Genomic DNA, 72,089 nt, shown 5'->3' with positions numbered 1-72,089 from the left:
GTCAGTGGGGGGAGGAATAGTGCCCCATCGTTGGTGTCAGTGGGGGGAGGAATAGTGCCCCATCATTGGTGTCAGTGGGAGGAATAGTGCCCCATCATTGGTATTAGTGACACCAATGATGGGGCACTATTCCTCCTACTGACACCAATGATACTTACCTTGCTGACTCCTGCTCCAGCCTGGGCTTGCTCCCTCCCTCTCCCATCTACAGCCAGCATACCTGGCTGCAGCAGCACCATCTGCACGCTACAGACACTTACCTGTCAGCTGTCTTCCTTCTCCGGCCGCTCCCTTGCTCAATCTTCTTTGATCTTTGCGCTGCTGCTCGGCTCCTCCTCCTCGCCAGTGATTTGCCGCCTGTGTGCCTCTCCTGAGCTACAGTTCTGGCGGCCAATCACTGGCGAGGAGGCGGAGCTGTTGAGTGATCCCGGGGATGTGGCCAGATGACAGGGGCGGCATGTCATCCCACGCACACATCGCGGTCCAGAGAAATGTGGACGTATCTGCATGTGGGCGGACCCGCCTGGAGACTGATAGCGGAGCGGTGTCTCGGTTCCTAAGACCATTGGAAATATGTGTTTTCCGATGGTCTTAGGAGACCCCTGTGAAAGGGTTGTTCGACCCCCAAAGGGGTCGCGACCCACAGGTTGAGAACCGCTGCTTTAGTGTGTAGAAGCCCCCAGCTCACTGTCCAGACACTGCCTATACAAACTAATAAATATTACCAAGAAAACTTATGGTGTTCAGCACCATCTCTCTACTTCCTCAAGTAACAAAAACTTGTCTAGGGTTATAACCTTTTGTTACTTTATCTAAAATGCAAAAACAGGTGTTTTGTCTTTTTTTGCTTTAATGCAATTTTATAATATGTACACATTTTTGTGTGTTGATGCCATTTCATTGGCCTTTTAACCCTTTAGAGTCAGCCACTAGAGGGCTCCCCTAGCTTCACAAAGAATGTGATAACTAAAACCGAGCTCCTACAGTTAACCCTAACTTTTTTGTGTGTATCATAGGAAAAAGACAGCATGTTGTGATAGTGTGGGCATAGCTACATGTGGAAATTCCAACATCAGCAGAGAGCTGTCACATAAGGGTTGTTTTCTCTAAGAAAAACCTGAAAGCTGAGGTCTGTGGAGTCATGTTTTTAAAATAGTATGGATGGGAGATATTACAAACATACTGTATATACCTAAGTGTATTGTATGGTCACTAATTACAATGAAGGAAAGCTACATTTTTACCGACTTATCTTGACTCTACATGTTATTGATTGTATTTTGCTATAATGCCACTACAATCTGTGAATCTCCTGTTTAGCATACACTCACCAGCCACTTGATTAGGTACACCTTGCTAGTACCGGGTTGGACCCTCTTTTGCCTTCAGAACTGCCTTTATTCTTCGTGGCATAGATTCAACAAGGTGTTGAAAACATTCCTCAGAGATTTTGGTCCATATTCACATGAGTTACTGTTGCCTTTCAATCATCTCGGACCAGTCTGCCTATTCTCTTCTGACCTCTGACATCAACAAGGCATTTTCGCTCACACAACAGCCGCTCACTGGATATTTTCTCTTTTTTAAACCATTCTCTGTAAACCCTAGAGATGGTTGTGTGTAAAAATCCCAGAAGATCAGTAGTTTTTGAAGTACTCAGACCAGTCTGCCTTGCACCAAAAACCATGCCATGTTCAAAGTCACTTAAATCCCCTTTCTTCCCCATTCTGATGCTCGGTTTGAACTTCAGCAAGTCATCTTCACCACATCTAGATGCCTAAATGCATTCAGCTGCTGCCATGTGATTGGCTGATTAGCAAGTAGTGTTACCAAGCAATTGAACAGGTGTACTTAATAAATACACCAATGATGGGTACACAAGGGTGACATAATATTGCCTCTGCAGCTTATGTGTATTTGCAAATGTTAGCAAACTAAACCCCTGGTTTTAACATGAACTGTTAGACAGGACAATTTGGTTTTTTTGAAGGCTGGATTGCTGGTATGTGAACCTGGACATTTTCTTTTTTGTTAAATATTAAAACCTGTTGTCTCCATTATGGTCAACTAAAAGCTCTGAAATTCACCTGGGTGAGTGGATTGGCTCCTTGAAATGATCTACGCTTGATGCTGAAACCGTACGGTAGTTTGTTGCTGACCCAAAATAAGCATGCAGGGCGGGAGTCCAAAGTGCAAACTAAGTCAAGGTCAACAATTCACCAAATAGAATAGTAGGGATGAGAATGACAAGCCTGGAGCTTGGACTTTAAAAAAAAAACACAGTGGGGGCATTTCTCATATTTTATCTTAATGCCCAACTCCATAAAACCTAAAATTAATAAAGAAAAAGCCCCAGTGCAAGAGTTAAATGCATATTTATGTCTACGAGACAGAAAAGCAGTTTTACTTACCCGATTCTCTGCTCCAGATGGCACTTCCCTATGCTCTGGCAGTGGACTGTTCCTCAGTGTTCTCACACCCAGTCCAAGGCTCTGGTCCCTTCATTTGTCTTGATCACATCAGAGGACTTTAGACCACCATAGCATAGGGAGAAGAGGCTGTGGGGACCAGTCTGGCAGCACAGAGGTACCTACAAGAAAGGAGAATCGGGTAGGTAAAATGCAGCAGTGTGGATGCAGCAAGGGAGGAATTTCAGGTTTCTTGGAGTTCATTTTTAAAAAAACTAAATCACCAATCACTAAAATCTCATACGAGCTTTCATTAACCTGGTGATCCTGCCATGAAGGCCCTTATTCAGGTACTCTTTTGTTAAAGGGTGACAAGGTTTTGTCCCTCTTGCCCAACTGTCATCCAAGCTACCAAAAGAGACAACAAGTGGATGTGTGTTGAAACACACACATCGAGCAAGGCCAAATTTCGTCCTCATCAGGAAACTTACCATGAGAACTGCTATGCAGTTGTTGCATGTTGATAGGTAGTAATTGCAAAGAAGCTGCAAGAGATCAACAGATGTAGATGTGACAAGGGGTAAAAAAAGTGAAATCCATTTTTTTTTAGCAGACTGTCTGTCATTCCTGTAAACTCAATGTCATCCACTTTAAAAGGTTATTTTACCTACGGGTAAGCTTATAATAAAGTTTACCTGTAGATACAAGGAATATCTGCTAAATTTCCACCATTAAGGAGATATTCACTGTTTCTGGTGACCTCACCAGCACATGTGCTCTGAAGGGATGGCATACTCATGCTGTCCCTTCAGAACTCTGTGCCACAGCAGTGACTCCCATGTGCATGCAGAGTGACGTCATTGTGGTTCTGCAAACAGCTAGAGCCTGCAAACCCAGAAATAAGACCGAGTGAAGATGGAAGCCCTGTCAGCGGTGACAACACACTACTGGAGGACTTCAGTTTGAGCTGTCTTTCATAATGTACTAGTATGCGGTGCATTATGCCCTTAACATGCAGGGAGAAGTTTTCTTTTATGCAAGAGTTTACTACTGTTTTAACTTATCACAATATTAACTTGTTGAAAACCATGAAAATCGTTCATCCTGCACAAGTCTAATGTGAATTAATGTTATTTTGCAATAATTATGCAATGTTTTTGTCATTTTTAGGTGATCTTATGGAGCCAATTTTAATTTTGTGTTCGACACCAGAAGATTACAGTAAATGGACATATTATCTACAAAAGGTAGATTATTCGTGTGAACGGTACATGTTTTGTTTCCTGTTTTGCAAAGACACTAAAGCTCAATGAAAGCATTTTTTTAGTTTTGATATAGTGTTGAAGCATCAGAACTGCTGGCAGATTTCTAATGCTGTCTGTGCCTCCGATGCGATGTGTGATGTCAGTGACACAAAGGCACATAAAGCAATAAAAACACATTTTAGTAGGATGGAAAAGTTAGAACTTCAGTCTGATTTTTAATGCTTTCTGTGTTTTTGCTGAGGAGATTTCCGCTTGTTTTTTTTCCATGTGACACCCTATGTATCGAAGTGTGATAGAGAGGATATCAGAGGAACAAGAAGTGAGGGAAGTCCCCCCTAAACAGACAGAAAAACAAAAAAACAAAGTGATTAGGGCCTCTGTTTACTGATGTCTGTTCTCTGTTGGAAAGATTTACCCCTCTTGATTTGTTTTGGAAAGTCACAGAAATAAAAGTAAGAGTAAATTTAACATTTTGAGTTTTCTGTATAAAGAATCAAGGTGAGATCTTCCAACTGATGTGTTTGTGACAACTGTCTGAAGGGATTTCCCTCACTTTAGATAGATGTTAATTCTTGAGACAAAAAAACTGTCTCCAATGGGACACCGATAGCTACAAAATCATTTCAAGGGGTTTAAAGATTCGCTATGCTATCCAAATCTTAAAGAAAAAAAAAAGTTTTAGATATACTGTAACTCTTTTTCATACCTTCGACAAAACTAAGAAATTAACTGAAGCTAGACTTTGAATAGGACCTCTCTCCTCCTCAACATCATCTCTCGGCTTCATTGTCTCTGCTGGTGCAGACATAGTGATATCACTGGTCCTGCTGCCATTTTTCAGTTTTTTTCCTGTACCCCAAAAGTCCCAGTGTGTACCCCAGGTGTGGAATTGATGCTCTAGTGGAAGCAGTGGATGCTCTTGTGGCTGCATGGGATCAGTACATCCTGATCTTTGCCTTTTTTCCTCAAAACATCTTCCTCGTCTGCTTCTCAATATCAAGATGGACATTCCAGTGATCCTTATTGATCCAGACTAGCCCAGGAGGACGTGGTACATCGAATTGGCAAGATTCCTGGCAGACACTCTGTAGGCTGTTAGAATCTTCTGTCTTAAGGATTGATTCACCATCCTGCTTAATGGTTGCTGACTTTAGGCATGGCTATTGAAGCCTAGGTTTTGAGAAACAGAAATTTCTGAATCTGTGATTACAATGATGTTAGAAGCTAGGAATTCCTACCACAGGTTTATCAGACACGGAAGACATTGGGCATAGAAGGCATACTTCACTTGTTGTGAGTCTCAGGGCTTCAACCCCAGGAGTTTCTCTGGGGAATAAATCCTTACCTTCCTGCAGCTGGATTTGAAACAGCTTTGTTTCTCAACACTATCTAAGGCTGGACTTCTGCCCTTTTGATCTTGTTTCAGAGACCATTTTCCTCTTGCTCCATGATTACATTCTTTGTACAAGGAGTGTAAAAATGTTTATTCCCTGTGACTCCATGATATCTAAATCTGGCTTGCTCTATGCTTCAGATACTGCCTTTTGAGATATTGCTCTCTCAACACACACCAACAGGGTGCTATTTCTTGTAGCCATTACTTTTGAGAGGCAAGTGTTTGAACTAGTAGACTTATCCTGCAAGAAACCTTTACTGGTTTTGCATAGAGACAAGGTGATGTTGAGGCCCAGGACTTTCTGAAGAGGCTCTGCAGGTTACACATGTATTTGCAAATGTGTGCTAACTAAACCTGTTTTTAATGAATACCGTTAGACAGGCTAATTCAGTTTGTTTGCAAGCTGGTTGGTAAGTTGTTATGTTAACTTGTTGGTGAGAGGGCGCACTGGCTCCTTGGCTGCCATTGTGCTATATGCTGGGTGTCCAGTGTGCTCCTGTACCTTTAAGGAGGGGTGGGCTCTCTCAGGTTCACCTGCCCTTGGTCTATCCATTAAATTCATGTGCCTCTACTGTGGGGGCTCTCAAAATTTGTAGAGTTAGGAACTGCAGAATATCGGGGTGCCGTGAAGAGGCTCTGCAGCTTATGAATGTATTTGCGAATGTGTGCTAACTAAACCCCTGTTTTTAACGCATACTGTTAGGCTAATTTGGTTTATTTGCAAGCTGGTTGGTAAATTAAGTTGGGAAGTTTTCTCTTTTATTGTTTGACATGCGTCTCCCTTCCATGTTCTCCTTGCTGTGAAGGCCAGTTATAGACTGGGGCAGTGGCCATTTTTTCTACTGAGGACTTTCTTTATGCCTAAGGTAGTTTCTGTCTTCCACTTCTTCCAAATCTCTGTATGACTCTAATTTACCAAAGGAAATTTCCATTGCATGGATGCAGTTTGGGCTGTGAGAGTCTATCTGTCAGACACTGCTTTTTCAGAAAGACCATTTGCCTTTATTGTCATCCTGGATGGTTCCCATAAGTGTGCACTGTCTTCTTGTTCCACTATGTTTTCGTGGCTCAGACAGACCATCATCAAAAATTAGGGTCTCAAGGATCTGCTTCCCCCTTTTCCCGCCAATTCACATTTCACTAGATTTGTGATTGCTTTTTGGCATAAAGTAACTTTCAGATTTGAAAGGCTTGCAGGCATTGTCTTCTGTTAATACATCCTGTAAGTTTTAACAGGTGGATGGTTCAGCCTCATCTCATTCCAACTTCAGATATAGGGTCCCTCAGGTGGCCCTTTGAGCTGCAGGCAGGTCCCAGTTCTGTTATTCTTTCTTGGGCCTGTTAGCACTGTTTGCTGTTTGCTCCACTCCTCAGTTGGACTGCTATTGGACTTATTGAAGTTTAAAGATTTCCTGTGTCCCTCAATGGAAGACAAATAAAAGGGTTTTGTGCTCACCTTAAAATCCTTTTCTTGGTGTTGCTTGAGGGACACATTTCCCACTACCTCTCTGTGTTATAAATAATCATGCTGTGTGTACTGATTCGCTACAAAACATGCTGGTAGTAGGAGTGGTCATCCTGCACTGGTTTAGAGATTGTTCCTGTGTCCATCAATGAACTCCAAGAAAAGGATTTAATGTTTAGTACAAAAATCCTATATATAATTTGTAAAATAATATTTTAGTTTTTTTTAACAGATGCGTTTATTGAAATCGTACAAAAATCTAACAAGGCAAGGTACATAAGAACAGGCAAACGTTAGACAGTCAATATACATACAATTCACATGGAATTCCAACGCTAAATATCATACAAGGGGAAAAGGTAAGAATAGAGAAACCCCTGAGAGGGGGGAAAGGAGAGGAAGAGAAAAAAAAGGGGGAGGGGGGAGAGGGGGAGGAGTAGAAAAAGAGAGGCAAAGAAGAAAAGCAAATCATAAACATAAACAATAACCAAGAAAGTACACAGAACAAACTGGACATACCTGCAAGAGGATAAGCCAATCACTATACCATAAGGCCCTGAGCCTCCATCCACCCAGTTCATATTTTATCAAATTTAGCTGGACAATTATGGCTAAAAAAATATTACATTTACATAGTTAAAACAAAAAAAGAGATAAAATATCAGTTTAGAAATGTGCATGCTTATAAAAAAAAATTATATATCCTAACACATTATAGCTTTAGTTAAAACATTTTTTACTTTTTTCAGGTTTGCATAACATAGGTTTTTTTTTGCTGTCTGTGGTCCAACTGGGTAGATTCGCCCTCTCCTATTGTCCTAGTGACCATTTCCTATGCTATCGAAAACTAAAAAAAAGGGCAGCAAAGTGGCTAAATGGTTAGCACTTCTGCCTAGCAGTACTAGGGTCGTTGGTTCGAATCCCAGCCATGGCACCACCTGCCTGGAGTTTGCATGTTCTCCCTGTGCCTGTGTGGGTTTCCTCTGGTTACTCCAGTTTCCTCCCAAACTCCAAAGACATGCTGGTAGGTTAATTGGATCCTGTCTAAATTGTCCCTAGTATGTGTATGTATGAATGTAAGTTAGGGACCTTAGATTGTACACCCCTTGAGAGTTAGGGACAGATGTGAATGTACAATATATATGTGTAAAGCGCTGCGTAAATTGACAGCGCTATATAAGTACCTGAAATAAATAAATGTGTGCTTTATTGTTAGGGATTGTTTCGAAAAACATGATGGACACAGTTATTTTTATATTGTTGTCCAAAAAATAGTCAGATGCAGGCAAAGAAAACCACTATGTAGTCTTTCCCCAGTGTTTTACACAATATTCTCATGCTTGATTGGAGCATACCATGAAAAACACAGCAACGAGATGTAGACCCCTACATAGCTACTGTGACATGTAGAGTAACCTGGGAAGTTAGTCCACTCAAAATTGACATTTCAGCTTTGAGATGATATCTGATCCTTGTCATGTAAGGCAACATTTTAGGTTTAGTGGCCTTTTTGTATTCCTTTTAGTATGGGCATAATTGTTAATTTTCAATCAAGATCTTTACCAGAATATCTTTGTATTTTAGCCACAGCAAATCCACTGTGGTGTCGGTCTGCATCCTTTGCCTTCTGTGCCGCCCAAATATCGAAGGTAAGAAGAAAGAGTCTTGAAAATTATTGCTGTGTCAGTCTTCCTGGGCAAATGTCAAAGTATGTTAGACGTCAGCAGAAGAGGAAGCCAGCCGGAGGAGTTACTGGACGCTCTGCTCTGTGTCACAGCTCACATATTTGGTTGTAATAATGGTAGACTGTGAAAAGGAATAAACAACGTGGAAGTGGAAGTATGAAACGTTCAACGATGGATAAGAGTATAAATAAAGCAATACTGAGAAGAAACAAATTACCAAGAAGATAGAACCAGAGATAAAAAGTGACACTCGTAAAGTATGTGGCTTCCTGACTTCTACCCTCTGCTAGAAAAAGATGTCAGCTGAGATAAAATCAATTAAAAGAAAAACTTAAAATACATCAATTACTTTAGTCATAGGTGCAGATAGGAGATTGGTAATACAATGATTTCCAGTAAAGGTGTTTTATTTTAGCTGACACCTCATACTGTATGAGAGAATTTTCTGCAGCCAGGATGGAGAAGACTGAGACACATAGGCTGTAGCAGGAATTCCGAAGGCCCTGCCAAGACGTACATTGAAATTTGTGTTTCCCCCCATTCCTTGAGGATGTGGCTCCACTCTGATCATCTTTTTTGCATCAGATGAATGTTCTTAAAAACCCAGAAATGTAAATGGGTTTCAGAGTGTTGTGTAATCTGTGAAAGGGAAAGATCTGATGTAAGAAGGATGAAGAGGATCACTGGAATAGCTGTAAGTGGTAGAGGGCTTGGGTTGAGTTATACAGCTATGCATAGGCTAGGATGTATCAGGGTTCACTTCCCAGAAAGAGCAGGAGCAAAGGTGGAATGTGTGAGGTCCAGATTATCATTTGTAGGGTCTACAGTGTTACCATTACTAAAAAGTGTGTCAATGCATTGGCTACTCTAGATAACATTGGTCATACCTTGTTATAAGCTGTATTTGCATGATAAAAGGCGGGGTCTCCACATTTTTCAGTCTGAGGGTCGTATTGTATATATTACAAAAAAAATCAGTTTTTTCAGCTTACATACAGGAGTGCTCAGCAGTGTCCCCTCCTACGTCCAGGAGTGCCCTGTACAGTCTTACTTGCAGCCATGTATGCCCAACAAAGTACCCCCTTACATTCATCTGTGCCCAGCAAAGCACCCCCTTACATTCAGGAGTGCCTAACAGAGTCTCCCTTAGAGATGTGCATGGCAGAAAAATGTGTTTAGTTTCATTTGGGATCTTAATTGTTAGGTTAATCATTTCATTTTATCATATTTATTATTTTAGAATGATTTGTTTTCAAAATTTGTTTCATATATTCATATTCATTTCGTATATTTGTTATTTTCAAACTGATTCAAAATTCAAATCTCGAATTTCAGAAGACAGCTATATTTGTTCTATTGTATCCTATTCTAATCTATTCTATTTTTTCTTTTCTATTATTTTGTTTTCTAGCCTATTGTTTTTTGTTGTTTTATTCTATTCTGTTTTATTTTATTCCTTTTTTCTATTCTAGTCTATTCTTTTTTTTATTCTATTCTATTCTGTTGTACCGTATTATACTCTTTTCTATTCTATAAAGCAACCTTAGTAGGATTCATCATCTTATTTCGCTTTTATATTTTATTACATTTATTGAATTCAAATTAATTTTTTAACTCAAATTCAGTTTCAATTTTAATTTATTTTTTTTATTCAAATTCAGATAATTGGTTTTGTTCAAATTTATTTTGGATTTGTTGAAATTCATTACTATTGTGATTCAGAATTTCGGATACAGCCAAATCTCTGAATAACAAAAATTTTGTCCCATTTTCAATTTGTAAAGAAACGAATTGCACATGTTTAGTCTTCCTTACATCCATGTGTGCTCAGCAGAGTGCCCCTACATCCATGTGGTCCACAAGATTCCCCCCTTACCTTTCAGGTGGCAGAGCAGCTGGGCAGAAGTTGGGATTTAGAACAGAGTATGTCTGATCCTCCTGTAAATGCTAGGATGGGGCAATCACATCATTGGTTGTTAGGATGCCCATGGTGGAGGGAGAGGGATTGGGGGGCATCTGCACTGGAGACTGGGACAGGATTACGGCTGAATAGAAGTAGATGCACTGGTCTCCATATTCCAATACCCAGATTGGGCATCAACTGCCAGCCTGTTAGTATATTTTCACTTACAATTGTCGGCCAGGTAAAATCTTGTAGTGGGCTGGATGTGGCCCAGAGGACACAGTTTGGAGACCCCCGATATAAGGGTTTATACAAAATACATTTTGCACATAAAATGTATTTCAAAGACTACTATTAACAATTTAAAGCAAACTTTGCATGAAAAATGGAAGGTCCACTTTCCAGCCTACCCTCCGACTACACAAGGAAAACAAGGCTGAAAAAAAACATTAGAAATAAATATGTTACCAAAAATTAGTTAAAATTGTCTCAGGTCTGGCTTCTAAGGCACCTCACTGCTGCCTCCTGGGGTAACTGGGCCCTCAAAATTCTGCAGTAAGCATTGCCATGGGCTGGGTGCATTCCCATGGGAGGAGGCGTTGAAGTCATCCTGTACTAAGCTGCATGGTCCCTTTAGAAACTTCCTTCTGGGGTAATCTATTACCCTTGATTGTTGTAGGATTTATTGGTGAGTTTTGGTGACTGCAACAATTTATTTTAGGGTGGAGTCAGCAGTAGCTTGGCTTTTGGTATGATTGCAGCTTTACATGCATCTATCAATTTTTGACACTGGTTAAAGAGGCACTTGGAGCATTTTTTATAAATCCCCTTTTTGATTCAATTTTGACTTGATGATTAAAGCCATTCTTTGCTTAGCTGCCCCTTTAAAAACATCTTTCTGGGGTAATCTATTACCCTTGATTGGTGAAGTCATCCTTACCTCTCAGAAGCATCGAAAGCCAGGACTAAGATGAGTATTTTTCTTTGTCTTTTTTTTTTTGTTAAATCTTAAAATAGACCTGGTGCATATCAATCTTATCATATCAATCACAATAAAATACAGCTTTTTGCTATGTGGGCATCCGTCAGTGAGTGGTGCAATGCACATTTTAGCACATCTCACTGTTTATTTTTTGTAACTTTAACTGCATCCCAACCGCCCTATAGCAGAACTACTGCTACAGGGCAGCAGGGCTGCGCAAAATCATGTGTGTATATATATATATATATATATATATATATATATATATATATATATATATATATATATATGTGATCTTGCATTTCCAGGTAGAGGGCGCGCACACCGCCTTACCCGCGTCGCCATTGGCAGCTACAGATGTTGATCACCGGGTCCCAGCCAGAGATTCCCCACTGGCACTCGACAATCGCCGAGTATCACTGACAGGGGAGAGACCTGTGTGTAAACAATACAGGTCTCTCTCCTGCCAGCAGTAACATGCTGCTGTGTATTTCTCTGCACAGCAGTTTGTTCCCTAGTAAAACAGCACACAGTAAAACAGCACACAATTAACCCTTTGATCCTCCCCAGATGTTAACCCCTTCCTGCCCAGTATCATTAGTACAGTGTCAGTGCTTTTTATTAGCACTGATCACTATCAGTGTCATTGGGATATCGGTGGCAGTTAGTCAGTTCCCACCCAGTGCCAGAATGCCTGCCACAGTCCCGCAGTCCCGCTAAGTCGCTGATTGTCACCTTACTAGTATAAAAAAAATAAATAAAAATTCCAGTATATATATATATATATATATATATATATATATATATATATACCGCCATTTGTAAATTCTATAACTTTCGTATTGGGATTTTTTTTTAGCAAAGACATGTAGCTGAATACATTTTGGCCTACATGTATGACAAATTTCGATTTTTTAATATTTTATTATATATGTTTTATAGCAAAAATTAAAAAATATTGTTTTTTCAAAATTGTTGGCTTTTTTGTGTATAATGCAAAAAATAAAAAAAGCACAGGTGATCAAATATGATTGAAAGAGAGCTCTATTGGTGGGAAAATAAGGACATAAATTTCATTTGGGTGCAGCGTTGCATGACCGCGCAATTGTCAGTTAAAGTAACGCAGCGCTGTATCACAAAAAATGGCCTGGTCAGGAAGGGGGGTAAATCGTCTGGAGGATTAAAGTGCCTTGTAGTGACACCTCATTCTTGTCTTCACACAGCAGCATGGTGCGTCGTGCTGCAGTGTGGTCACATCCAATGCCATCCATTCAGCTGTGGAAAGTGCAGACATTTTTTGCACTGCAATGCACCACACATCACACCATCATTGTAGTGGGAACCGGGCACATAGACAACAATTGTGTGACAAAATAGTGTACATTATGTTTTTTGGGCAGCAGAAAAGGAAAGGAGGAAAGCAGACCTTTCATTTGCATGGAAGGTCTGCTTTAATGTTCAGGGAGGAAGACTGCACAGAAACTGAAAAACTATTATAAACGCTAATGTAGGCCATACATGGGTCGAATTCTGAACTAATTTTATTTAGAAAATCGGAATTTTCGTTAATTTTGTAATCCGATGGTGCCACCATTGATTTCGTAATTCAACCAACCAAGCCTTCAATTTCACCCCAAGTTTCTACAGAAAATACTTTTTGTGGCCAAGAATTTTCTTTTCTTTCCAGGTCACAGCTCATGCTTATTTATTTTTCATTTATATTTCTCGCATGATGCTCCTATCATTGATTCGAAATTCGTTCATTTTTCAAATAATTTCCGATCACTCAGATTTGATAGTTACACAAAAATTGGCCATTTCTGGTGCCCACTAATGGTGTGAAATTTGAACGAAAATTCTTAAAAAGATTTTTGACAGAAAATTATTTCGGAATTTGACCCGTGTATGGCCGGCTTTAATCAAGATATAACATTTTTCCAATGATCTTTTTTGTCAATTAGACAAGATAAGGCAACTTAACCCATTGCAAGGGAACCAGAATTCATCTTTATTTTATTGTTTTTTTAATACCTATGTGATTTTTCTAGAACTTTTTCTAGAGTAGAAGTAGAGTTCATTTTTGTAATTAATTATTTTATATTAGGGATTTTTTTTATTTCACACAATGCATATTTTACTAATAAGACTTTAGCAAACTGAAATCTGATTGGTTGTGATGAGTTCCTGCACTTTGCATCTCCTTACTTTACTATATGCTTACATCTCAGGAATGCATTTGCAAGACTAAGCCTAAAGTGGTTGTAAACCTCAAACATGAAATATTAACAACGCATATCCTTGTATTTGTCTCAATCCAGAGTACTAAGTGTCATTTCTGTCTGCCTCATTCCTTTGCTATAAACATGAGTTAATTTTGACAAGTTTTCCTGACACCAAAAAAAAAAATGGTGACAGGGGAGGGAATTCCAGCAGATTGACAGCCTCAGCTCTCTTCCTGTGAGCTTTGTGGAGGGATGTGTGCCCCTTCCCTCCAATCAGCTCTTCTCACTGTTGTAACTTCAACTCTCCAGCCCCTGCTTTTCAGAACTGCGAGATCCTGTGTAAATTCTGCACTTTGAATGGATGTAAGGAAAAGACAGCTATAGATAAACAGGTACAACTTATGTAGGATGAGTTGTTTAATCCCTGTGTATCACCTGAAGCCAGTCTCTTCAGTGGATATATGTAAGGGTTTACAACCACTTATGGTTAACACCGGGCTCTAGTGGAACCACCAAATACACAGATAAAATAAATATATGAGAGCTGTTTTACCTGCCAAAAGGATTTATGTTTCTGGTTATTCAATCCTACGATTTACACAGCTCTGCCACACAGCATAGGCCTCTCTGGCATGGGAGGGGTAACATTTACAGGTCTTGTCCTACTGTGACTGGACAGTGAAAGGAGAAGCAGCAGACTGATTAGCTCATCCGTTAGGGACTCTGATCTCTTCTCCTGTCAACATGTTCTCTGTAAATATTTCATCCAACTGACTGGCTCCTTGTGCTGCTTCTCCCTCTCACAATCTGAGCTCTGCTGTACTCCTGCAAGAGGCTGATGCCAAGACAAATCCAGGTACTTACACTGTTTGTATTTTAAAATACATTTAATGTTTGTAAGAATGATTACAAAGTTGTGTTCATTTGTGTATTTTATATCTACCCTGAGTTTTTTTCAGATTCAACTTAGATCCCACACCCTCTCGGCTCGGCTGCCAGCCCAACTCATCACTCTGTACAATGTAAATTGGAAAGGGGTCCAGATGGCTTCACTCCGAAATGAATCCACCTTTATTATAAATGTTAAAATCACATGATACAGTGACTAGACATTGCAAGGGACAGAGAGGAGTCAACGCGTTTCGCTTTGTTCTAGCGCTTAATCATGGAAATGCGTTGATGTCTCTCTTTTCCCCCCCATTGTCTGGTTGCTGTATCATGTCTTGTTGCATTTATAATAAATATAATTTATAATAAAGGTGGATTCATTTTGGAGTGCAGCTGTCTGGACCTCTTTCCATTCACATTGAAACATTTTACTGTATGTTAAGTAAGCTCATTAGAATCACATTGATTTTAGTGTATTGCAAGAAAAAGGATGACTTCCAACAATTGGTTAGTATCTCTTGGCGGCAAAGAGATAAACTGACTGTGTAGCCATAGCCTTCATGTTTTGCTGTTCATTATCAAATCAGGCCGTATGTATTTCTCACAATACACTTTTGCACTCTGAGGTTTTTTACATCATGCAAGACGTTTGTGTGACTGGCAGGCACTAGTTATGATCAGCAGATGTCTTGTTCCATATTTTGCACATTCATGATTCATTTATTGTAGCTATATCTGTTGTTAATTATTGCTATGAAGTCTGTGAAAATATTTTAGGTATTTTTTCGTGTTCAAGTTACATGTTTCTTTGTTGTTATTGCTATCTTTTTACTGTTTTGTTATTAATAAAAAAAATAGATTTAAATGTGATATATATGACTGCAAACTTTGTAAAAAAAAAACCTTTATATTAAAAAAATCTTTCCTTCATATGTGGTCCTGTAGCATTTTTCATTAAAAATCAATTCCAGCTACATTAAAAAAATAGCCTTGCTGTGGGGGCCATCCATCCTAAAAAGGGGTTTATTGCTCATTTAGACTAGGTGGTGATGAATACGGTGAAATACTATAGTCCTTGCTCCCATGACAGGCTGCGCTCTCCAACGCTCTTGGGAAGTGGATGGACTGTTGACTTTTTCATGTACAAAGCATAACTGCTTATCCAGCATAATACAGGGTGCAGCAACATAACTTCCTTTTTTCAAAACGCAATAAAACCCATTTTATGAATCAGAATTGTTTTTGTCTTTAACCCTTTCAATACCGTGCAATTTTACACCTTCCTGCCCAGGCCATTTTTCAGGTTTCAGCGCTCTCACACTTTGAATGACAATTGCGCGGTCATACAACATTGTACCCAAACTAAAATTTTATCATTTTCTTCACACAACTAGAGCTTTCTTTTGGTGGTATTTTATCACCGCTGGGGTTTTTATATTTTGCTAAATTAACAAAAAAAGACCAAAAATTTTGAAAAAATAACACATTTTTCTTTGTTTCTGTTATAAAAGTTTACAAATAAATAATTGTTCTTCATAAATTTAGGTCGAGATGTATTCTGCTACATGTCTTTGGTGAAAATAACCCAAATTAGGATGTATTTTTTAGTTTGTAGGAAAGTTATAGAGTTCACAAACTATGGTATAGATCTGAATATTGATCAATCCTGAAGTACTGACAGCCAATCTAATTTCTTGAGGTCCAAGAATGTCAGAATAGTACAGATATCCCCAAATGACCCCTTTTTGCAGAGTAGACAGTCCGACGTACTTCATAAGAGGCATGGCGAGTTTTTTGAAGTTGTATTTTTTTGTCATAATTTTTCAGAAAATGAAAAAATTTTTTTTTTTACATACTGTCACCAGTGCAGTACAGCATCATCATATAACTGGCATGGCGGTGGACAGGGACACTGACTGGTGACAGTATGAAAAAAAAAATATATATATATTTTTTTTTTATTTTTTTTTTATTATATTTAATTTTTTATTACATTTTTTTTTATTTTTTTTAAGATTTTTTTTCATATTTTACTATGACTAAAGTAGTACAATGTTACCATAGTAACATTGTACTACTTTGGGGAAGTGATCAGTATTTTTTTTTTTTTTTTTTTACACAATTTGCTTATAGCAAAGAATTACTTTGCTATAAGCAAGCATTTACCTGAATGAAATCGATTCATTCAGCTTTTTTTTTTTTTTTTTGTGCTTAGCTGTGATTTGGTCACAGCTAATCACATGACATGTGCATGTGATTAGCTGTGACCATTCACAGCTAGGCACTAGTATACAATGGATGGCATCATGAATGAAGCCATCCATTGTATACAACTGTCATGTGACCTGCTGTGATTGGTCACAGCAGGTCACATGGTACCAGCAACAGGAGCCGGTACTCGGATCTGTCATCGGCCGTGTCCGAAGTGCACGGCCGGTGACAGATCGCACTGCTGCGCCGCTCTGCATTAGCGCAAACGGCGCATGTGCGGGAGCACGCCAAATGGTGTGCACCCGGAATGAAGAGACACTTCTGAAGCCGCCAAACGGCCATTGGCCGGGCAGCTAATGGTTAATAATGTAGGTACATATCTAAAGTTCTGTTTTACACAGTTTTGAAAATCATATCAGGTAGGTGACGCCCCCCATTGTCCATACACTGAATAAGTGAATTCAGACCGGTATGTGAACATGTTGGAGGAATTTGTTTTTCCACGACTTGATGAATTGGACTTAGGGGACATTTGGTTCCAACAGGACGGAGCAACGGCTCACACTTCAAGAGCATCAATGGCTGTTTTAAGGGAACACTTCCCGGAGCGCCTCATCTCAATAAGGGGCGATTTGGAGTGGCCAGCCCGATTTGGCCCCTTGCGATTTTTTTTTTGTGGGGTTTTTTGAAATCCCGTGTTTATGTAAACCGTCCAAGGACCCTACAAGACCTGAAGGCCAACATCCACGCAGAAATTGCCAACACACCCGCTGCTATGCTGGTAAGGGTCATGAATAATGCCAGAAATCGGCTTATTCAGTGTATGGACAATGGGGGCGCATCACCTACCTGATATAATTTTCAAAACTGTGTAAAACAGAACTTTAGATATGTACCTACATTATTAAAGACAATAATAACTATTCTGAGTCATAAAATTGGTTTTATTGCGTTTTGAAAAAAGGAAGTTATGTTGCAGCACCCTGTACATGATAACATCGGAGAACTAGACTTATGCAGAGTGCAGTGGAGCATTATCATTCTTCACTTCCAATCTCTTTCTATATTTCCCTTCTATCCATCCCCTCCAGATTATTTTTCATTTTCTGCAAACTGTATCTTTTATATCCTTTCTCCTCAAATCTTCCTAATAATAAATTTGCCAGTGAACTTTTCATCCTCATTTCCCATAAAGGTTATCCGATAGGGATTGTTGTCCAGATTTTTTACAAATTATATAGTAAAGATATCATTTACCCCCCTGGCGGTATTCCCAAATGTAGCTCGGGGTAAAGTTTCAGTACCACAAGCGGTAACTCCAAACTACACTCGGGAATACCCTGCAGCGCTGCTCCGGGATCCATCCAGCACTTACCTTGTCCTTCGCTCCTGCGATGTCCCCTCTGCAGCGTCCCCGGCAATGTCCTCCTGCCGATGTCGACATCTGTCTTCTAGGTTCCATTCCCTGCAATGTCGGGATGTCACTAAAATCACATAGTAAAACATTACTGTATCAACCCATTTCACATACATTTTGTCCCGAGTGCTTTGTCCTGTCCCCTGCCTGCATTTTTACTGTTCTTTCCGCCTGGAAACTGAGAAATGTCCATGGCGTCCAAAAAGTGTCCCTTTAGGTCAAAAGTGGTTTTAGACCAGCTAGAGAACAGCGATAGTAAATTAGAACTACTTGCAGAATTGAGTGATAATGATTTGTGGGGGAATTCGTCATCAGACACTGAAAACGATTTTGCGACTTTGCTCAGTGATGTGCAAACTTGGTGCTATATTTCAAATTTCAGTGTTTTTGGTTTGATTATTTATTTATTATTTATTTATTTCAGGTACTTATATAGCGCAGTCAATTTACACAGCGCTTCACATATACAGTATATTGTACATTCACATCAGTTCCTAACCCTCAAGGGGTGTACAATCTAAGGTCCCTAACTCACATTCATACATACACATACTAGGGCCAATTTAGACAGGATCCAATTAACCTACCAGCATGTCTTTGGAGTGTGGGAGGAAACCAGAGTAAACCCACACAGACACAGGGAGAACATGCAAACTCCAAGCAGGTGGTGCCGTGGCTGGGATTCGAACCAATGACCCTAGTACTGCCAGGCAGAAGTGCTAACCATTTAGCCACTGTGCTGCCCGTTACTGAATTTAATTTAATATTATTATATTATTTTTTATGATTATTTATTATATTATAATTTATGATTTCGTGTTTCAAATGTTATCATACCCGGGATGTTTACTAGACTCTTGTTCGGACAGATTTCAGTGAGTTATTCCTAAGAATTACAGGCCTACAATAAAAAAACAACATATTTTCATGCAAAAAAATGTACCGCTTTGAGCACAGAAATACAGACATAATCAGGCCGCTAGGGAGGTTAATAAATATTTTATCAAGCAAAAAATTAGGCCCTTTATCTTAAAAATTATAGTCCTTTCCCCAACAGGTCATAAATATAGTCAGCACACTGGGAGCGAATTTCACTCCCATGAAAACTCCTTTTACCTGCAAAATTATTTTCCTTGATACCAAAAAATATTTTTTGCCCATAACAAACTCCAAACATTCTAGTAAAAATTGCATCTATAGGCCATTCAAATTGATTCTCTCCTTTAGGTTACTTTCACACTGAGGAGTTTTTGAAACATTTTTGCATTAAAAAAAAGCGCCTAAAAAGCTCAAGAAAAATGCTTCCCTATGTATGTGAATGTATATCTATGTATGTTTTCACACTGAGGCATTGTGCTTGTGGTGCGGTGTTAAAATTCTTGCATGCAGCATCTTTTGGGCATATTTGGTAAGTTAAAAAAAATGCCCCAAAAACGCCACTTCCAACTGAAATCAATGGAAAACACCTGAAAAACGGCCTAAAACGCATGAAAAGCGCCTAAAAAACACCTCAAAAACACCTCTGAGAAGCATTTTTGGTGCAGTTTTTAAGTCACGTGTCCTCTAAAAAAATGCTCAGAAAGCTCAGCAAAAACGCCTATGCATTTTTGCTCTGTTTTTGCGGCGGATCAGTGTGAAAGTAGCCTTAGGATCCACTCTACTGCTTCAAGGACACATAGAATTGCTGGACACAATCACTGGGGAAGATGAATACAAGATAACCGGATGCCCATTTATAAATTATTATACATATCTCTGGGATTTGATAAGCGAGACTGAAGACAGAAGAGATGTTCCTGTGATGCACAGAGTAAGATATGAGCGCTACTAGACCCACTTATTTGCTTCAAAGCATAACTAAAGGCAAAACTTTTTTTTCTCAGTTTTGGATAGAGTGTTGGAACACCTGTCAGTTTTTATTGCTGTCTCTGCCCCCGTTAAGGAGATTCACCCACTCGGTTTGTCCTGTTACCATTATCATTGAATGTGAACGTAAAAAAAAATCCCACATTTTGGGTTGTCCCCAGAGGGGAAATCGTCCAATGGGCAGACTAGTTCTGGTGACATGGGGGTCACCAAGGAATTCCCTAAATTTGCAGGGATTTCCTCTCACTTCCAGTTTGGCTATGGGACAAGAAGTGAAGAGAAATTATTATTATTATTATTATATAGGATTTATATAACGCCAACAGTTTGCCCAGCGCTTTACAATATAAAGGGAGACAATACAGCAACAATACAGTTCAATACAAGAGGGATAGGAGCCTTGGAGCTTACAATCTAAAAGGAAGGGGCTGGTGGTACAAAAGGTAATAACTGTGGGGGATGGACTGGTAGGAGGAATAGAAGATTCCGTTATTAGCTGAAGACAGGATAGGTTTCCCTGAAGAGAGAGGTTTTCAAAAAGGATTTTTAAAAGTGAGCAGAGTAAGCGATAGTCTGATAAATCTTCACAATAGTGAAAAATAAATCTGACGGGTTATAGCCCTCCCTTGCTCTATCCAAAATACAAAAAAAAAAAAGTTTTGCCTGTAGTTCTACTTTAAGGGGTCAATATTGTTGGGAGAGTGTAGGTGTAGGTGGATAAAAGAAAAATGTTTTTGAACATTTTTCTGAATAAAAGGAATATTTCATTGGGTTGAAGAGGGACACATTTATTTACTACACTTCATCAAGGACTTATTTATTGGTTTTGTCACTTTTCATGGACTTACTTTGCATGCGTTTGGCACTCTGTGAGATGTGTTACATTACATTTAAATGTGTTATATATTGTATTTTTTTGTTTAAAGAAGAGCATGGACTTTTTTAAGGTAACCAGCATAGTAAATACAAGTAAAACCAATTTTTTTTATATTATTAACATAATTCATTAAAATATATAAATAAAAAAACATCTGCTTGGCAGTAACAACTGGCATATTGCCTCCTTGTTCAAGAAGTCCCCCGCCTGCTCCTCTCTATTTCATATAATGTTTAATTTTTGGGGACTTCTACATTATTGTTATTATCTGGGGACTTCTTGAATACAGATTTTTTTTTACATATTTTAAACAAATGTTATTTATAAAAAAAAAATTGGTTTTCTCTGTATTGACTATGTTGGTTACCGTAAAATGATGTCTTCTTTTCTTTGGTATGTTGTTCTCTATCACAATTGGGATGGGGTATCCTTTATTGCACTAGCCCATCCCCCTAATAACATTTGCATATATATTAAAAGCACAATTTGTGAATAGGGATTAGGTAATTTTTTTTTTTTTTTAATTAAAGGCTAATAAGGTTAAAGGGGGCCAGGGGTGCATCACAAAAGCAAGTTACGAGGGCTTATTAGGGCTGCAACAGAAACAAAGGTTTATTTGTGAGTCCATTTGTGACACAGTTCTTTAGAACATTTTTATTATAACATTAGAAATCAGTTTAATTTTTACAAGTTAGCTTTATTCCTGCTGTCCAAAAAGAGAGGAAGGGAGGGTCTTGTGTCCCACTTAGGTTTGGTTTTTGTGGTTGCTTTCTTCAGAAAGTGATTTAAGTATTTAAACAACCTTTCTTTTTAAATGGAGAAGTTGAAAATTAAATTAGGGAAGTAGTCACTCGCCTTGAACTTTTCTCTGTTAGTAGCATATAGAATTCAAATATATTTAAGGAGGAATAAGCTGAACAATTATTAACTAAATACAAACAAAAATCCATGTGTATTCTTGCCTGAAACTTGGTTTCCTTTGTAGATTTCTTTCATAATTAAGCAATAATCCATCATAAAACAACTCCTACAATTTGTGAAAGACTTCCCTGTAGTAAAGACCGGTCCAGGGGCGGACTGACAACTCATGGGGCCCCCGGGCAATATGGGATCATGGGGCCCCTGTGTCCTTCCCAAACTCAAAAAAGCCTATGAAAAAGGTACCAGGGGCATCTCATGGGGCCCCTACTGACCCCGAGCCCTTGGGCAGTGCCCGAGTTTCCAAATGGTCAGTCCGCCCCTGGACCGGTCACTCTTGCTGTCTCTCTTTGTGCATGGCAACTGGTCTTATATTCGCTCCCTTTGGACTTTTCTACAAACAGCCTGTAGTGGGAGGGCCTGCAGGGTCCCATCCACAGCTGTACTCTCTGCACAGGCTATGCTGTTAATGTGATGATATCACAGCTACATTTACAAGGAAATAACTAGATTTGCAAAGGTATTTGGTGCTTTGTGGCACTTAAGGAATATATTTGAATTAAAGATAATGTCAGGCTTTCTATTCTTTGCATACCTTATTTTTCTTCATTCTCTGAAGGGGAATGCATTAATAATGTAGCTTTTCCAAGATGCATCAGTAAGGCCCTGGTTTTCGCCGGTGGTTGAAGAAACCAGGAAATAAAAAACACTAAGGCTGCTTACACACTGATGAGTTTTTTAAGCGTTTTGCGTTTAAAAAAAACACCTGAAAAGCTCAAGAAAACTGCTTCTCTATGTATGTGAATGTATATCTATGTATGTTTTCACACTGGGGTGTTGCGCTTGCGGTACAGTGTAAAAACTCCGGCTTGCAGCATCTTTGGGGGATGTTTGGTGAGTTAAAAAAAAATCGCCTCAAAAATGCCTCTTCCCATGGAAATCAATGGAAAACGCCTTAAAAACGTATGAAAAACACATCTGAGAAGTGTTTTTGGTGCAGTTTTTAAGTCACATGTCCTTTAACCACTTGCCCTCCTGAGGATTTCCCCCCCTTCCTGACCAGGCCAGTTTTTGTGTTACGGTTCTGTGTTACTTTAACTGACATATGTGCAATCATTCAGAGCTGCACCCACATGAAATTTACGTCCTTTTTTTCCCACGAATTGCGCTTTCTTTTGGTGGTATTTGATCGCCTGTGCGGTTTTTTATTTTTTGCACTATAAGCAAAAAAAGACCAACAATTTTGAGTAAAAAACAGTATTTTGAACTTTTTGCTATTAAACATGTCCAGTAAAAAAATGTAAAAAATCTAATTTCGTCATAAATTTAAGCCAAGATGTATTCTGCTCCATGTCTTTGCTAACAAAAAAAATCCCAATACATGTAAATGAATTGGTTTACGTAAAAGTTATAGCATTTACAAATGTCGGTTTAGATAATGGGATTTTTTTTTTCTGCTCAGCGACTTTAGCGGGACTGCGGCGGACATTCTGACACTGGGAGGGAACTAACTTGGTGTCACTGACATCCCCAGTGACATCAATACAGTGATCAGTGCTAAAAAAAAGCACTGACACTGTACTAATGGCACTGGGCAGGAAGGGGTTAATGTGAGGGGTGATCAAACAAAGGGTTCGCTGTGTGTGTTTTACTAGGGAGTGGGGGGTGGGGGGTGTTCTTCACTGTAGGCACACTGATCAGGATGGCTGTGCACAGCTGAGCAGTGTGCTCGAGCTGACAGGGAGGAAGATTGTTTGTAAACAAAACAATCTTCCTCCCTGATGGAGATGCTCGGTAATCACTGGGTGCCAGTGGGTAATTACCAGCCGTGACTCGTTGATTGACATCCGTGGCCATGAAGGGTGGCTCGCGCGTGCCCCCTACCTGGAGATGCTAAATCACATCTATATAAGTGATTTTGTGCACAGGTGCCATCCTGTAGCAGTATATCTGCTATAGGGCGGACCTTAAGCGGTTAAAAAATGCTCAGAAAGCGCAGTAAAAACGCCTATGCATTTTTTCTGTTTTTTTGCAGCGGATCAGTGTGAAAGTTGTCTAATTGTAAGTAAAAGCAAAACATATGTGTTTGTTTTTTTCATTACAAACTATTTTTATTAGAGCTTATCATACATACAAAGTACAGTAATGCATAAGATGCATATCAGTCTTTTGTTTACGAAGCTCTATACATCAAGAGACATAGTAAACAGAAAAGTAAGAAAAAAAATAGAATGTATAGGAAAATTAAGTGTTCTTGCATGGCAAGACCACTTACTGTTATCTCACATATATATTCTTATTATTATAGCCAAATTTACCACCCTAACTCCTCCCACAGTTTTTACACTACATAGACAAGTAATATACCGAAACGTGCGGATTGTTCCCGATTGGTGTGCTATTACTTTGTGGAACGTTTCGCCGAATGGTTCACAAAATACCGCCGTTTTTGTGGTGAAATTGGTCCCATAGGAATAAATGGCGGAATGTTCAAAACTAGAGTGGGAGCTGACAAAAGCTAGAGTGTGAGCTGAAAAATCAGGACATGATTTCTAAACTGCCATCACTCCCTCATTTTCAAGCCCACCTACACAAATCTTATATCAAAACATTCAGCTATCCCTGCTGCTACAAAAAATGTCCACGGCTAAGCCATAGTCCTGATAGTTTTCACAATATGACCATTTGTTTGCAACTCATGCTGCCCATTGACATTCATTGAAACTGCACTCTAGGCACCTCAAATTTGAAGGGCAATTTCTACACTGCGACTGTGCCTTCAATTTTAATATTTCAGAGACATACTATGCATCAAAATGTAGGTCTGGGTCTTGTGATTCTCACAATATATAGCTCTTTGGTGTAGGATTTATAATTTTTAAACTACAACCATTTGAAGATGGCAACCGCCAGTGAAGTGAGCAAGTTGGAGCAGTTTGTTTTTAACCACTCTTTTCTGCCCTTGCTGTAGAGTGAGTTGCCATAGGAACCCAGGTGTGTGAGCAGGCAGCAGAGTGACAAAAGCTAGAGTGTGAGCTGAAAAATCAGGACATGATTTCTAAACTGCCATCACTCCCTCATTTTCAAGCCCACCTACACAAATCTTATATCAAAACGTTCAGATATCCCTGCTGCCACTAAAAATGTCCACGGCTAAGCCATAGTCCTGATACAACAGACACTCCAACCACACAACAGTTACTCAAGCCACTCCACCCAGTTACTCCACCCACTCCAGTTGTAGAATACTGGTGGAGGCAAGAACACTTCACACAATTTCCCCAGAAATTGTAGCTTTTCTAGTTTTTATTGTAATTTTGCAAAAAGCAGAATAAATAAAACAGTCAAAATATAACGTGACAACTCTGAAAATGTATTCCATAGCAACACAATACAGACAGGGGGCACAGTCAGGGCATTTTTCCTGTGTGAGTGTTTTTTCTGCAGGAGTGTTCAGCAGTTGAATAGAGCCCCTGTCACTCTCTCATCATGTCTCCTCTCCTTTTTCACAGGTAAATGCTGCTGTCCCAGAATCCATCTTAACTGTCTCATTGCTATGTACTGACACTCTGCAATCTTTAGGGTAAATAGTCTAAGAGTCTTTTGATCTCCTCTATTTGTGTGATTGATTCTCACCTCCTTTTGCCTTTTGCGATCAAATAATAATCTTTAAGCCCTGTTTCACATCTATGCGGGTGGTGGCGCTGCAGATCTGCACGAAAATCCATGCAGCCACACCACCCGCAAAGTAGTGCAGGGACTGCATTTTTTCCTGCGTGTCACGGGCATGGGAGTCCATTTAAATGAATGGGCTCTCATGCCAGTGCAAAACGTGGCCCACACGGTCGCATAAGTGTGAACCTAGGGTTAAGACTTTGGCCGGTGTCCCCCTGAATATATGTGTTCCTTATCAGTTCCTAATTGGGGGGGAGGGGATTCCTCATTTAATCATTTCCCTATGAATTTAGATCAGATTATGGGGGAGGTCACAGACGGGGCGCAGTCACAGTCAGAGAATGTTTTTGCATCAGTGTTTTTTCTGCAGGAGTGTTCAGCAGGTGAACATAGGAGTTTGACTAAAGCAGTAATAAGATACAGCAAGGAACGCTGCTCCACTCTGCACTGACTGCAAGCAAAACAACACTTTGGAAAGTATCTCTTACAAGTCTGACTCCTACTCCCTCTACCATTTAAAATGCCCCCCCCCTACTCTTCCTTCTCATATTAGTATCCTCTTGTCAAATTCTCATTTCTTTACCCCTCTCCTTCACCCCAAAGCTTTTACATCTCACCCTCACGTCTTCCCTCTCCCTACTACTGTTTTAATTACCTCCTGCGAATACTTAAACTACCTGCTGACCAGGGGCGGACTGACCATTCAAGAACTCGGGCACTGCCCGTGGGCCCGGGGTCAGTAGGGGGCCCCATGAGATGTCCCTGGTACCTTTCATAGGCTTTTTTGGGTGTGGTTTGAGTGTGGGCGAGGACACAGGGGCCCCATGATCTCCTATTGCCCAGGGACCCCATGAGTTGTCAGTCCGCCCCTGCTGCTGACCTAAACATCAGAACAGGGAGGTAGGTGCACTCATATATATCCCACTTTCATCTTACTTTCCTCACCCTCCTACTTCTCCTAACCTTTGGGGATATCTCCCATAATCCTGGTCTTCCAGTATCTCACCTCCACACCAGGCACCCTCCTACCTCCAGCAATAGCTGCAATCCACTCAGTTTAATCTCCATCCCCCTGCTCCCAAAAACCAACCCCTCCCATTATCCTGTGCCCTCTGTAATGCCTGCACTGTCTGTAACAAGCTCACCTCTGTCTATGCCCTTTTTGTCTCCCACTCTCTTTACCTGCTTGCAACTACAAAAACCTGGCTTCAAGCGTTAGATTCTACCTTTCCTGCAGTCCTCTCCCATGGAGGCCTCCACTGGACTCATTCACCCAGACCCAGTGCTTGGAAAGGAGGTGATGTTGGTTTGCTTCTATCCCCACTGAGCACCTTTCAAGTCCTTCCTACTCCTACCTCTATATCCTTCTCTTCTTTTGAGACTCACTGCATTTGTCGGTTTTCTCCAATTTCTCTTAGGATCACAGTGATCTATCAGCCTCCTGGACCAATGTCATACTTTCTTGATGAATTCTCTGCCTGGCTACCTCTCTTCTGAAACACCCACTATCATTGTTGGTGATTTTAACATCCCCACTAATGTTAACAGCCCAGCTACATCCCAGCTTATCAACTTAACTTCATTGTTTGCCTTAACCCGGGACATACATCCAACCAGGGACATACGTGCATGCAGCCTGGCAGGTCAGGAAAGAGGGGGGGACGACTGAGCGCCCCCCTCCTGAACTATAACAGACATGTCCTCAACATGGGGGGGTGCTTCAAAGCACCTTGTCACTTTGTTCATGAGGACAAAGCCCTCTTATCACAATCCAGGCCGGTGGTTGTGGGGATCTGTGAATGGGGGCTTATCAGAATCCGGACGCCCCCTTTAACAAGGGGGCAGCCAGATCTCCCCCCATGTCAATGAGTACTCATTTGCCAAAAAAAAGTGTAGTGTAAAAAAACACAGGAGGCAGTTTTGGACAAGTCCTTGCCTCTTTATTAGTTTATTTAGTAGTGAGAGGTGGTGGAGCTGTCAGATGGTGGGAGCCTTTATCGGGAATGGAGCTTTTTTGGGGGGGGGGATTGTCAGCAGGCACCGTGATTGACGATGGATCTACTCCGAGGGACATTTTTTTAAATTTTTGTTTTTTTTAATAAAGGACTGTTTTTTTACGGGACATTTTTTTTTGGTGAATGAGTAGTGGTACAAGGTTAATTAAAGGAGACTTCCAGATTCCAATAAGCACCCCACCTGCAGACATCCCCTCCCCCCGCAACCACAGTCCAGGGTTGTGGAGAAGAGGCTCTTGTCAACAAGGGCCTTGGGGAGGCCCCCCTGCCTTAATGTAGGCTGGTTTGCTGCAGGGGGGGGCGTTCACTCATCCCCCCTCCTTTCCTGACCAGCTGGGCTGGCATAAGGTTCTGCTATAGATTTTGGGGGGGACCTCACGTCATTTTTAAAAAAATGTTGGCGTGATGGTTCCCCTCAAAATTAATAACAGACTCAAAGAGCCTGGTATGGATTTGGGGGGACTCCACACCATTTTTGCTTCTCAATTTTTTCATTGCCGGCAATTCTTTTTTTTTACATTCAGCTATCAGTGGCGAACCGCCACTGACAGGTGGTGACTCCTCAGTTGTTAAGGACGTGGCGCCTGCCTGCTCTTTAACAACCATGACAGTTACTGTTTGTTAACAGACAGTATACATTCCCTAAACACCGCATGCCTCAACCACTACTTAATTGTATTTAATTATTTATTTATTCCCTTCTCTGAATTGAGTTTAACGCCTGTTCATGTTACCAAGTGTTTTCTGCAATTTGCGGAAAATACCGCAGAATGGTATAGTGAACTGACAGTTTCAGGATCGCATGTGGTAATTAGGGAAAATGTGTCTGGACAACAATACCGCATGCGGTCTGATTCTGTGACTGGATCCCAATGGTGTTTATTTACTAAAATTTGATAGTGAAGCATCTGGTGCAGCTGTGCATGGTAGCCAATCAGCTTCTAACTTCAACTTGTTCAGTTAAGCTTTGACAATAAAACCTGGAAGCTGATTGGTTTCTATGCAGAGCTGTCTCAGATTTTGCACTCTCAAGTTTTAATAAATAACACCCAGTACTTTCAATTCTATATTTAGCAGAGAAAAAGGGAGCAAAGAAAAGAACTTCATTGGTAGGCTTTACATGAACTTTAAGACCCCCAAACTATATACCATATCTAAAAGAACACCTATAGAACTTAAAGATAGAATTTATGGTTTTGTATGTCCCATGATACTTGTGCAAACATTTAGAAAACTTTATTTACAATTAAAAAAAGACATCACATTTTTTAACATACTCAACCAAGATACAGATAACTACAGTACATGAATGAACATATTCATTAAATATCGAAGGTGAAAATTTGATAATTTAATAAATAACAGATACCATCAGATTAAAAATTGTATAAGTTGTAGAAAAAGCAAAAGATAAAGACGTGCAAAGCTACAAATAGATAACAAAAAACATTTTCCAACTACTACTTAAATTAAATTGATTTTCTTAGCATTTCTCATAGACTGCAAACAAATGTACAATATATACATGTTGCATACCCATTTTGTGTATACTGTATATTGGGTTGTTGAGTGTGCTTCATGTGCATAGTTACTTTTTTTTTTATTTAAATTGATACTTTTGTTTGCCCATTTGGGGCAGATGAAAAGGGTCTATTAACTTTGCCCTGTCCCCAACGTCATTACACTATGAAGCACCAACCTTGACAAGGGTCGAATATAATCCTTCCAACCTAACCAAGCCTACTAGGCCATACCCTCCACCGTTCCAGCTATACAAAATACACAAATCAAGTTTTTGGAGTCAAAATGGCCATAGCAACCTTTTATTAACCAATAAATTATTTCAACATAAATAACATAACATTCCAAACTATAAACAGAGCAAAAACGTGGTGGTCATTTGAGGGCCATAAACCCAACTTAACTTTTGCTAAAAACATTCCTTCAACTTAGGCCCCCAGCCGCAACCCACCGGCTCGGGGACAATCGTACTTATCCCCAGCTGCAACACACCGGCTCGAAGATAACCCTACTTATCCGCAGTGACCACCATTTTACCTATTCCAAGTTAACCCCTTGTTCACCGGAATGTCCCGAGGTCCCCATACCACTGATGGGTCCCGAATCTGTCTCCATACAGAATTCTTTCCTCCTTAAAAGACCAACCACCGCCAAGGCCGCTGTGACAATCCAAACCGAAGCACGAAGGAGAGGGAGGGTGGGAAGCATCTTCTTCTTCCAACTTCCCCACTGGACTTCCTGAGATCAGACACTCCTTTTCCTCCCAGTGAACCCTCACCAACATCCCCATCAAATCAGGTAAGCCATACTCCCAAAACTTCCTACCTTTCTTTTAACCCTTTATGTTGTCCCTCTATTCCCCCCAGTCATGTCTTCCCTGCACTTGAATTTTTTTTTTTTTTGCTCAGTGCCTACCTTTTTTTAATGTAGCACTGCAAATGGCATTTTTACAATCAGACATCTGTAATATCAGCCTACATATTACTCTTGGTAAAAGTTGTCTTTAAATTATATCTATCACCTATGAAGCAAGAGCACATTGTGGTGGAGAGTATGCAATATTTTATCATTTAGTTTTTTGAAGCATTTTTGTTATATTTGATTAAATTTTTTTTATAATTTACTGTATAATATTATTGTTGTTTGATATATATATATAATATTTTTTTTATTAGGTATTGTTGTTAGTCTGCGTTTTGTTGCTGGAGTCAGTGCTCTTTGAGCTGCAGAGTTTATGACAAATTTAGTGCTGGGTGTAAGTGAAACTGTAGATCCTTCATTGTATTGTCTACCCCTTCAAATGTCGGCAGACCTTTAAACTGCAGTGCAGACGTCATGCTTCCTTTACGTACATGTCTATCACTAAGTGGTTCAGAATCTACCACATACTCCCTTTCACTCTTAGGGGAAAGGGATTAGTAGGCGTACTACACCCTGCCTGTGATTAAAATTTACGAGAAGGAAGAAATGTCCACTTTACGGACAAAACCACACAGGACAGGTACCACGTGCTCAGAGCGAAAAACAAACACTGTAAAAAAGTGCAAATGTTTGTACGTTACAAGGACTAGATTGGGCTACAATGTACATGTTTACTGTGTACTGTATATTTTTGTTCTTCCACCATATAATTAGAGTGAAACCTGAGGATCTTTGGCAAGTATGATAAACTAATTTACAGTTCTTGCAATAGACAGTGCATACGTTTCTACTGAAATGTACCGTTAATATTTTCTTTAACCTTTTCACTGCCAGAGCTGTTTTTGCGTTTTTTTGCACACATGTTTAAAAAAATCATTTTAGGGCTGAAGATTGCATAAACCCCCAAAACATTATATATTTTCCAAAAGCAGACACCCTAAACAATAAAATAGTGGTAGTTGCAATTTTGTGTGTCAAACAATATTACTGCAAATGTTCGGTAAATAATACACTAATGTTAATTTTAGGACATGCAAATGTAATACATAACCCAATTTTTTGGTAAAATATAAAAGATATGGTTGTACCGAATAAATAAATACGAACATGTCAAACCTTAAATTTGTGTGCCCCCCCCCGACATGGCAACAGACTTTGGTACCCTATATTTTTCAGAGGCCATTCTTTAAAAGCCCCCTATATCTCATCAGTTTGACGTTACAGAGGAGGTCTTGTGCTAGAAATATTGCTCCCACTCCAGAGTGTGCGGAGATATGTAACATGTGTATTGCAAATTATGGTTTCATGCATAGGTGCCCCCAACACGTGTGTTTACGGTCGTATGTTCATATATGTGGGGATGGCATGGGGGGCTCAAAAAATGTTTGGGATTTTATGTGCTTGGGTGTAACTTTAATTTTTTTTACAATTTAAGACTTTTTTTAACGTAACATTATTTTTTTGTCACATAGGGGGGCAAAAAGTCCCCTAGTTGATGATTTATCGGTGACAGGTTCTCTTTAATAAGACATCCAGGGTATAAAAGTACCTGGATGTCTCCCCTGTATTCCACTGAATCTAATGCAGTACAGATTGCAAAGCATTCGATTCTTTCACGGCCATACTGGCCAGGGACACTGAGATGGGGACATTTTACACATCGCTTCTGGGTCAGCAACAAGAAGAGAAGGAGAGCAGATGTGTTTCCACTCTACTCCTTACCCTCTACCCAGCAGCACCTGCTATGTTGGTACCAGGTTGCAGAGGGGCAAGCGGAGCCTGGGATACATAACAGGGACGCGCGCCATTACTGGTGGGGGGTGTGAAAGCAATCAGGGTCACAGCACAGCTACTCGAAGGCTTCCATCTGACAGGCAAGAGTCTGCTTGTCAAATGCACACACAATCCTGGTGGCTATAGCCACCGGGAGTGTTTGTAAAACCCCCCGCTGTCAGGTCTGTACGCTGTATGGACCTGACAGCGAAAGGGTTCACAAGACCCTGTAGGCAATTAAAAAATTGCAGATAAAAGCACAGAAAAATTACTAATTTAAATGCTCATCTTCCTTTCGATAAACATTTTGCTATTCAGTTGCAATGTGCCTCGCCTTTGAACTTTTTAGAAAATTTGATTACTTCATGAAAAATTCCCAAAAATGCCCCCTCCCTCTTTGACACATCATAGGCATCTTCCATTTTTGGAGTGTCTAATTACTGGCTGTGCTGGTCAAGCTCCTACAGCCCTCCCCTCACCTCCCTACATAACCTTTCATGTAACAGCTGGGGGAAGAGTGCAGAAGAATATTAGAGGGTGTCAGAGAGAGCTCTGAGTCTGCTTATACCACATTCAAGATGGTGGAACCCAGCAGCATATCATGGCTGGGGTTTCCTGGAGTAAAGGTACATGTAGGCACCTCTAGATAATGCTTTTACGTCTGCTGGCAGCCTATGCCTTAAAACAATGAATAATAATTATCTATTTTCCTTGGCTATTTAGCAGTAAAATTGTAAATATTTTTCATAGGTAAAAATGAAATATTGCATAGAGATATTTTTAATTTTCATATGCCATCAGCAGGTGGAGCACTCAGCTCTTTTTCACGTTTTCCAAGAGCTCCAAAGCTTTGTAGAAAAAAAACTGTTGTTCATTGAGCTTAATGTGCACTTTGCAAACATAAGGGAATCAGAATAGGGAAGCCAGGGAGTATCTGAAAAGAAACGATGCTATCTCATAGGAAAACTCCTAGTTCCCTTAGAGATAAATAAAGGGGGCAGGACACAGAAGTATATTACATTAATAAAACTACCGACTAATGCTATGACCTGTGTGACCATTTCAGTCTATGAAATGTTATTGGAGGATCTGATATACTTGGTGGTCACAGATATAATTGACTGATTTAGCTTCTATTTATTTGTCAAAATACTGTCCTTGCAAACTGAAGCAAACATTTTACTGAAAGCTGAGCTCTGAACTTATAAAACATGCAAATAAATATAACTCTGTAAGCATGTACATATTCCTAACGCCTATCTACATACACTATGTTGCCAAAAGTATTGGTCGGCCTGCCTTCACACACATATTAACTTTAATGGCTTCCCAGTCTTTGTCTGTAGGGTTCAGTATTGGGTTGGCCCGCCCTTTGCACCTATAACAGCTTCAACTCTTCTGGGAAGGCTGTCCACAAGGTTTAGGAGTGTGTCTATGGGAAGGTTTGACCATTCTTCCAGAAGCACATTTGTGAGGTCAGGCACTGATGTTGGACGAGAAGGCCTGGATTGCAGTCTCTGCTCTAATCCATCCAAAAGGTGTTCTATCGGGTTGAAGCCAGTCAAGTTCCTCCACCCCAAACTCGTCCATGTCTTTATGGACCTTGCTTTGTGCACTGGTGCGCAGTCATGTTGGCAAGTACCGTTCGCGTTACAAACCCAGACACGTCCATCAGATTGCCAGACAGAGAAGCATGATACGTCACTCCAGAGAAGACGTCTCCACTGCTGTAGAGTCCAGTGGCGGCGTGCTTTACACCACTGCATCTGACACTTTGCATTGCAGTTGGTGACGCAAGGCTTGGATGTAGCTGCTCGGCCATTGAAACCCATTGGAGTTCCCTTCACTGGAACTAAGGGGCCAAGCCCAAACGTTACACTTGACACAATACAGTCAGGCAAGTACCATTCTCCTGGCAACCGCCAAACCCAGACACATCCATCGGATTGCCAGACACAGAAGCTTGATTCATCACTCCAGAGAACACATCACTGCTCTAGAGTCCAGTGGTGGCATGCTTTACACCACTGCATCCAACGCTTTGCATTGCACTTGGTGATGTAAGGCTTGGATGAAGCTGCTCGGCCATGGAAACCCATTCCAGGAAGCTCTATACGCACTCTTGTTGTGCTAATCTGAAGGCCACATGAACTTTGGAGGTCTATAGCTATTGACTCTGCAAACAGTTGGCGACTTCTGCACACTGTGCGCTTCAGCATGCGCTGAGCCCGCTCTGTCATTTTACGTGACCTACCACTTGGTGGCTGAGTTGCTGTTATTCCCAGTTGCTTGCACTTTGGTATAATAACACTAACAGTTGATCGTGGAATATTTAGCAGCAAGAAAATTTCACAAATGGACTTATTGCACAGGTGACAACCTATTACGGTACCACGCTTGAATTCACTGAGCTCCTGAGAGCGACCCATTCTTTCACAAATGTTTGTAGAAGCAGTCTGCATGTCTAGGTGCTTGATTGTATACACCTGTGGCTATGGAGGTGATTGGAACACCTGAATCCAATGATTTGGAGGGGTGTCCCAATACTTTTGGCAATATAGTGTAGTTACTGTGCCTTTAAATAGTTGGCCCAAATAAACTATTATGTTCACTAATGGGTGGGCTTACTGGGAGCGTTGTATAATCTATATATAGCATGGGCTACATACAGTATACAGCGCTGTGTTCTGGCAGTGGGATGGAGACTTCCCACCTCACCCTTGGAACAAAATCACTGCTCAGCCATTCACAGAAAGCCTTGTATTCTAGGAATAAATACAAAGCTTTCTCTGATTGGCTGACGTGGCAAGGTCGGCAGATGACATCACAATCTTTTGCCTTAGCCAATCAGTGGAAAATTTCTATTCATTCATAGAATGAATGGCCCAAACAAACTATTTGATGGCACAGTAAACATAGAGTTAGGCTTTAAAGTATATGTAAGCCCTCACCTTGTAAAACAATCCATTCGGTTTAAGTCGTCATGCACACAGGGCGATTTTGCAGCCACTTTTAGGGGTGTCAGGCATTTTTTTATACAGCTTCCAAACGCCCCTCCATGTTATCCTATGTGTCCATACCAGGGGCGAACTGACAACTCATGGGGCCCCCGGGCAATAGGGGATCATGGGGCCACTGTGTCCTTGCCCAAACTCAAAAAAGCCTATGAAAAAGGTACCAGGGGCATCTCATGGGGTCCCCTACTGACCCTGGGCCCTCGGGCAGTGGCCGAGTTTCCAAATGGTCAGTCCGCCCCTGGTCCATACACACATAGACTTTTAGAAGCTTATAGTGGTAGGGGTTTTTAGGAGCTGTAAAAAAAATCCACTGCCAGAGCGTCTAGGAGTAGCAACGTTTTGGCAGAAAAAATGCCTGACACGTGTAAACGCATCTAGAAATGTCTAAACGCATGTTAATGCTAGGCGCATTCAACGCATGAACGTTAATTAATTTCAATGGCTAGAATAAATTATTATTCTAGCTAATGAAATGAATTGACACCAAAGTGTTTGATGCCTATAAACACGCCTAAACGCTTGTTAAAGCGTTAGACACTTTTATAAGCGTCAGGTGTTTTTTCTGCCAAACCGCTGCTGCCAAGAGAAGCAGAGTTTTTAAAACGTCCTGTGTGCATGAGGCCTAAAAACTAAATTAAAGGTAAAATATTTGTGTATAGATATAAAAAAAAAAATGACAATTCCATTTTCCCCCTTTTTTACAATTGATCACATTCCCTTTGTTCTCAGCTGCATAGAGAGGTGAGGGTAGAGAAACAGCAGTACACTGATCTTCCCAGTGAATGGCTGTGCAGGGTGGGCATATCAGCACACGTCTGATCATTAGAGAGCAGACTGAGTTCCCAGCACGGCCAGAAAACTGACCACACTGTACTCTCCTGCCTAGTGTGGTCAGTTTTTAATAGGAAATCAGAGGGACTGCAGGAACACCAGGGATTTCTACAAAGGAAGCAATGCAAAGGGAACAGGATACTTTTTCATACAAGTACATGGTACAGCAGGCACATGTCAGGAATATGAAATGTTGGGTTTGCACATTCTTTAATGTATTTATTTAATGCAAGCAACTGAATTTGACCCTATATCAGTCTCTTGCAGTCCCTGACTGAGGGAGAAGCAGCACAAGGAGCCAGTCAGTTGTGCTGTAGTGCAAAGGGAATGCTGGATGGAGGAGAGAGCAGAGTGACAGATGAGCTTATCAGTGTGCTGCTTTTCCCTTTACTGTTCAGTCATAGGGTAGGTAGGAGACCTGGTATACTAATGAATTGCATCGTAGAAAAAGCAGGTCTCCTGCCCTGTCAGACAAAACTGTACTATGTCACAGAACTGTGTATATTTCAGGACAGGATGGACAGAATGCAAATCCCAAGGAAGGCAAAACAGCCTGCTTATATGTATTTAGCTGTTTGCCGGGGAGTTCAGCTTTCAGTAAAAGCTCTGATGAAATTCACATTATAAATAAAGTGATTATAATTATGGTTACTTTAAATGTCATCATCCCAGAAAATGTGTAATGGCGCATACAGACAACTGTCTCTGGCCTCTGTTCTGTGATCTCATTTACAGCGATTTGTCAGCCTGAAGAGTCATTTAAAAAGCTGCCAGCTTATTATTCAATGCTCCATCTCCATGTTCCTCCTCTGGATACTGATAGCTCCACGTGTCTCCATCTTCTTTTACGTTTATTGGAACAATTGTATGAGGTTGGACAAGATCTCCTGCAAAAAATCCATATGTATTATTTGTACACAAAGAATAAGAAGAGAGCAGCACATGTGTGATGCAGGATCTTCATTACAGACACTAGCTGAAATTGTTTTCCTACATTAAAATGGTTATTGTGCCCAAATGTCACTGCTTTCAGCAATGTCCTCATGTCATGTCAGAGCTATTTGAGGGTCATCTCACACTTGGGGGAATGATATTTAAAGTGGAACTTCATTCTCAATCAACATTAACTATTTGTAATCCTCCTTTATGAGACATGGAGGGGTATATGAGAGGGATATGGAGGAGGACTGAGAGACATGGAGGGGTATATGAGAGGGATATGGAGGAGGACTGAGAGACATAGAGGGGTATATGAGAGGGATATGGAGGAGGACTGAGAGACATGGAGGGGTATATGAGAGGGATATGGAGGAGGACTGAGAGACATGGAGGGGTATATGAGAGGGATATGGAGGAGGACTGAGAGACATGGAGGGGTATATGAGAGGGATATGGAGGAGGACTGAGAGACATGGAGGGGTATATGAGAGGGATATGGAGGAGGACAGAGAGACATGGAGGGGTATATGAGAGGGATGTGAAGAAGGACTGAGAGAAATGGAGAGCTATATGAGAGGGATATGGAGGAGGACTGAGAGACATGGAAGGGTAAGTGAGAGGGATATGGAGAAGGACTGAGAGACATGGAGAGGTATGTGAGAGGGATATGGAGAAGGACTGAGAGACATGGAGGGGTATAGGGGAGGGATATGGAGAAGGACTGTGAGACATGGAGGGGTATGTGAGAGGGATATGGAGGAGGAATGAGAGACATGGAGGGGTATACGAGAGGGATATGGAGGAGGACTGAGAGACATGGAGGGGTATGTGAGAGGGATATGGAGAAGGACTGAGATACATGGAGAGGTATATGAGAGAGATATGGAGAAGGTCTGTGAGACATGGAGGGGTATGTGAGAGGGATATGGAGGAGGACTGAGAGACATGGAGGGGTATATGAGAGGGATATGGAGAACTGTGAGTCATGGAGTGGTATATGAGAGGGATATGGAGGAGGACTGACAGACATAGAGGGGTATATGAGAGGGATATGGAGGAGGACTGAGAGACATGGAGGGGTATATGAGAGGGATATGGAGGAGGACAGAGAGACATGGAGGGGTATATGAGAGGGATGTGAAGAAGGACTGAGAGAAATGGAGAGCTATATGAGAAGGATATGGAGGAGGACTGAGAGACATGGAGGGGTAAGTGAGAGGGATATGGAGAAGGACTGAGAGACATGGAGAGGTATGTGAGAGGGATATGGAGAAGGACTGAGAGACATGGAGGGGTATAGGGGAGGGATATGGAGAAGGACTGTGAGACATGGAGGGGTATGTGAGAGGGATATGGAGGAGGAATGAGAGACATGGAGGGGTATACGAGAGGGATATGGAGGAGGACTGAGAGACATGGAGGGTATGTGAGAGGGATATGGAGAAGGACTGAGAGACATGGAGGGGAATATGAGAGAGATATGGAGAAGGTCTGTGAGACATGGAGGGGTATGTGAGAGGGATATGGAGGAGGACTGAGAGACATGGAGGGGTATATGAGAGGGATATGGAGAACTGTGAGTCATGGAGTGGTATATGAGAGGGATATGGAGGAGGACTGTGAGGCATAGAGGCGTATATGAGAGGGATATGGAGGAGAGCTATGAGATGTGGGGGGGTATATGAGAGGGATATGGAGGAGAACTATGAGACATAGAGGGGTATATGAGAGGAATATGGAGAAGAACTATGAGACATGGAGGGGTATATGAGAGGAATATGAAGGAGGACTGAGAGACATGGAGTGGAATATGACAGAACACTGTGGCAGGCTAAGGGGGGCAAGCCTGCTCGGTGCACTACTTACCGCACCAGATGACACCAACCGTAGTGACGCTACTGATGTATGTACATACATGTTTGTTTTGTATTGTATATTGATTGTGTACTTCTGCTCATCTAGATACCTTTTCCAAAGATCCTGAAGAAGCCCATAGTCACAAAATATGTTGAGCTGACTGTTAGCACTCTATGTTGTGGCAACTCCTGTTCATAGAATATTGCAAAGGAAACCTTCATCTCTGGAACACTACTATCAGTAATGGTTGGGGGACCACAACAATCTTTGGAAAGGCACCAATAATATACTAATTGTGAAGTATATGTATGTTTTTTAATCATGTGGTTATGTCATTTGTGAATAAAAGTATTTGCATTCGTGATACTGACCTTCCATTTTTAAAGATTTTGCTGTTTTCATTCTGTGTATGAGAAGGTGGATGATTATTGTAATTAAGAATAAAAAAAAAATAACCAAAACGCAGATGAGAATCCACGTATTATAGTTGTTGGGCTCTGAAAAAGAAAGATAGAAGTATGACGTTTCATGACAAAAAAACAAAAATAACAGAGATCAAAAATAACGAGGAAATCATACATTTTAGATTTGTCACCAGAATTAGGTAATGGGAAATCTTCTAAGGAGGAACCTGAGGACAACTATCTAGGATGGAAATTACCCTCACTTTGGAAGGCTTCCTCTAACTTTCTGTTGTGTCTCCGTGGCCGCAAGTGAAGTGCCCCTAATAGCAGAGGTCCCCAACCCCTGGGATCAGTGTTGGTCTGTGGCCTGTTGGGAGCCTGTTGGGGGCTGGGCAAGTGGGCATCAGAGGAGCAAACCAGCACAACCTACCATCACCAGAGGGAGCCCACTCCCCTTCTCCCAGCACCACTACCAGAGCTGCTTATAGAAATTATGAGTCCCTGTACAACCTACCTGACAGCCCTTCTCCCCCCCCCAAAAAAAATCAAATGATATTCTTGCTAAAATGTCATGGACGCTATGCTATGCTTTGTAACCATGGAAGAAATTATAGCCCCATCGAAGACCTATTACAGTGAATAGCACTGCTCTGCAAGCACGAGGTTGCGGTGCGCTAGGTAGGACAGGGTAAAGCAGGTGGTGAGGAGGCAATATGCCTCCTCACTGACTGTTAAATGCTCTCTGAAGAACAACTCAAATGTTAACTGCTCTTCAGGAGCAGAGCACATTTGAACAAGTTCTTAATTTTGTTCAAATTATTTTTTTTTTACTTTTTTTCAAGCATTGGTTACAGTCTGTCACATCTGAGTGCAGGAACATATCTGGCAGTATCATCATTTCTGGCTTCTGTGGTTGAGCTATTTCCCCAGGACAAAGGATACTCACACCATTGGCACTTAGAGGATGCTGGAAGATTAACCCCTAGGCTGCTTCTCTGTTCCTGCACCCAGATGTGACAGATTGTAACCAATGCTTGTATACATCTAATTTCTGGTGAGCAGGGGCAGCCTGACCATTTGGAAACTCAGGCACTGCCCAAGGGCCCAGGGTCAGTAGGGGGCCCAATGAGATGCCCCGTGGTACCTTTTTCATAGGCTTTTTTGAGTTTGGGCAAAGACACAGGGGCCCCATGATCCCCTATTGCCTGGGGGCCCCTTGAGTTGTCAGTCTGCCCCTGCTGGTGAGTGTACACCATCAGAGGTGGTGAATTCCCTCCAAGGATATGAGCACATCTGCACTTTGTTCACATGGATATATTATGTTTTAATCTGAGGACTATTTCTGCTCATTTTCTCTACCGATGAGATTGGAGAGATATATACAAACATTTATTTATTCACTTTTTTGCACATGTTGCACTGAATAGCACTTTGAGTATTTTGCATTGATATTTATATGAATTTTCAGTTTTTATTATATATACTGTATATCTACAGCACTGCACTTTATTATTTTTTTTATTGTTCTTATATAGCGCTGTCAATTTACGCAGCGCTTTACACATATATATTGTACATTCACATCAGTCCCTAACCCTCAAGGGGTGTACAATCCAAGGTCCCTAACATACATTCATACATACACATACTAGGGTCAATTTAGATAGGATCCAATTAACCTACCAGCATGTCTTTGGAGTGTGGGAGGAAACTGGAGCAAACCCACACAAGCACAGGGAGAACATACAAACTCCATGCAGGAGGCGCCATGGTCAAGAATTGAACCCATGACCTATTTACTGCAAGGCAGATGTGCTAACCGCTAAGCCACTGTGCCGCCCACTTTATCCATTTATATACATCTATTGGGACCGTTACCTATGCCCTGAGGTGCTGGCAGCTACCTTATCTATACGCTTATATGTACCTGTGCTCGATTATTTACTTTTTGACATGAGAACACATGATTTTTGATAATTCATGGGAAGACACATGAAAACTCGTACAGCACTAGAAACAGATCAAAATGTGAAAAAGTGTTTTTTCAGTCACACGCTACATCAAAACATATGCAGGAGCGCCCCACCTTTCACACACTCCTAAAACATACTAGGACATGGCACAGAAAGCAGAGGAAGGAAAGACTTTGTGGGTTTTTTTGTGAAAATGTGTATATTTTCCAGTGTGTCTTACATGCTGCAAGTAAAGGTTCAGGAAGTAGGCTGTGAGCCTCTACAAACCACTTTAGGACTGTCCAGATAGACCGGAAAATATGATTTTAACTTCATGTTACCACAAAAAGAAGATTGACAAGTCTCTTCCTCTCTCTGTATACAGAAAAATTGTTCCTGTTCTGAATGAATGTAAATTCACCAATATTCCAAGCCACGTTCAGCTTGTAAGACAGTTGGTGCTCACCAGGACCCTCCTCACCCACCAAGTACAACACCACAAGAAGGAAATAATGAAAAGCAAGTCACACATTACATCTCATGATAATTCAGTTTATTGTGGGTTGTCCACTTCTAACATTGCAGTTCTTTAACCTCCCTAGCAGTCTGATTATGTCCATATTTCTGTGCTCAAAGCGGTTCCTTTTTTTGCATAGAAATATGTATTTTTTTTATTGTACGCTGTAATTTTTAAGAATAACTCGCTGAAATCTGTCCGAACAAGAGTCTAGTAAACATCCCGGGTATGTTCCAATTTGAAACACGAAATCATAAATGATAATTTAATAAATAATCATAAAAAATAATTATATAATAATACATTTAATTCAATAATATAATCAAACCAAAATCACTGAAATTTGAAATATAGCGCCAAGTTCGCACATCACTGAGCAAAGTCACAAAATCGATTTCAGTGTCTGATGATGAATTTCCCCCATGAATCATTATCACTCAATTCTGCAATTGGTTCTGATTTACTATCGCTGTTCTCTAGCTGGTCTAAAACCACTTTTGACCTAAAGGGACGCTTTTTGGACGCCATGGACATTTCTCAGTTTCCAGGCAATAAGAACAGTAAAAATGTAGGCAGGGCACAGGACAAAGCACTAGGGACAAAATGTATGTGAAATGGTTTGATACAGTAATGTTTTACTATGTGATTTTAGTGTATTTAGTGAATGTCACTTTTTGTCATTTTCAAATTTCCCGCCAGTTCTATCCCCTGTACGTCCCGAAGCTCGCAGGGGATGGAACCCAGATGACAAATGCCGGCATCCGCTGGATTACATTACAGGGAACACTGCAGGAGGGACATCGCGGGAGCGCAGGACAAGGTAATAGAAGAACAGATCCCGGAGCAGCGCCGCATGGTAAGCCCGAGTGTAGCTCGGGGTTACCGCTTGTGGTACTGAAACTTTACCTCGAGCTACACTCGGGAGGCTACTATTAAGTTTCCAAAGGCATCAATAACATATCTCCAATAGCACATTATGCCATTTAAAGAGACCCTATTGTTAGAACACTTATTTAAACAAATATATTTAAGAATATTTGTGCATTTAACTTTTTTATATATGTTATTTACCTGCAAAAGCCAAGGGTACACTTTCCAAAGCTCTAAGGGTCCATTTTTTTGAGACAGATAAAACTTTATTTTGATGGTATTTATTCACCACTATTTGTTTGCTATATAAATGAAAAAGTCCAAACATTTTGAAAAAAAAGTGTTTTTCTTATAAAATTTAGCAAAAAAAATTATCTTTCTTCATAAATCTTGGCCAAAATGTATTCAGTTATCTTTTTAGTAAAACAAAAACAAATTAGTTTATAACCAAAAATTATAATTTTTCAAAAAAATTTTTTACATTTTTATTTTATTTTTGTATATTATTAATGGGTTTTTTTTACATACTGTCATCCTAGCAGCACAGTGTCACCATAGTGACACTGTACTACTTGTGGGGGCGATGAAGATTTTTTTTTTTTTTTACACTGATTGCTTTTACACCCATAATGGCTGTAAAAGCAATCATTTCTCCTTCTCTCTGGCTGCATTCTTGCCACATGGTACAAGGCTGTTGTGAATAGCCTTGTACCATGTGACCTTTGTGATCATTCACAGATTTCACAAGTAAGAAATGATGTCAGCAAGTCACATCTTGCTTACTACTGTTCATGTGATCACTGATTGGCCAATCAGTGATCACATGATTGGGATCTCACACAGAGGTCCCGTACAGTGATCATTTTTCCGCTCATTGTGTGCTCACAGGGAGTGCGCACAGGCAGGGAATGCAGGAGGACGTTTATAAACAGCCACCCGCTCCTGCAATGCTCTCGTTCGATTGTTTATGTACACGGGCCGGACAGGAAGTGGTTAACCACCTTCCGCCCGCCATATAGTACAATGACGGGCGCAAGGTGGTTCTCTCGTTCTGATAGGACATCATATGATGTCCTCCCATTCTCACCGTGCATGCGCGGCTCAGGGAGCGTGTAGCGCGGCGATCGCCGGTGCGCTGTGTCCCTTGGACACAGCGGATCACGGAAAGAGCTGAAGATGTCGGCTCGGTCATGTGATCAGCTGTGTCCAATCACAGCTGATCACATGTAAACACAGAAATGCCGGTTATCGGCATTTCTCTCCTCTCGAGCTGTCATGCTGACAGATCGAGAGGAGAGGAGAGTCGGTAATCAGCTTTCCACGGAGAGGACATGTACACTGATCATCAGGACACTGATGATCAGTGTGCCCTGATGATCAGTGTGGCCCCAAAAGTGCCACCTGTCAGTGTCCATCAGTGCCAGCAGTCAGTACTCATCAGTGCCATGTGCCAGTGCTCATCAGTGCCACATCAATGCCACATATCATTGCATACCAGTGCACATCAATGCCACATATCAGTGCCCATCTGAGCTGCCTTTCAATGTCACTCAGTGCCAGTCAGTGCCACCTATCAATGCCAATCAGTGCCACCTATCAGTGCTGCCAATCAGTGCCAGTCAGTGTCGTCTATCAGTGCGCATCAGTGCCGCCTATCAGTGCCAGTCAGTGCCGCCTATCAGTGCCAGTCAGTGCTGCCTAACAGTGCCAGTCAGTGCCGCCTAACAGTGCCAGTCAGTGCTGCCTATCAGTGCCGCCTATCAATGCCATATATCAGTGTCATGTATCAATGCTGCCTTTCAGTGCCCATCAGTGATGCCTGTCAATGCCCATTAGTGCAACCTACCATTGCCTCCTCATCAGTGCCCATCAGTGCCACCTATCAGTGTCCATCAGTGCAGCCTATCAGTGCCCATCACTGCAGCCTCATTAGCGCACATCAGTGAAGGAGAAAAATCACTTATTTACAAAATTGTATAACAAAAACTAAGAAAAAAACGTTTTTTTTTTCAAAATTTTCAGTGGTTTTTGGTTTGTTTAAGAAAAAATAAAAATCCCAGAGGTGATTAAATACCACGAAAAGAAAGCTCTATCTGTCTCACAAAAAATTATAAAACTTTCATATGGGTACAGTATTGCATGACCGCGAAATTGTCATTCAAGGTGTGACAGCGCTGAAAGCTGGAAATTGGCCTGGGCAGGAAGGGGGTGAAAGTGTCCTGTAGGCTAGTGGTTAAAGTTCAATTGTCCGCCGCATGGTGTGAGTCGGTGCCTTGCACTGTGCTGAAAAAAAGTGGTGAATGCAGTACTTTCTTTCAGCGCACCATGCCTGCACACCACCACAATGCAGTGGTGTGGACCGGAAACACAGGAGACAAGCATTTGCCTTGTTATGCGGTGAGATTGTGCTGAAACAGCCACCCAATACAATCCCACCGTGAATGGACCCTAAGTCACCGGTTTAAAATCGCGTGATTTGTGTGCAATTTCAGCACAATTTCAGGTGCGATTTCTGAAGACTTTATTGCTACTTGTGAAGATTTTCAATGAGCTCTTGCAATTTGCAGAGCAATTTCCATTATGTATATGAAATCGCAACAAAACTGCAGAAAAAGTAATGCAAGAACTACTTTAGAAATCGCGCTGCAGCAAATGTTAAGACATTGACATTGACATTCATTAGATGCAATTTCAGGTGCGATTTCAATTCCCATGACCGGGCACTAAGACTGCTGCTGAGCTCCACCATCTTCAATGCGATGCCAGTAGCCTCAGCAGAATCAAGTGAGACTCTACAGTTTTTTCCTTCCCCCAGCAGCTATATTAAAAGTTATGTAGGGAGATAAGAGTGGAGAAGCTGGGCCAGCACAGACAGTAATTAGACACTCCCAGAGGAGGAGAGTGCTATGACATGCAAGAAGGGAGGGGATTGCACTAGGGAATGAACTCTTCCTGGGGAAGTCAAATTTTCTAGCAAGCTCAAAGGCTCAAAGCGAATGAATAAGACATAATTTAAGGAAAGGAAAAACCACTACAAGTAAGCAATTTGTTTGCTTTTACCTGCAGTTTTTTAAGGTGGTGACAGGATCCCTTTAAATAGAAAACAAAACCAAGGTTTACAATAACTGCCCTTGGGTAAAGACACTGCTATAAAACATGCGGATAGGTGCAGAAATGTCATCATCATGGACAGTATAATGTATTAGCAGATATATAGAAAGATTTTGGGAAAGGAGTTTATTAATAAAGCTGACTTCTGGGTATGGCTTTATTGCATAGTTACATTGGTCTAGTTTGGAGTTATAGAAGTAGACATATTTCATACCTGTGGGACTGACGTGGAAGTGGGGAATCACTGTAGTAGTCACCACTACTAAAGGGATTGTCCTGGTTTTCCTAGGTCCCATGCTGAAGAGTTCTCTGATTGGACATGGTGGAGAGATGGGGTGGTGATATCACAATCTCCATCTCATTCAAACAGAGAATTATTTGCATTCATTGAGAAAATTGCGAGATGTTCTATAAATGGCGGTTGTGGCCGAGTGAGGGACCCCCTGTGGTTGATGTGCACAGTAATCAATGCAGTAGTGGTACAGTGGCTTTCCGGTTCCACAAGTATGGAATCTGCATACTTACACTGGTCCAACTATGCATTACAAACCATACCTGGAATACAGTTTTAAAACGTTTTATCTATTGAAGTTTTAATACATGAAATAGATTTTTTTGAAATGATAGACTTTATGAAATCAAAGAAATTAAAATGAAGAAGGTAGCAGAAACACCGGTAATAACCTTGGACCTTCACCAACCTGCAAGGATCACCAGTTAGCTGCCGCTGCTCTACTTACATCATGAATGAAATTATGCAATTTTAATCTATCTCTGTAAAATTCATAAGCAGAATTCAATTGCAATTGTGCCCTCTTTGTGGGATGTTGTTCGTATCACTGACGTTTTTCATGGAAATAAATGATGTCTGAGTCAAACAGACAAACAATATATTTTTATTTACTTACTGTTGCTTCCAGTAGTAGGGATTTTGGTGGTGGGGCCTTTGGTAGGATTTAGTTGGGTAGTAGCAGGCCTGTGAAAATAAAGCAAAATGCTAACCATATGAACAAAATTCTTAAGACCTCCATATATCATATATATCATGTTAAAGCAGACCTTTTCCCCCAAAAGAAAAAAAACAGTGCTACATGCAGCCCTGAATTCTGGCATCACATTTTTTCCTATGGTAAATAAAAGACATTTGGCTGTTACTTACAATTAACTACATTGAAATTCCTGGTACTTCCTGGTCTTTAGATGCATTGGTGATATAACCAGGGCCTCACAAATGCATTTGGGAAGACTACTCCACTCAGTGCCTTACTGGGAAATCTCCTGTAAGCACGGTGAGATGTTGCAAGATTTCTAGCAAATACTTTTTTCTCTCTACTTAGATGGCACACATAGGCATAGGGGGTGGGATAGAATTCCAGGTTGTATGGAGAGAATGAATCCTCTGCTCTTTCACTTGGGTCCACAAGTGAATGGCGGAAATGTCTGCAGATATATGGTGTAATGGCAGATACAGGAAATAAGTGCCACCCAAAACTCAGGAGCAATATTACAAAGGGATTCCTTTGGTGTAGTTAGCTTCAATTAAAAAAGAATACAGGAGCCTACACTCTGTTGTGTGGAAACCATCCCACCTACAGAGGTATTTCCCAATGTAGCACCCTCCTAGATAGGTGCTAGGTTTAGACAGTTAGATTTAGTTTGTATTTTGATAGGTACATTTAATTGTCACACTGTAGACACCGTGGATATAATTGTTGCTAGGTAAAAGCATAACTTGCACACTGTAATCAGTGTTGCTGTGTTCTGCTAGTTGGGTCTGCTCAGTTTGCTCAGCTGCTGCCTGCCTGACAGCAACTTCTGCATTCAGGGAGCTTGAGAAGTTTCTGGATGATAGGTGTGGAGCTATGCAGATGACAGCATGAATATTGATAAATCCACAGCCTATCCCAGAGAGACTGGCTCTGATGGCATGTTGGGTAATTGTATATATAAAGTGAGCACATTGAGTTCTGGGTTTTTCCTGTATAGGATTGTTCCGGCCTGGGAGAGGGCACATTGCCCTCCCAAGGAAATACTGCTGTGCGGCCTCAGGTGGGTAACCCGAGGGTCTGAATGCTGAGCCCTGGGTTCTACTAAAACTGACTGAGGAGCTGTCTACTGAAGATCTGGTCTGGTATCATGGAGGAAGGCATCCATCTTTTCTTGAGCCTTGTGAGTACAGACACCTATAAAGGATTTTAGAGAGTGTGTGCTACTTAACCCCCTCTGCTGCTAGGGAGTCAACAGTGGGTCTAGGCTAAAGGGGACTCCGGCTGGTGTTCTGAAGAGTTTTGTCCACTTAACCTCCTACCTTAAAATGGTAAATGAATATGTGCACTCATACTACTGTAGTAAAACATGCTTTTTGCTGCATATAACTAATATCTAACCCAATATTTTCTGTAAACTTTATTTTTATCAACGCAGGGTAGCACAATGCAAATTGGAAGTGAGTAGGAAGTGTTTTAATATCTTGATCAGTTTCCATGCACCCACACAAGATGGGGAAGATTAACCAAAGAACAGTTTTATGAGAAAATAAAAATGTCATAACAAAGGTGCCAACAATGTATGACTGTTAATGTATTGCTGCTATATGTCCCTGCTATGCTACATGGTAAATGTCTGTGAGGAATATCCATCTGTACTCCCTCCATACCATGTATGACTGCTAATTGACACTGCTATGCTATGTGGTAAATGTATGTATGTAATATCCTTTAACTATTTACTTGGTGATTTGATTCTTACCTCCTTTTTTTACCGTAATAATCAAAGAATCAAGCACCTTGTATGACTTTGGCCTGTGTCTGTGGCTGGTCTGTTTTTTTTTCTCCCCCTTCCCTTCAAGTGTCTGTTATCAGAGCCTAAATTCATCAAGTTGTGAGATGGGGAAACAGCTCTCATTGTTTGAACACTGTTTGTGTGGAAGTAAATTAATGTTTTGACTGACATTCTGCGGTTTAGCCACAAGATGTCACTGTTTTTCTAACACAGGCTCAGACTGCATAGATATTTGTATATTCATGAAGAGGTGGGGTTTTGCACTCAGAGTTGGAGTTTAGTGAACAGGAAGAGGAGACTGCAGCCATGTTTTGGACAATGCTGAATGAAGGGGCCGTGTGATCTGATGAGATTGCTGCCAGGAAGCTAATGAGATTGTTGCCAGGAATGCTGATGAGGTTGCTGCCAGGAAGCTGATGAGAGCAGAGGAACTAAGCAACATATACAGCAAGACCGCATGCTTGTTGGAGAGACATTTGTTCTGTTCAGAGTCATCAGCGGATGCAAAGCAGACCCGGGTCGGTAAGATCGTGCACACACCTCATTTCAGTGTTGGCGCCTTGAGACTGAGTCCAGGCCTATAGTTAGTTAGGGTCTCTGTGTCAGGCCACAAGTGTTGTTACTGATTATTGGACGGACTCCACAACTTAAAGTGACATTTCACATAAGAGAGCTGATAAAATCCTACAAACTCAAGCCAGACTGGCGTTTTGCTCAGAAGGAATACTCAGGCACGTGCTACAGGACCAGTTATGGGAGGAGGAATACTGTAGATCTGTGTAAGATTGTAAGCTGTTGTGCTGCACCACAGGCTAGCCCATACCGTACACCCATACACTGATTCCTGCTCTTTTAGGGTAATAATAGGTAAGGTGTGGCAGCTTATTTGTGCCCGCCAGTAGGTAAATTACTTCACTTTCTACCTTCATCCATCAGAAGGCGCCGTGCTGTGCAGCACAAGGGTCTCAGCCTTTGGGCTGGGTGTATGTAAATTTATGTATGTTTCCAGCATTTGTGGTTGTGTTTATTTGCCACATCTAAGTAAAATTCTGTTGTGACAAAAGCTGATGTTGGGGTTGCTTTCCTCGTTCGTGACTTCACTGTATCCTGGGGAGCCCACCCCGGTACACGGCGTACAAAGTGACAAATGTTTGCCAGCCTCATCTCCCTATAAATTTAGTTCAGCTAATGGAGAAGTTACAGACGGGTTAGGCACAGACACCATGTTTCTTTCATGAGTGTTTCTTTAAAAAGTGTTGTCACAGTTTCAACACCGCAGTTTAACTAAAGCAGGATAACTAAAGCTGTCTGAAGATACAACAAGAACTCTGCTTCACTCTGGAAGGATGGCAAGCAAATCAACATTTGATATTTCCTTTCCTATGAAGCCTGATTCCCACTAACATGCTCTCTGTACTCTTCTTTCTCACATTAGTGTTCTCCGTCCTCAAATTGTCCTTATTTTACCCCTCATCCCCTACCCACAGCTTATACATATCACCCTCACTCCTACCCTCTCCCTTTTACTCTACACATCACCTCTTGCAAATACTGAACCCAGATGCTGACACAAACACCAGGGCAGTGAAATATGTGCGCTCATATATATTCCGCTCCCATCTTACTTTTCTCACCCTCCTTCTCCTAATCTCTGGGGACATTTCCCCCAATCCTGGCCCTCCATTTTCTAACTGCAAACCCTATATCTGGCACCCTTCTTCCTCTGGCAACAGCCACAATCTACTCAGTTTAATTTCTATCCCCCTGCTTCCAAAACCCCACCCCCCCAATCTCATGTGCCCTCTGGAATGCCAGGTCATTCTGTAACAAGCTCACATCTGTGCACGACCTTTTTATCTCCCATTTCTTTAACATACTTGCCATAACTGAAATCTGGCTTCAAGATTCTGACTCAGTTTCTCCGGCTGCCCTCTCCCATGGTGACCTGTACTGGAGTTACCCAGACCTAATGGACGGAAAGGAGGTGGAGTTGGATTCCTTCTATCCCCAAAGAGCACCTTCCAAGTCCTTCCTACACCTCCCTCTCTATTCCTCTTTTCTTCGAGATGCACTGTATTCATCTGTTTTCTCCAATTTCTATGAGGATTGCAATAATGTATTGGCCTCCTGGACCATTATTACGCTTTTTTGGTGCCTTCTCTGCCTGGCTACCCTATTTTCTCTCCTCTGAAACACAAACTATCATTCTTGGTGATCCTAACATCTCTGTTATTGTTAACAATCTGTCTAAAGCTCAACTTCTCAACTTAACCTCATCTTTTTACCTAACACAATGGACACACACTTCCGCTCACTCCATTGATAATAACCTTGACCTTGTATTCTCCCATGCTTGCACTCCTGGCAACCTCACCATCACAACCTTTCCTCTCTCTGGCCACATTCTCATCACTTTCACAGTATCCTTGTCTCCAACCACCTACCCCTCCAAACAGCAAACGATTACTTGTAGAAACCTTCACCACTTTAACCCTTCTCTTCTTTATTCTGCTACTGACCACCTCTATGACAAAAGCTCTCCCCTTTCCTGTCCTAACCTGGACCCCGCTGTCAACAACAGTTCACTTTCATCCTCACTGGACGCACTTGCTCCTCTAACTACACGAAGAATCAGGCCCTGATGGCAATCAGGCACCCTTGGCAAACTGACAACACCAAAAATCTCAAGAGACATTGCCGTATTCTTGAATGACTGTGGCACAAAACCAAATCCCTGCAGGACTTCACCCTATACAAATCTGCCTTCCTAAAATACAATTCCTGCTGCCATGCTACCGAACAAACCTACTTCATCTCTCTTATTAATATCTTTTCATCCAGTTCTTGTCAGCCATTCACTACCTTTAACTCTCTGCTTTGTCCTCCACCCCCTTTACTCACTAACTCACTCACTGCCCAAGAGATTGCCAATCACTTAAAAGACAAGACTGATGCGATATGTGAGGACACATCCACTATACAGATATCTTCCCCACTTAACATACCTTGTCTAACAGCACAGTCAACGCTTTCCTCTTTTGAACTGGCTACTACTGAAGAGGTTACCAAACTTTTCTCAGATGCTCACCTAAGCAATTATCCCCTGGATCCTCTTCCCTCACAACTACTATGGTCACCCTCTTCATCTATCCTATGCTCTCTCACTCACATTTTCAATCTCTCCTTAACCACCTCCCATCCGGCCGTTGTATATAAACGGCCAGATGGTTGCAGTGTAGGGCTGGTTACCATTTTTTAAACGGCCTCCCCGACCCCTGCTTGTGCACGCTCCCTGGAAGCGCGCAGCACCGCGATCCGGTGCCCCCGGTGTCCTCCGGACACAGTGAAACATCGATCAGTCTCTCAGTCCAAAGGACTGTGAATGGGGCCTAAAAATGCACTGTAAATTAATGCACATTGGTGAATTCAAAACTCAGTCTAACAACACACCCTGTAATTTGGAAACTTTGGAAAACCCAAACCTCATCCCTAGTTGATTTAAGAATTGTATTACAACAGACATGTAGCTCGGAAAACTGGGAAATGTTGGAAATTGTTTAAAAATAATGGAAGAAAATGATTTTTTTAAAGTGACATATCTTATTTAAAGAGACCTTGTCACTACATATTGCAAGTTCTAAACATTACAGATGTTCAATAAAACTCCTACTTGCTGCAATTTATTTGTGATAAGAAGGATTAGCAGTTCTTATTAATCACTCGCAGTTCTACACCATCACTATGTTACTCCTGCAAATTGAAAAAGTAACAAAGGATCGGAGGTGAAAGCTCCTGCATGGTTGACATCTCTGGAAGTTGACCAGAATGGTCAATTCTGTGTTGGAGAGGCCCAGTAGAGGAGAATTGTGTGATACATTTTTTATTGTATAAAGTAATTAACAAATGACCTGCCATGTAAAACTGAAAGGCATTTTATATGGTGCAGAAGCTTGAATTTATTCTAATCCCAGGAAGCATTTCCTGATGTCTTTGTATTTGATAAACCAGTGTACCAAGACCTGTCAGGATTCATCAATACAATATGAATAACTTACATTTCACTAGGTTTGCACTGTCCGCTTTCCATGTCTAAAGTTGTTCCAGATGGACATTTTTCACAGTCATATTTGTAAAAGCTGGAGTTGATATCTAGAACCAAATTTAGAATAAATAATGTTCATGGATTGATGTGACATGGCATGTATTGTGCATATAGGTTTATATTGAATGTTTTTTTTAAAAAAAAAAAACAAATACGTGCATTTCTTTGACTCAATTATGATTAGAAAAACATACAAGCCAAAGGAAGGGGTGGTGGGTAGATGGGTAGAAGGGGGTGACAGAAGACAGGAGGAGGTAAAAGGGGAGAGGCAGAAGAGGAATAGAGGGTACAAAACTAGAGTTTGTCATCGCGTCACATCATTTTTGTAATATTCAAAAGTAAAGTTCAATTCAAATCGAGGAGAGGGGAGGGGAGAGGTAGAGTGTGAGGATTAAATGGCATGACTGTGGAAACGTCAGCATGTCTGTATTATGTTATTTTCTATTTTTCAACAAAATGCATATAAGCAGGTTGAAATTAGCTAGAAAGATGCTGCCCCAGAAGGGACGTTAGGGGTTAATGCCTTTCCTGGTTCTTTAGTTTTTGTTGGGATATCTCTAAGTCCGACCCACTGAGCCTGTGATATAAAAGAGGGACAGTGGTTTGGAAGAGAGATATATTTTTTCCATTAGAAGAGCCGAGAGCCTGCAAGGAAGAACCCTGTAAGGGAGAGGACTAGAGCTCTGCACCCGGGAGGAGTACCAGAATGTCACTCTCTACTACTTGAATGTAAAGTTGTCAGAACTTGGGGTTTGCCCCAAAGACACCAGCTGCTGGAGAATGCCTCTGATGGACTCTGTAATTTCATGGACTCTACCTTTGCAGGTATGCTAGGACATCACATAGCCTGAGAAGAATTAGGGATTAGGGACTTAAGTAAAGACTGTGTCATGCTGGACTCTGTACTTTCTACACTTTATTCAGTGAAGCGTTGAAACTTTGCCTTTTGCCTGGTCTGAAGTTCCTCAAAGGGATGCAAGTAATCGGCACAACTTTGCACTTAGTCTACAGCTTGGGTCACTAGCACATGGGGTATGAAGAATCAGCATGTAAAGAGTTGTTATAGTGAAAGTTGCCATGAAAAGTAGAAGGAACAGCTAGCAAGTAGCCTGTAGGAACATGTGCCTGTTATAGGTGGAATTGCTTCTAGTTGTGAGGGAGATGTTGTTGGCACTCCCTATGCCACATTCTGACTCGTATAGCAAACGGACTGGAACTGCACTGCAGAGATCCCCATCCTGTACAGAGGTACGAAGTTCAAGAGTTAAAGTCAAGTGCACGTTAGAGTCCGCACTATGTGCATGGCAGGGTTCCATGCTGCTACTGGGATCGATAGTTTGAAATGCTGGACAGGTGGCTGTGGTCAGTGTTTGGCATGGCTCGCCTAATTGCAAGCTACAGTGGAAAGATGTACGTTTACATGGGGACCTGAGAGTAACTGAAGAACTCTGTTGTGCAAATGTACGTGGTGTACGTTCATCTCTAAGAGTAGAGGCCCGCCTTAAGGTCGAGTATTCACTGATGGCAACCTCAACCTTGTCCCAGAGCATTGGTGAAAATGGTTCTAAAATAAAGGTACCCCATGTGTGTGAAGTGTGAGAGAGAGACCCTATACAAGGTGTCTAGTGTAGCTCAGAAGAACCTGGGGTAGGCTTCTCATGTGAGCCTTGTTTGGTGCCCAACGAAGAGGGATACATGGAGGATGTGACAGACAACCACCACCCTACCATTACATGAAGCAGAAACATTACCATGTACTAGATATCTATTACTACAATATAACTTGAATGTAGAAAAGCAAAATTAAATTGTATAAGCACTGCAGAGCATTAGCAATGACATGATAATAGGCAAACATTATTACCTGATATTCTAAGCCTCTCTCCACTCTTGCACTCTTGCAATTCATTGCACTCTGTACAACTTGTTGTTTGACAACCATAGCCCTGAGCACAGCGGCATTCCATCCTCTCGTGGAAACATGGTTCTCGGAGAAGAGCTGCAATAGAGAATGCATCCTTTTATTACTTGATCACAATGCAGGCATCACACAGTATCTAATAGTTGTCCAAGGGATTTTCCCATTTACCCTGAATGCTCTACAGCTGGCCATATGGGCTACAGTCTGAATATACAATACCTGTACAGTCTTGTTTAGTTTTAATAAAACTAAGCAATGCGAGACAGTCTAGACCAACGGTCACTAAATGGTGGACCGCGGTCCACGAACGGCCCCAGCAGCGCTGCTGCCCGGACCTCCAGCCCGCCAGCCCGCAATGACAGATCCGCCGCTATGCAGGGTAGTCATCATGGCAATATGACATCACATGTACGCCCCGCCCCTTTCAGCTCACTGTCTCTCCGGCTCCCACTCCCTGCTTGTACACAAGCGCCCAGCAAGGATCCCAGCACAGCTCCTGTCTGCCCTCAAGGTAGGGTGTAGTCTTACAGGGGCACTCTGATGGGCATATTGAATGTTAAGGGGCACTCTGATGGACACAACATAGAATGTGCCCATCAGAGTACCCCTTAATATAAATGTGCTCATCAGAGTGCCCCTTAATATAAATGTGCCTATCAGCATGTTCCTTATTTTATGTTAAGGGGCACTCTGATGACCACATTTTATGTTAAGGGGCACTCTGATGAGCACAGTTTATGTTAAGAGGCACTCTGACTGACACATTTTATGTTAAGGGGCACTCTGATGGGCACGTGTGATGGAAAGGGGCACTCTGCTGAGCACATTTTATGTTAAGGAGCACTCTGATAACCACATTTTATGTTTAGGGGCACTCTGACGGGCCCATTTTATGTTAAGGGGCACTCTGCTGAGCACATTTTATGTTAAGGGGCACTCTGACGGACCCATTTTATGTTAAGGGGACACAAATGGGCACATACTGTTGAAAGGGGTACTCTGATGGGCAAGTGTGATGAAAAGGGGCACTCTGATGGGGAGTATGATGGAAAGGGGCACTCTGATAGGAAAATCTGATAGAAAGGGGTACTTTGAGTGTAAGGGGGCACTCTAACGGGAATACCTGATGTAAGGTGGCAATGTGATGGGGATACCTGATGTAAAGGGGCACTCTGATGGGGACAGCTGATGTAAAGGAGCACTCTGATGGGCACACCTGATGTGATGGGAAAACATGATGTAAAGTTGCACTCTGATGGCGACACCTAATGTAAGGGGGCACATTAATGGGCACACCCTATTCAGACCTTGGCCAGAAGGAAATTTTAGTGACCGGACCTCCTTGAATTTCAATTCATTACCCCTGGTCTAGACAGTTCATTTAATATATATCTACAGTTAGGCAGGCCCTTGCTCTATATAGATATTGCCAATTGTAAAGGAATCATACTATCAAATGGTATTGTGTATAATGAGTATAAGACATGGAAGACAAACACCTCCAGTGCAAGCAGGACATGAAATCCTTCCAAAGTGTCAGATTTGCATAGATTTATCCTTTATATAAACCATTAGTGTGTGCCTCTTTTTTTTTTACCTTTTTTCTAATAAATATAGTGGACTTCAGTAACTTAAACTGTAAGTAAACTACACATGTGCAGAACGAAAAAGTTTGTTTTGTTTCATATCGATACTAATTTTGTTTTGCTGCATTCGTAACAAAATTTGTTTTGTTTATTCATTTTCTACCTGATTCAAATTTTCCCAATGGATTCAAAGTAATCGAATTTGAATCACAAATATCGGATTGATCCGAATTCATTGTGAAGAATAGTTGTTTCTATTGTTTTAGAAACTCAAAATTCTAATATTTGGCAGACGCTTATATTCTGTTTATTTTATTCTATTCTTTTATTTTATATTCTATTCTGTTTTATTGTATTATTTTATTGTCTATTATATTCTTTTCTATTACTTTATTTTCTATTCTATTTTATTCTATTCTTTTATTTTCTATTCCTTTCTGTTTTGTTTTACTGTATTCTTTTCTATTCTATTATTTTCTATTCTATTCTGTTCTGTTTTACTCTGTTTTTTCTATTCTTTCTTTTTAACCACCTCCCGTCCGGCCGAAAATGGTTATATTGTTTAAATTCGATTCTATTCAATTCTAACTATTCTATTTTTTTCTATTCTATTCTTTTCTATTTATTCAATTCTTTTATTTACTATTCTATTATCTTTTATTCTATTCTATTCTGTTTTACTCTATTCTTTTCTATTCTGTTTTATTCTATTCTTTTCGAAATTCGAATTTCAGAAGACGGCTATATTCTCTTTATTTTGATTCTAGTCTATTCTTTTATATTCTATTTTGTTTTGTTCTATTCTTTTCAAAATTAGAATTTTGCAAGATAGCTATATTCTAACACTAATACATATAGTCTTTGAATGCAATCAACAATAGTCAGCAATTTGATTATACTTCGAATTTGTTTTCAAATTCGATTTTGAATTCAATTCGAATTTCGTGCGAATTTTTTTTTCGTTATTTCCGGTTTATTTACATTCGTAACTATTGTAATTTGGATACATTTAAATCTCTGAATAATGAAAATTGTGTTCAAATTGAAACAAATGATACCTACCTCAGCCTAGAAGCTGCTACGGTCATATGTAGGTTCCAAAAATCAGTTATCTGCACACCTCAGCTAAAATAAAATATAGGGATTTTTTCTTGTTTTAACTAAAAAAACAAACATAAAAAAGGAATGAGAGCAATAAAAAAGGGGGAGGGGCTGTCTCTCTCATAGGATTGTCTCAGCTGCAAGTTTCTAGGTCCCCCTCTGCAACTCGTGAGGGGGGAAACATGTGGAAGGTCAGGGGACCTTTTAGAAGATTCTAGAGGGGTCTGGGGACCCTATAAAAGGATGAGGTGAGCTGTTACGAGAGCCAGATGTAAAAAAAAAAACATATGAGCTTCTTATGAGAACCCACCTGCCCCTTTTCTTGCAGCCTTTATATGTGGTGGACCACCTTGTTAGCAAGGGGGGCATTTATTTCAAGCTCAATTATGGATATGGCTCGCGTCAAAGTGACTGGGCTAGATTCTGAACAATGCGGCGAGACCTCTATGACTAAGCCTTGGGGGTGGGGCGAAACGCATTAGCATTTGTGGATTAGGAGGAGCAGAGGCTTTGCCAGCTTCCCACTATTACCACACACTGGTATATTTGGTAGTGCAGTGCCTATACACACTAGAGTTGTTATGTTTCCCGGGATGAACTTCTAGATGCCAGCACCCATCCACACCGGACCCACAAATCTAGCACTTCACCCAGCGATCTCAGTTCAATAATAAAGGGCCGCATCCAATTTCGAAGCCAATAAGGGTTTGTGTAGTGTGTGCATAGGTGCCGCACTACCAAATAGCCCAACGTGTGAGAATAGTATGATGCAGCTAGGGCTGCTGTTAGAAACCACGGGGTCCTATCCAGCCAACCTGACAAGCCCCCTCCACCCCCCCCAAAAAAAAAGTTTACTATGCTTCAATTATGAATGAATACAGTGATTCATTGGTACCAATTACTCATTGTGTTCATTCAGGAAAGGAAGGGGCTGGTAACTGAGACATATTTACCAGTCCCTTCCCCCACTCTCCATCCTGAAGGATCCTGTTGTATGCTTGCAACTGCCGATGGGAATGAGAAGAGGGAAGCCAGCAACATTACAGGGGTGGGGGCAGCAGGGGGAACTGTATCGTGTACAGGGAGTGTGATGGGTGCACTAGGGTGGGGCAATTACTGTAACCTTTTCCCTGTATGGCTCTCTCGGCAGCAGCTGAAAGCCAGAGGGAGGGAGAGGGAAGAAGCCAGCTTTAAGCTGCTGCAGCGAGAGCCATACATGGGATCGGTTCCAGCAATTGCCCCCCCCATCCCCTCCGCTGTGCCATTCACTCTCCCTGCCCATATCCAATTCATCCAGCTGTCTGGGCCCTTCTGCTGACCTGGGCCCCTTACAGGAGGACTGGTGGTACCCCATTATCCATGGTCCTGGATTCAGCCTTGGCTCCTCTTATGTCTTGCCTCTGATGTGTTTCACCCTGCCCGCGCCTTCATGACTAAACCCTGGGTAGTAGGGTAAAACGCGTCAACATGTGTGGCTTAGGAGGACCTGAGGCTTAGGCCGCTTCCCATTATTAGCACACACTGGTCTATTTGGTAGGGTGCCTCCTTTACACACTACAGTTGTTTTGTTTCCTGGGATGAACGTCTAGACGCCAGCACCCATCTACACTGGACCAGCAAATCGAGCATTTTGCCTAGAGCTCTCAGTTGTCTGTACAGGTCATAGTTAACATGGGTTTGTGTATTTATTTGTTAAATGTTTTGTATATTATCTTCTTGCTGCCTAGGATCCCATGGCTTCATTTATTCTGAATGATTTCATATGTACTTTAAGGCTCGGTTCACACTGCCGTGACTTGGGATCCGACTTGTGAGACCCCGAGTCCCATGACATGAAATCCCATGTTAGTCAATGAGAGCTGTCTTAGTTAGCGCTGCTGAAGTCGCTCTGACTTCAAGGCAACTTCTCTCTGACTTGTGCCCATAGACTTTAATAGAAGTCGCCTCCAAGTCGGATCCTCATCTATATTGATGTGATTTGGATCCGACATTACAGGAAGATTACCCAAGCATTCCCTGAAAGTTGTAGTACTCAAGTCGCCTGGCAAAGTTGCACTGTAGGTCGCGCGACTTTCAGGTCACAGTAGTGTAAACCAAGACTTAAAAGTGAATCTGTGTGACTCTGAGTAGGGCAAAGCATCTGGAAAGTCTTAAAGCCGGCTCCCCAGCAGCACATACTCAACTTTGCTTCACTCCTACACTGCTCTGTTCAGTGGCCATAAATCCATGGAGGAGCATGTGACTCGCCTCATGTAACAGCACTCGTTCTTGGTGATTGGCTCAGACAGTCAACCCCATATAAGTTCTGACTTGACCTTTCACAAGGTTATTATTCCTGTCCTCCAGTAGGTGAATAGAGCAGCAGGGGAGCAAAAAGAACACAATGGGTTGACTTACCAAAACTGGAGCACTCAGAATCTGGTGCAGCTGTGCATGGGAGCCAATCAGCTTCTAGGTTCAGCTTGTTCAATTAAGCTTTGGCAAAAAAACCTGAAAGCTGATTGGTTTCTATGCAGAGCTGCACCAGATTTTGCACTCTCCAGTTTTAGTAAATAACCCCCATAGTACATAGGCTACTGGGGAAGGGAGGAAGTGAACCTGTTGCTTTGCCCTGCATTATCACTTAACAAAATTGGGATAAAGAGGGGGTTCAGTTATATTTGCCTTGCTTTCTCTGATTAGCCATGCCACTGCTAGATACACATGGGAAACCAACGATGACTGTTTTAGGAGACAGTGGTGAATACCAAGAGGGTCTCAACACTCCATGAGGCTGGGGCACCATACTACCATCTTGGTTTTCTATAAAGGCAATTGATTGGTGCTATGTACCTTCAATTCTCCTAGATTGTAAGCTCCGAGGAGCAGGGCCCTCCTAAAACTGTATTGTTGCTGTATTGTCTCCCATTATATTGTAAAGCGCTGAGCAAACTGTTGGCGCTATATAAATCCTGTATAATAATAATAATAATTCTTATTGCATTCGATAGTCCATTATAGTTTTATTTGTTGTAATAACAGCAATAGCAAGTGGTTAGCCCAGTTTTGCTCAGGATGTGACTATATCCCGTGTGACTGCTGTGGTCACACTGCTTGGTTATGTAGTATTATGAAAGGGGACAATTGAATAGGTCAAACAAAAAAAAACACCAGTTAACTTGACATTAGTTTTGGGAACTTTGTGGGCTTTTTTAGTAACCAGCACCAAGACTAATATTTTAAAGCAGACATTGAGTCATGGCTTGGTGGAACAGTATTGCTTGTGATGAGTATGGTCTTTAATCTGAACATCAATGTTGATAAATGTCCTGAAATTTTCAGACAGTCTGCCCAATTGGTATATGTCTAGAAACAGTTTTTTTTCTACAACTGAGATTTAGGCAAGTTCTAATTCTGATAATCCAGTGCAAGCCAACAGTAAATATTCTTCTTTTAATTTTCTCCCAAAAGGTAAACCGTGGAATTTCAGCCTAACCCTAACTACACTTAAAACAGTCCTGTCCCCTCTCCTAACACCTACTGTATGCTTACTAACCTATGTGATGTATAGATGGAGATGTATATACTCACTTGTTTTTTGAGCACTCTGGTCATGCGATCTCCCTTGTGTCAGTCAGCAGCTGCTGCAGGGGAGAGGAGAATGTTCCAACCATGGCTGGTAAAGCCTGGAGTGATGACATCACTCACAGGCTTCAATGTCCTATCTGCTGTCAGCGCTCCCTCCTCTGGCTGACACAGGGAATCAAGTGACCAGACTGGAGTAGCCTGAAAATAGGTAAGTGTATACTGTATATCTTTCTTACACAGGCTAGTAAGTGTAGGTGTAGGAGGGGATGAGGACAGATTTAGGAGTAGTTAGGGGTAAGCTGGAACTCCACTTTAAGTTTTCTATACGTTTGATGCAGTTTAATTGTACCTTCAGTGCCTACAAGTCCCTTCATATTTGTTCCCAAGGACCCAGCAGTACATAGCAGTCTTGTGACTTCTATCAGTGTATGGCTGAGCTAAGTTAAAGCTGGTTAAAGCTTGTAGGTGTAATTTTCATTCTCATTTGACTGTCCTATGAAGCTGTATGACCCCTGACCCTCTGTCTGGACAGTGCTGATTGGCCCTGTGCTGATCACATGCATCCTCCTCCAAAAAAATGCTCTCTAGCAATACACACCAACTTGAGCATATGTAAAGTGTCTCCTAGGGCTCTGTACTATCAGTAGATGAATTGGGAAATGTGGAAGAAGGAGAGGATCAGAGAAGACAGGATCAAACTGCCTTTTTACACAATGCAGAAGATTAACCCCTTAGGTTCCACAGTGAGCATAACAAGAATGCTTTACTGCTTATACAGACTGATTTTACTGTTGTGGGTTTAGTTTTACTTTAACTCCTTCACGCCGGCACCTCCTGGCCCTTTAAGGGTCCCAGAAGCCGGGAGGTGGGGTTTAGGGTCATGTGACCGCTGTGATGCGCTGTCACGGCGACCACATGATCCGGAAAGGTCCCGATCAAAAGAGGAGATCGGGACCTTTCCGTGAGTACCAGATATGTGTGCTGGGAGCACGCAGAGCTCGCCCTCTCGGCACATATGTCCTTTTTTAATAGAACGCAAATGTGCAGCCGCTTGGCATCTAGGCCCAGACTTGGGAGGCCGCACATTTGTGAGCGGCTGGCATGAAGAGGTTAAAGCGGTATTAAACCCAAAACCAGAAATGTAATATATTGCAGCTTACCTATCATTAGATGTGGTGGCTGCATTTGTTTACTTTTTAAGGCTTTTTTCCCTTTGTTTTCATCTGTGATCTGGCCAGTAACTCACCTCCTGTATTAGAGTGCCCTTCACTCTGGATGAAGGAGCACAGGGAGCACCTTTGGACAGCAGCTTTGTCAGTCTGGTGGGAGGGGAGTGTTAGATATACTAGCAGATGTACATACACTAACATGAACTTCAGCTCACACTTTATAATCAGTTACGGCAAACGTTTATTTTTACTACTGGGATAAAGGTTTTAGATAAGTAAATAAAAGATGATCATTGTAAGCACCCCTGTCAGTGGTAAATGATTTGTCTCAATCCTCTAACTGCTACATCTTCAGGAAAGCTTTTTCTATTTAAAAACTCCTGACTCACTGGACAGATCAACAGGTGAAAATAAAAAAGTAGAGCCTAAAAAAAGAACGCTAATTCAGCCACCCCATCTAAGGATTGGTAAGCTGCAATGTAACAAATATTTGCTTTTGGGTTTAAAACCTCTTTAAGCACATTTTTGTTTCATGTAATCTTATATGTGGTTTCAGTTTGTAGTCATAACCTGCAGAATCTCCCCATATGATAATGAAATCCAGTGTTCATGACCAGGGGCGGACTGACAACTCATGGGGCCCCCAGGCAATAGGGGATCATGGGGCCCCTGTGTCCTTGCCCACACTCAAATCACATCCAAAAAGTCTATAAAAGGTACCAGGGGCATTTCATGGGGCCCCCAACAGAACCCGGGCCCTCGGGCAGTGCCTGAGTGCTCAAATGGTCAGTCCGCCCCTGTGCATGACAATGTTAAGTCATTTTACCCACTTTTAGTGGATCAAGCCTATCTATAGGTCTGTTACACATACTGTACTGTATATGTATGTACATAGCATTATATATAAAAAAACAGATATATCAATCAATGTCCAAATAGGTGCAGAATGTGTTGTTGGTAACAATATTCCAAACGGGTGACTTCTCTAATCCCAGTAACACCTGTCATCCGGTGACGTGCAGGAAAAATGGTAAAATTGCACACTCACCAGAGGCGCAATATAAATGCGCATTTAAATCAATAAAGCCCGAGGTCCCCTCTGTCCTGGAAAGGATGCAGCCTGGAGTGGATAACCTCTTCTGTGGATAAGGGCGATGGAATATCATTTTTAGAGGTCCCCTTTAATAGTCAGCTGTGATGGGGGTCTGTTAAAGGTATCTCTCCTCTGGGCCCTGGGATGGTCACCTTGGGTTCCTGGGGGATTAAGTGCTCGGTACAGAGCAAAAAATGGTGTCCATAGTGTAGTATTTCACATTCAAAATAGATTTATTAGTATTGTTAAAAAATTAAATGAACACACATTATAAAAGATACCCCATGGGTCAAAAGGATTGATAATAGCAATTAGATCCTCAAGGAAGTAGATACATTCACCCTAAAGCTGCTCTGTGCACTAACCAGCTGGGTTTGAAACATGGCCGCCGGACCTCTGTGATCCGGCGGTGTGATGTCACAGCGTGCGGGACTCCTCCTTAACGCGTTTCGTACAAGACATACATTATCAAAAGGGGTGTGGTACAGTAGAGCAGACAGCAGTCGGCAACAGCAGGGGGTTTTACATACAGCCCCACTGCTTCTGCGGACCCCTGGTAGTGCCCGCTCTCCACCTTGTTTTTTTTTACTAACTTTTATATTGGATAGTACAAAGAAACTATACAAAAGCCAAAGTATATTGGATATAGCCGAAAAGATTTTATAGTGAGAGTATCAAACTAAACCAGGGTTGTCAAACTGGGGGCTCTACAGCTGTTGCAAAACTACAAGTCCCATCATGCCTCTGCCTTTGGGAGTCATGCTTGTAACTGTCAATCTTGCAATGCCTCATGGGACTTGTAGTTTGGCAACAGCTGGAGGGCCGCCAGTTTGACACCCCTGGTTTAGTTTGGTACTCTCACTATAAACTCTTTTCGGCTATATCCAATATACTGTGAACTAAACAATCATGTTCTATTGTATCTCAAGTTTATGCAGTAACAAAAAACTGACCAAACATAAAAGGAATTTTTGACAAAATGATCTCCCAACATGGGAGTATAACAGAAGGCACTTTTAAATCTTGTAAGCATAATAATTAGAGATGAGCGAATCGAACCAGACGAAGTGGAATTCGTTTCGAATATTGGGAAAAATTCGATTCGCATCGAATCCGAATTTTAGCCAACTTCGGGTGCACGAATCGAATTTTTCCCGATCAGCCGGCAAAAGTGTCACTGCAGAGAGCTCCGCTATTTCTGACAGTTCTGACAGTTCATTTACAGCGGTTGAAACATTGTATCTATTTGTTTCCATTTAGGATACAGATGTTTTTATTCGGAAATAAATAGATACAATGTTTCAACTGCTGTAAATGTGAAGGAACTGTCAGAGAACTGTCAGAAATAGCGGAGCTCTCTGCGATACACTTTATGCTGTACTGGAATACCTCTTCTTTTCATTCTTCCTCTTTTCATTCTTCTTCTTCTTCTTCTTCTTTTCATTCTTCTTTTCATTCTTCTTCTTCTTCTTTTCATACTTCTTCTTCTTCTTTTCATTCTTCTTTTCATTCTTCTTCTTCTTCTTTTCATTCTTCTTCTTTTCATTCTTCTTCTTCTTTTCATTCTTCTTTTCATTCTTCTTCTTCTTTTCATTCTTCTTCTTCTTCTTTTCATTCTTCTTTTCATTCTTCTTCTTCTTCTTTTCATTCTTCTTCTTCTTCTTTTCATTCTTCTTCTTCTTTTCATTCTTCTTTTCATTCTTCTTCTTCTTTTCATTCTTCTTCTTCTTCTTTTCATTCTTCTTTTCATTCTTCTTCTTCTTCTTTTCATTCTTCTTCTTCTTCTTTTCATTCTTCTTTTCATTCTTCTTCTTCTTCTTTTCATTCTTCTTCTTCTTCTTTTCATTCTTCTTCTTCTTCTTCTTCGTCGTGCCCCGTGACTGCCCAAATGAGTGAAGTGTGCGGTGATTCTAAGATCGACGGCACTCATCTGCATGTCATACTGACTGACAGTATTATTTCTCTTCCCCAGCAGACTCCAAGGGCATTTAAATTAAAGGTACAGTGTTCTGCACTAATATAAAGGCTCTCTGAAGCCTAGAAACCCTTTAAATAAGTTTCATTCTTCTTCTTCTTCTTTTCATTCTTCTTTTCATTCTTCTTCTTCTTCTTTTCATTCTTCTTCTTCGTCTTTTCATTCTTCTTTTCATTCTTCTTCCTCTTCTTTTCATTCTTCTTCTTCTTCTTTTCATTCTTCTTTTCATTCTTCTCATTCTTATTTTCATTCTTCTTTTCATTCTTCTTCTTCTTCTTCTTTTCATTCTTCTTCTCATTCTTCTTTTCATTCTTCTTCTTCTTCTTCTTTTCATTCTTCTTCTTCTTCTTTTCATTCTTCTTTTCATTCTTCTTCTTCTTCTTTTCATTCTTCTTTTCATTCTTCTTCTTCTTCTTCTTCGTCGTGCCCCGTGACTGCCCAAATGAGTGAAGTGTGCGGTGATTCTAAGATCGACGGCACTCATCTGCATGTCATACTGACTGACAGTATTATTTCTCTTCCCCAGCAGACTCCAAGGGCATTTAAATTAAAGGTACAGTGTTCTGCACTAATATAAAGGCTCTCTGAAGCCTAGAAACCCTTTAAATAAGTTAAATTCGCGGCAAATAAATTCGCATCGAATCGAATTTCTCCCGCAAATTCGGCGAATCAGCCGAATCGAATTTTTGAATAATTCGCTCATCTCTAATAATAATATCAGACAGATTGCAAGCTCTATCAAAGCTAAATACATATACATACAGTGGTATGTCATGGTAGAAAGGAAAGTCAGTGATCAAGAGAGCAATTATCAAATATAAAGTAGGATCCGTCTGCAGAGGGAAGACGATTCACGAACCAGGCTTCTTATTTAGCATCAAATCTGGGTTTCGATTCGTGAATCGTATGAAAAATTTGTTCCATCAACATAATAGCACCCATTCTGGAAATAATTTGTGGCAATGGTACAGATGGTGACTTCCACTGGTAAGCTATTACCAAACTCCCCCGCCAAGTTATGAAGGTTCTGATGATTACCTAAAAACCTAGAAACACCATGGTTTACTGATCTCCTCCATCTAGACTGAACATGGAAGCAACATGCACTACGTCACTGCCAAGTTTGACTGTCACTTTGCCTGCTCTCTACAGATGGGGAAGAAGCTAGTGGAGTGCAATCTGTGCTGCACTAGTTTCAATGGAAAGCAGGTAAGACATCAGGGGTTCAAATTGACTGATGTCAGAATAAAGAGAACTGTCTAAACTGAGCTTGATACACTGTTGCATTAATTATTTATTTATTTCAGGTACTTCTATAGCACCATCAATTTGCTCAGCGCTTTACATATATATTGTACATTCACAACAGTCCCTAACCCTCAAGGGGCATACAATCTAAAGTCCCTAACTCATATTCATACATGCACATACTTGGGCCAATTTAGACAGGATCCAATTAACCTATCAGTATGTCTTTGGAGTGTGGGAGGAAACTGGAGTAGCTGGTGGAAACCCACGCAGGCACAGGGAGAACATGCAAACTCACAACAGGTGGTGCAATGGCTGGGATTTGAACCAAGGACCCTAGTACTGCTAGGTGGAAGTGCTACCCATTTAGCCACTGTGCTGCCCAATTAATATCATGTAATATACATTTTGGAACTATCACTGTTTTATTCTCCAGGGTCTCTGCTTTCATATAAAAGGTTGGGTTAGTGCAAAAAAAACTCAAAACCAGTTCTGGCAGTAAAAGAATAACACTGCTTACAATGGTTACTTTTTATTCACATGGGTTACATTGCTGCCACTGCATATGGACCGCGGCAGTAATAGCTTGTTCCAACTGTTGTCATTTTAGATGGACAGCTTGGTCTGTGTTTAAGCGTGTAGAAAATTACAAATAAAGGTATGTGAAATAAAAAGAGGGATGCAAGGGGGCCTGATGCGCACTGGATGTTTTGCTTCCTCTCCTAGACTTCTTTCCTAGACTCCTTTCCTCCTAGCAACAGAGTTTTTGCAGAAAAACGCTGACACTTGTAAACTAATGTAACACATTTAGGTAAGTCAAGCACTTGAGTGTTAATTCATTTCACTGGCCAGAATAATAATTTATTCTGGCCATTGAAATGAATTAATGCTCAAGCCCTTAACACGACTAGCGCTTACGCATGTTTTTGCGCATTTAGGAACGCATAGCGTTTTTTCTGCCAAAACATTGCTGCTCCTAGATGCTGTGGCTGTCGGTTTTTTTCTGCCTCTAAAAGCCCCTGCTCTAATCTCCTCTAAATGTCTGTGTGTGCATAGATACATAAGCTAACATGCAAGGGTGTTTAGAGGCAGGAAAACAAAATGCCAAAAGCCAATAAGAGCAGCAGAAAAAACATCCAGTGTGCATGAGGCCAAATATTAATCAGAATATAGTTTTTTCATAGGGTCCTTTAAAACACTTTTCAGATGTCTTTGCCTATTTCAGAAACACATCAAGCCTACCAGGCTGATTTTGAGATGTATGTCCTTCTTAAAGTGGAGTTCCACTCACCCCCCCTCCACTGCCATATCTGGCACCTTTTGGGGAGAGGGGGGAGTGAATACCTGTTTTTGACAGGTACCCGCTCCCACTTTTGGCTCAGTTCGTTGCGGCCCCCTCCTCCTTCCCGCAGTCTCCTGGGAACATTCACAGGTCCCAGAAGACTGCCGGATCAATCAGGAGGTACAGCGCAACTCGCGCATGCACAGTGGGCACCAGCCTGTGAAGCTGCAAGCTGTCACAGCCTGGTGCCCACAGTAGAGATGCTGGCACCGTGGAGGAGAGAAGGGGAGAAGGGATGGCACGGGTGAGAACATCACAGGACTCCGGGACAGGTAAGTGCGTGTATTAAAAGACAGAAGCTACAGTTTTTGTAGCTGTTGACTTTAAATAAACATAAAAACGTCTGGAACTCCGCTTTAATTTATTGCTTAATTCATTAAAAAGATAGAAAAAGAAAATTAACAAAAAGGGCAATTGTTGCCAAAAGAAGCGACCATGTTATTGAACCAGCCCCAATGATCTCTAGTTATGAATGGGTTAATATTGAAAAAGAAAAAGGAAAGAAAACATTTTAAAATAATGCACTCATAGAACAATGTTTTACACACTTTACATGGTGGAATAAATTGATACTCACATCGTTCACATTTCGGGCAGCATATTCGTCCTTTTGTGGTATAGACCGAGTGCTCATCCCCTCTGCATGCCTCCGTATCCACTATAGCAGTCCCATTCATAAGTATCATGCACCATGCTCCAAACAACAACTCACTTAGTCTCATTATTGCTCCTGCTGTCTAAGGTTGCTGAGATGGTGTTTACGAGGCTGAAAGGTTCTACATAAATTTCTTTTGTTCTCTTGAACAATGAAGAAAGTGCATCTGATGATCGGCACAAATCTTTATAGCTATGTGGGAGCTTCCTGGTTGTGGTCATGACGTCTGCAGCACTCTTCAGACATTTGAAAATGTCTTTAAGCCCTTTGTTGGGCTTGTTCCATACGTGACGTAAGAAGTTGTGGTGATATTCAATTGCTGTAACTGATGGCTATACAGATTTCCATTTAGAGAAGTCCTCCCACTGAAATGTAAATTCTGAATAACTGCTCTAGGCTGCTGTACTCCCAAATTGCATTTTGCCTGTAACATACTTTGTATCTCCAGCCAAAACTTTTTTGAATTATAATTTTAGTTTTGAACAGACGAAGGCACTGTAAAGATATCAAGTATTATTATATGTGACCCCACTGGAAAGATTTCATCCCACTTCCTGTCCTTCTGGTAGTAGGACAGATAATAAATGGAGCGGTTGTCACTAGGACAACACTGGATCCAACTATAATCCTAGAGTACAGTAATGATAACTTGACCGAGGTTCTAACCCCTCACCATTTTCCTGGTAAAAGTACTTTGTTGCAATCTGTGAACACATTGGAAAAGGTTCTCACTTCTTGTGGCGCCGTGACACCACTGGTGAGGTGACATCACTGCTTTCCTTAACTCATATAAAAAAAAAAGTGTCACCTTTCAGGTTGGGCTACCTGGCAAAGGTTAATGAATTACAAAAGTGTATAAAAGACACAAATGAATGCCATCCTCTAATCAACTATTAAATGTTTTCTTAGGCAAGCAGAGTTGTTCTGTTTCAAATAGCGCTTTATGTATACCTCCTTAGATCTCTAGGCAGTATGGTCATCTGCTGCCTTGGAACCATCCATAGGCAACTTAACTCTTCAATAAAAGTACAGAAGTTAAATCCAACACAATTACATTTCAGCTAATAGCAATATAGAAGATGTTTTTACAGTCTTGTGAAGTGTAAGAAAATAATGACTTTCCTAAGCCCTGTAGTACTAACCACTGACTGAGGAAACATTGAAAAAATCGGGAGGGTCAACTAGTAAAAAAAAATCAACTAGTAAAGAAATTGAAGTTGCCCAAAACTTCCACTAGATGCCAACATACTACTGACAAATAATAACCTGATGCAGTTCAATACAACACATAAAAAATAAATGTAAAACAGACAGAACAAGAGTAATAGTGTAAAAGAAGGGGCACCCGATGTCCAAAAGAATTCACTTTTGATGGTAGATTAGGAGGCATTTATTCAGAGTAACGGCAAGTACATCAAGTAAACGTTTTTAAAGACTTTCCCTTCTTCAGGGCTATTAAATGGGAAAAATTCCCACGTCGGTTAAATATTTTCCAGGTTTCGGAGGAAAAAATGACAGAGTGACTGTCATTCCAGGGCAGAACAAGAGTAAGTTTCTGAATTTGATGTGGTATCAGCCTTTTGCAATCCTCTGTTCAGAATGGGAGATGGAGAAGCAACACAAGGTGCCATTTAGTTGTGCTGCAGTGCATGGAGTATGATGTTAGGAGAGAGCAGAGTGACAGAGAGATGACATCTTTGGACTGCTGCTTCTCCTTTCACTTTCCAGTCACAGGGTGGGGAAAGGGACAAGATCTGCATGTGTACTTAACTGCCTGTCTCCTGCCTGCCTGATGAGACTTTGCTGTGTGATAGGGATGTGTTAGGCCCCTTTACACGAGCGATCCAATCAGGTCCATCTGTCAGTTTTTCAGGCAGACCTGTTTGGACGGTCTATGTGTCCCTATTGACTGGCAGGAGTAAAGAGATTTGTAATGAGAAAAGAACAAGCAGAGGGCGCACAGGCCTAGTGCATTACTGTAAAAAATGTTTAATAAGAAATAAAGTAGGTGTTGTACTCAGAAACGACAATAAAGTCAAGTCACGTCACAAAAGAACAGCTTGGTTAACACTGTGCTGAGTAACAGTCCCCAATAGGGAGTGTAGACATCCAATAGGCTGACGCGTTTTGAGGACTTGCCTTTTCCTCAGGGCTTGCCTCCAGGACTTCTCCAGAGTCTCTCCCATCCTCTGGAACTCCCTACCGCAATATGTCTGGTCAGCCCCTACCCTGTCTGCCTTTAGGCGATCTTTGAAAACTCACTTATTCAAGAAAGTCTACCCCACCTTCACCTAAGGACTGTACTTGAGCCACCTCCTGATACTCCTGGTGAAGTCACATGACGTGACGTAACGTGTAGGGTACGCTGATGACTTTAAGCCACAAACCGGAAGGGCACGTGCCGCCATTTTGGAAAAGGGATTCCTGTACATTATTATTATTATTATTATACAGTATTTATAAAGCGCCATAGTTCGCTCAGCGCTGTACATTACAGAACAGTACATACTGTATAGTGAGTTTTACCCTGCTGTGTCCCAGGTGGACACTTTTAAATGTGAGTTCATTTTGAGCATTTTAATAAAGCTTGTTTTTACCTGGCAATATTACACTGTGGAGTATTTTTTCCTATGATTGTGGAGCGTTCGGGAGAGTTTAAAATGCTGACGGTGGTGAAGATCTATGTACCAGTATACCCTCCCGGGTTAAAGGGAAAAGCGTAGTTTGACCTGGAATTACGGGTCAAACCTGAAGGTGAGCACAATAGTGTGTTGGAGGTGGATGTACACTAAGGGGTGACACAGGAACACCGTACACGTGTATGCAGTAGTGTGATTACACTGATCCACTTCGAGTACTTCGGATTTAAAGGGACAGTTCACCATTGTTTGGAGATTTTTGTTGCTGATGTATTTGGAGCACGAGATATAGGAGACATAACGCACAAACACATGTGAAGATTTCTGAGACTTAAAGGGACAGTTCACTATTAAATATAATTTATTTGGTTTTTATATCTACATTCATTTCAGCACTCATATGTGCAAGTCTACGGTGATTTATGTGTATGCGTTAAGAATACATTGGATTTAACACATATTTATTGTCACATATACTATTTCTGTTTCACTATTCATTTATGCATGTTTGTATTATGAGCACCATTTGAGTTTATATTGCTGTGCTGCATTTTTTATTTGATGTAGTTGAGCCACTTCCATCAGAACAATTGCCTACAGCTATCACCTTTTGTACCACCTCCCCCTTCCTTTAGATTGTAAACTCCACGAGCAGGGCCCTCCTATTCCTTCTGTACTGAAATGTATTGTAATTGTATTGTCTCCGTTATATTGTAAAGCGCTGCGCAAACTGTTGGCGCTATATAAATCCTGTATAATAATAATAATTGGTAAGATACCTGTATATAACTGCAATAAAAGGAGAGCTCTGTGCAGAAATACAGGAGAGTAGAAATGAAGTGAATGCAAACTAACAAATGTAGTGAAGAAAAAGAAAAAGGTAGAAGATAAAACAAGGAATTCTAAAAATCTGAAAACAAAGCATTAAGGATAGCTCTGAAGGGTAAAAGAAAAATATGTTGCATTATCAAAAGAAACATGGATTCTGAGAATATGAACCATGCAAAGTACTGTATTTTTAAGGCTCCATGGACACTGGCTTAAAAAAATGCTAGTGCTCTTGGCAGAGAAAAAAAATGCAAATTTTGAGCAAAACAGGTGCTCTTTATTGCTTATATCCACATATATTCCTATAGGTGCTCCTCCACCAGAGACATACATATATACTCTCACCTCCTTTTATGACCCACATTGCATAGGTCAAATACCGCCTTTCCATTTTAACCCGAGTAGGTATACTGCATAGATGACTCCACTTTCCTCCTCACTCTGCTGCAAACAGTTCTGTCTCCTCTTTATCCCACCGGTACTGTTTGCAGCACAGTGAGGAGGAAAGTGGAGTCATCTATGCAGTATACTTACTCGGGTTAAAAGGGAAAGGCGGTATTTGACCTATGCAATTGGGGTCATAAAAGGAGGTGAGACTATATATGTATGTTTCTGATGGAGGAGCACCTATAGGAATATAAGCAATAAAGAGCACCTAATATATGATTGCGAGCGCACTAAAAGCTGCTAAGCACTCAGGTAAACAATAAAACCTCAAACAGACAAATTATATTATAGTGCAGCGCTAAAATATATATAGACAAAAGAGTCCAATAAAAATGCAGTTACTGTATAAAATAGTTTGTATGATATCTGGTGTTATAAAACATGAATCCTGTATTCAACTGGAAGTTGGTGCTTGTGCAGTCAAAAATGAGAAGAATGCGCACTCACCAGAGCGCATAATAAAATGCGCATTTGTAAGTAAATATCCTGATGTCACCGAAGGTCATCAAGGTCTGGACAGGGATGGAGTAGAATCCCTCACTGAATATGCTTGGATCCTGTAGCCTCTGGTGTATGATGGAAAGGTAACCGGGGTCTCTTTAAGGGATGGACAGGTCAGCTCACCAGGTGTATGGAAATCCCACTGCGGGTCCTGCGAATCTGTAAAGTAATCCTCCTCGGGGGAGTTTAAAGCAGAGAAAGCTCCATAGTGTAGTATAGTAAGGTATT

The 72,089-nt window shown here is 41.2% G+C and overlaps 2 protein-coding genes across 2 annotated transcripts in view; one reads left to right on the top strand and one right to left on the bottom strand.

The window, feature by feature from the left end:
• Positions 1-9,839, top strand: part of LOC149469920 (putative pleckstrin homology domain-containing family N member 1) — a 102,927-nt gene extending 93,088 nt beyond the window's left edge. The window contains exons 11-12 of the mRNA XM_089668380.1: positions 3,579-3,655; positions 8,119-9,839. Of these exons, the coding sequence (XP_089524506.1) occupies positions 3,579-3,655; positions 8,119-8,187 (146 nt within the window). The 3' untranslated portion in view covers positions 8,188-9,839. The remainder of the gene's footprint in view (positions 1-3,578; positions 3,656-8,118) is intronic.
• Positions 9,840-35,449: 25,610 nt separating this feature from the next.
• Positions 35,450-67,643, bottom strand: LOC149469919 (uncharacterized). The gene is made up of 6 exons (XM_089668430.1): positions 67,369-67,643; positions 53,654-53,788; positions 51,743-51,836; positions 45,815-45,882; positions 38,424-38,549; positions 35,450-36,143 (listed from the first exon to the last, which is right to left on the bottom strand). The coding sequence occupies exons 1-6, from the start codon at positions 67,511-67,513 to the stop codon at positions 36,016-36,018; spliced, it is 696 nt and encodes a 231-aa protein (XP_089524556.1). The 5' UTR covers positions 67,514-67,643; the 3' UTR covers positions 35,450-36,015.
• Between the last annotated feature and the right edge of the window lie 4,446 nt (positions 67,644-72,089).

Source organism: Staurois parvus, unplaced genomic scaffold (assembly GCF_062004578.1).
Source record: "Staurois parvus isolate SC_StPar_1 unplaced genomic scaffold, SC_StPar_1.0 ptg000057l, whole genome shotgun sequence".
In the NCBI taxonomy this organism is placed as follows: Eukaryota; Metazoa; Chordata; class Amphibia; order Anura; family Ranidae; genus Staurois; species Staurois parvus.
Note: the sequence above shows the minus strand (reverse complement) of the source record. Positions and strands in the feature narration are given on the sequence as shown.

Coding starts and splice junctions, on each gene's coding strand:
- LOC149469919 (XM_089668430.1), bottom strand. CDS start 67,513: ATGAGACTAAGTGAGTTGTTGTTTGGAGCATGGTGCATGATACTTATG. Junction 51,837..53,653: donor AGAGAGGCTTAGAATATCAG/GTAATAATGTTT, acceptor ATTTGGTTCTAG/ATATCAACTCCAGCTTTTAC. Junction 38,550..45,814: donor CCCTACTACTGGAAGCAACA/GTAAGTAAATAA, acceptor TTTCTTTTTCAG/AGCCCAACAACTATAATACG.